The 71,073-nt window shown below is 37.3% G+C and overlaps 2 protein-coding genes and 1 long non-coding RNA gene across 11 annotated transcripts in view; 2 read left to right on the top strand and 1 right to left on the bottom strand.

The window, feature by feature from the left end:
- Positions 1-3,378, top strand: part of LOC109102024 (tRNA dimethylallyltransferase-like) — a 50,873-nt gene extending 47,495 nt beyond the window's left edge. For 2 of the 3 annotated variants that reach the window (XM_042776820.1, XM_042776819.1), the window contains exons 8-10: positions 1,700-1,809; positions 2,075-2,192; positions 2,281-3,378. In XM_042776820.1, coding sequence (XP_042632754.1) covers positions 1,700-1,809; positions 2,075-2,192; positions 2,281-2,462 — 410 coding nt within the window. In that variant the 3' untranslated portion in view covers positions 2,463-3,378. Of the gene's footprint in view, positions 1-1,689; positions 1,810-2,074; positions 2,193-2,280 lie in introns of those variants that run through there. The other variant, XR_006162650.1, reaches the window with a different exon arrangement.
- Positions 3,379-16,204: 12,826 nt separating this feature from the next.
- Positions 16,205-46,972, bottom strand: LOC109101733 (CYFIP-related Rac1 interactor A-like). 7 transcript variants are annotated; one of them, XM_042776811.1, is made up of 13 exons: positions 46,576-46,972; positions 35,469-35,560; positions 32,433-32,513; positions 31,948-32,027; positions 26,623-26,744; positions 25,297-25,402; positions 23,083-23,219; positions 22,731-22,808; positions 20,514-20,630; positions 20,214-20,293; positions 19,967-20,093; positions 18,220-18,290; positions 16,205-18,119 (listed from the first exon to the last, which is right to left on the bottom strand). In XM_042776811.1, exons 4-13 carry the CDS (start codon positions 32,018-32,020, stop codon positions 18,056-18,058), a joined length of 975 nt encoding a protein of 324 aa, XP_042632745.1. In that variant the 5' UTR covers positions 32,021-32,027; positions 32,433-32,513; positions 35,469-35,560; positions 46,576-46,972; the 3' UTR covers positions 16,205-18,055. The 7 variants fall into 7 exon arrangements, with proteins under 7 accessions (XP_042632745.1, XP_042632746.1, XP_042632750.1 ...); XM_042776812.1 differs by lacking the exon at positions 32,433-32,513; XM_042776816.1 differs by lacking the exon at positions 31,948-32,027 and having other exon boundaries at positions 46,576-46,969.
- A 4,235-nt stretch (positions 46,973-51,207) lies between these two features.
- On the top strand, positions 51,208-53,431 carry LOC109078386. Its single transcript, XR_002015771.2, has 3 exons — positions 51,208-51,346; positions 51,628-51,682; positions 51,777-53,431. It is a non-coding gene; the product is annotated as an uncharacterized LOC109078386 (long non-coding RNA).
- The last annotated feature ends 17,642 nt before the right edge of the window (positions 53,432-71,073 follow it).

The raw sequence follows: 71,073 nt of genomic DNA, 5'->3' as shown, positions 1-71,073 counted from the left end.
GCTCATATCTTCACCAGGACATAATTAAGCCTCCCTGAGCCAAACCACTGCAACTGGTCATAGTTACACTTCAGTGACCAGAGTTAGCTTTCTTGGATCAAATCAAATTGCATTAGTTAATTGATGAGCCAGTTGTTTTCTCCACTTAAAAGGCTAGAGATGCACCATTTACTTTTTTAGCTGATGCACTAATACTTTAACAATAATTACTTTTGTTGTTGCCTTTATTAATTTATAAAACTCCAACAATGCACCATGGCAGTGCCAATTTTACCTTGAAAATACCTTGTTTTAGGACATGTATGTTAATGCTTTGTTTTTTCTTAGGTGGCTTTTTATACCATGCAAAACCCCTTTCCGTGAATGTGATAATCATTTATTACAGTTCTATTTACTGTTATTACTACCTGACACCATTTAAAACATGGTGCCACCACAGTACTACACATAGAATGTCATATTACTGAACATTTCAGTATCTTCCCAAACAGATCAAGAGTCTTTAATGTTGGCTTAAGTGATATGGTCACAGTTATGGTATTATATGGTAAGAGTTTATTGCAGCACCAGACAGCTAAGATCAGAGAAGTGAGGATTTCGCTAATGGAAGCTTTTTATTCTTTCTTATATCATTTCTACTCTTATTTTGAGGAGTTTAACCTTTAATTGATGTGGATAATGTGGTCGTTGTGTCTAATTAGAGCAGGTCATGACCTCTCATTTGAAAACAAAGATGAGTTTCCCCCTGCTGATAGACAGATTTTTAGATTATAACAAAAGATTGCTTCTGTTCCAGACGGCCAATTATGATTATTATTGTGTGTATCTCAAAGGCTTGTGTTAAAAGTATTTTCCATTTTCTCAACATTTCAGAACGCCTGTACAGTGTTTTTGTAACAAGTTCTGAGCACACTAAGTGTTGCCTACCAAGCCAAGCATTCAGCTGGGTTATTTGAACAGCCTAAATATTGAACTTCGGGACCTAACTTACCTCGCACCATTTGCGCTGCAGACATGAATGATACCTCAAATCATCAAAAGAGATGTTTTTTTTCACTTGGACACAGAACATCCTAATAAACCTAATCTTTTCTGAAGCTTAAGTGGTTTTCGTGTGTCTGTGACTTTTTTTCCTCTGCATATGTTTTACGTATGGGCCTCTCATTATCTGTGCATGTCTGCTGTATTGTGCATGGAGCAATAGCGTTGAGCGAGGCAGAGTGAGGTTGTCTGTGCTGACAGAGTCAGAAAGCTGTTTGAGATTATTGCGCAGCAGTGATTCAGCAGGTTCAGGCTGCTGCAGGCCCTCCCTGCTTCTCCATACTGATTCACTGCACCACACATAACCAGACATATTCTGTCCCTTTTGCCTTCAACATTTTTAATTGTTAGATGAACACATTTTAGGATCCCATGATAGTTTTTTTACTTTAAGTCCTTGTATGTTAGCTTTTCCCCCCTAACCAGCAAATCATGGTCATTGTTTTCCCCAGTGCACTCAAGCTGGAAGTTAAGGAAAGTAATTTATCCATTAGCCTAAGGTTTAACATTAATATTTCTCTATTAGATTTTGTCTGGGAGCATCAGCTGAGTACACAGTGTTCAGACCATTACATTGCTCCTTGATTATTCTGCAGGTTTAATCAAGATGCTATTTCATCAGTGTCATCTTTTGTCAATTTATCTTCGGATTCTTCAGGACCTGCTAGCAATGTGCCACCAGTTTATGGTCTGGATGTGACAGACGTGACCAATTGGGAGACTACTGTACTTACCCCTGCTCTAGAGATCCTGGACTGCCTTCAAAAGGTTCGACTTGTTTTCTTTCTTGTTTAGTTGGCAAATAATGTCTCATTTACACCCCACTGTTCATCATTTGTCTTGTGAGCCCAACCATGGCAGTTCTGCAAAATAGTTTCTAGTTTCCTGACAGTGATTTTTGGTGGGATTTTCTTACTTAGAGTTAGGTTTTAAAAAAAAAATTTAAAAGTAGCAAGTCAATTGCATTGCATGCTTTATTATTATGTATTTAATATTAATATATTTAGCGCCTCTCCTTTTAAAATAATTTCAGGGAGAACAACCATCTGCACAGCCAATCAGAGCAGAGGGGGTGGATTCTCGCAACAAGCGGAGTTATCACATGTGCGACCTGTGTGAGAAGTTGATCATTGGTGACTTAGAATGGACGGGTGAGTTTCTGCTCTTCAAACCAATGCATTCTGAAACGTCTTACAACAAGAAATAAGATGTCCAAATTTGACCTGTCCTGTTCTATAGCACACCAGAAGTCCAGAAACCATCTTTATCAAGTCCGCACGAGGAGAAAAGCCGAGCAGGCCTCAGATCAGGACCCAAACGCTACCAAACATCAAATGTCAGTGACAGGCAGGTACCTGTACTATAGCGCTCCCCTCTTTGGATCTCTTGGGGTCGAGCTCACAGACGGACCAAAGAAATGAAGTGCTCATAATGTATTTTTTTAGATCAGTGGAAGAAGGATGCTTTCAGTTTGACTGGTTGGCAGTGAGCAGCAGTGATACTTCAACTCTCCCTTTGGAGTAGCAGAACACACTTCAGGTTCTGTGATTTTTGGACACCCATATTTGATGTTTTTTCCATCTGCCAAAGACCAAAGGGTACGGCTGATTTCTGGATTTGGATTCTTGTGCTGGACAGATGTCTTCCCCGCTGCTATTTTGTCTGAGCGGTGCACTTTATAACCACATCTAACCGCATCTGATGCTCTTTTAAACCACACTGTGGCGAGCTATGCCTAACCTCTTTGGCTGTTCTGACTGAATTCGAAATGCATCACTGCTGATGTTGGATTACTGGATCAAATTTTTCCCTGCAGTTCAAAAATGGAGGTTATTTTTTCGTTATTAAATTTGGTGCCAGATTTTATTTGGAAGCCTTAAATTTTGTAATTGTCTGATCAGTTTGGGTCAGAATGTAACAATGACTTCAAGCGGACTTTCTTCCTCAGGATTGCCAGTGCCTTTGCTTTTTCTGTGATGACGTCCTACCAAAAATGTAATTTATACACCCTCATGCCGTTCCAAAACCATTAATTCTTACATGGAACATGTAAGCTGCTCTTTTCCATACATTGACTTATATAATATTGCATATAATATATATATATTTTTTTTCATCTCATTGTAACTTGTATGGAAAAGAGCAGTGTGAACATTCTTCAAAATATCTTCTCCACAGAGTTTTTAAACATTATGAGGCTGAATCAATTAGACTTAATCCTTCACATTTTAAGACTCAGTATTAAGTGTTTTTTATTTCTTGACTTTTACAGAATGATCTGTCTGTCACTGCATATATTATGTAAATGTAATTAAAGAGCATTTTATCATTTTTTTAATGATCTGAACAGATCTGTGTTCATTATCTAATCAAACGAGTCAAAAAACCTTTAGCATGAAGTCATCCGGGTTGCATTGATTGTTGAGCCACCAATACCTGCTCATACCGGCATACTATTTCATAATCCTTGGCTGGGAACCAAAAATAACCTCATTTTTCTTTCTCAATCTCTTTTGGTTCCTGCTCCTTGTCGATGTATGTGCTTCACTGTGGAGATTCAGCAAGTTCACAATATAACACTCATTAGCCTCCCTGTCCAGGCTAAATATACATCACACATACAATAGCTGGAAGGGGGAGTGGCTGTCCCATATTTGCACTGATTTGGACTGAGCGGGTGCTGGTGATTCCGGTATAAGGGGGTGACAGGCAGCCTCTCATCCTTGTGTGTGCGATTGTGAGTTTTATTTTAGCTCTGTGAGAGTCCAAAGCTTGGCGGGAAAGTCTTAGTGGGTCAGCTGAGTTTAGCAGCTCATTTAGAACAGGGAGTTTTCTCAAGGATGAAAGTGAATGGAAAAAGAACAAAGACAAACAGCAGTCAGTTAGCATTTGTTGACCTTGCATGTCATCTGACTGTTTATTCCAAGAAATAGTAGTACTTACCACTATTTTAGTAGTTTGACCACTGCTTTTAAGAACATTTTTTATTATTTACTCGCCCTTTCTTCTGTAGAATGCAGCGGGTGAAATTTTGAAGAATGTGCTGGTCGCTCATTTCCATTCACTGACAATGAATTTGTTTTGTTTATATGCAGTTTGTTTATGCAAGAACATTTGTTTACCTCACACTGGGATGATTAAATGATGATGTTTCTTCCCCCTTTCCTCCCAACTGCTGATTCATTCCTTGAATAAAAGAAAACTAGCAGATGTAATACTTAAATAGCGCATGTTAAGCCACGCTGAGAACTGGAGAATTGAGTCAAGTTTGTTTGCATAATTATCCTGTTATGTTCAGTCATGTTTCGATCTCCAATAGCCCATTTAAAACACACATAGAAAGTCAAGATTATAAAAGAACTGTGTAAGTGTGCACTGAATCATAAGGCTCAATCCCAATTCACATAGTATTACTTATATACTGTATTGCACATAGGAATAATATCTGGCCCTTTTTGGATTACTACATCTATATGCTTGCTTGTAAATATTATGTAAAATATTTGTTTTGGTTTAATTTCGGGATTTGTGTAACTCATTTGTATTGTAGGAATATTTATGACAACTACTTTGATCTCAGCATGTCTGTTTATTTTAGTATATTTTAAAATGTCATTTATTCCTGTGATGCAAAGCTGAATTTTTCAGCATCATTACTCCAGTCTTCAGTGTCACATGATCCTTCAGAAATCATTGTAATATGCTGACTTGCTGCTCAAGAAACATTTCTTATTGTTGTCAGTGTTGAAAAAAAATGTTTTATCCAGGTTCAGCAGCATTTATTTGAAATAAAAATCATTTGGAGCATTATAAATGTATTTTACTGTAACTTTTGGTCCTTGCTGAATAAAAATATTCATTTTCTAATTTAAAAAAGAAAGCGATTCTTACTGACCTTGAAATTTTGAATGATATTATTTATCAGTTTGTACTTTGTGCAAGTATGAGAATTGGGATTCAGCCTATATGTGTTGGTGCGTTGTTGAGGGACTTATCAGGACGTGTATCTGTGTGGAGTGAATAAGCGTCTTGGTTAGACACAGTCCATTCCCTCCACTGGACCCCATCAAGGTCCGGTAACCTCTGAAACCTGACCAACATGCATGATTAGGTTTCCTTTCATTGTCTTATCTTTCTCTCCTTCACTTTCTCTGATATGTCTCCTCTCCTCTTACCTTTCTCCTCCATCACCTGAATATCTGCTTAAATGGGGAGGTCATGTCTTCATATTCTCTGTTCTCTCTCTCAGCTTTTCTCGTTCTCCCTCCACTATCCGCTTTCTCTCTCTTGCAGTAATGATAGCATAAAGAATAAATCATGTTGTTCTGGAGTGCAGTGGAACAGTCTGCACACTCAGTCCTTACCTGAGGTCATCTCTGTGATGGAGTTAGTAATAGCCATGCGGCAGACTGCGCTTCAAACACGCCGTCTCCCCTCACTGTGGAGAATTAGTGACAGTTAAGGTGTATATATTGCATTGCATAAACCAGAACACTGATAACATGTCTTTTAACCTGCTGTACTGTGACCTGACAGTGAACCGTATCTGTTTGTATTCAGAGGCGTGGGCACATTGAGAATGTTTGTGTCTGTCAATCTCTACTATATCTCAGTAGTTATTAATGACAGGTGTGTATAGCTTTTATTGGATTTCTTTCTTTATGTGAGAATACTGTGGTATTGCATCTGAATGGTTTGATTTCAATCTAGAATTCTTTATAAATTGGTATGTAAGCAGGTGCTGCTTTCTGGTATGATTTAGTCGATCTTTGTTCCAAAACCTAGTGAGCTTCCTAACTGGGCAGCATTTTAAGGCATTTTATAATACCAACTTTAAGGCTCTCCTTAAGTACCTAATTTTGGCCAATTTCTAGGTATCATAGAGCTCTGCAGTGATGACAGATTTTGTAGGCCAACCTCAATGTTTGCATTACCCTGGTTCCCTTGACAAGACCTCAATAGGATTTTTCCATTGGCTTTTGGATTATTGCAGAAACTAAGCTATGTGTCCAACAAAAGTTCTCACGTGTTTTGTTCATCATGGATAATATTCACAAATTAAAAACTTTTGAATAGTTGGCAGAAGTAAAAACTAAACGATCTGTGCCATAGTCACATGACTTCAACATCTTCACCACAAAGCTTTGACAACTTTTAGACTTTATTTAAAAACTTTTCCTTGAAAGATTGAGTTAGATTGATGTTAACCACAGACTTCAGGCAAAAAAAAATTAACTTCATAACAAATCAAATATTTAATAAAAAAAAATAAAAATATCTTTAACCACAGTTAACCACAGACTTCAGGCAAAAACCCATTGACTTCATGACAATGGAAATGGAAGTTTTGATGAAATCAAATGGTTGTAGAAAGCAATCCTATTGGGGAAAACGGCAATTATAAATGTAATTCTAACAATGTAATGTAAAGAGTATTGATTTAAAAAATAGTTTAAACAATAGATTATTTTTATTATTTTTATGTGTTTTCTGTATTGTAACTCATTATTGTGGCATTATAGCTAACGTGCAATATGCTAATACCATGGCATTGGAAACCATGTTTCCCTCCAGTAAGTACTTGAAAGTATACTTTCTTTGTCCATGTGATTTAATTTTCATCAGCATAATCCATTGATGTCTGCGGACAACAGCACAAATGCAAACGGTAGTCCAACTGTGCGTATGACAGAGCGCAGTGAGGAAAATAGAATAGGCTACATGGGTCTTTAGAAACCCGGGCTGTGCGCAATTTATGAAATTTCCATCACAAGCCCTGTGCGCATACCCTGTATGTGTAAAAACCCAAGTATACCTTGGGCTTTAGATCTCTGCTGTCTTTGCAAGGAGCAGAGCAATTTTGTAACAGAGTTTAAATGTGCCTGAATTGGTCTAGTCTTCTATATATCTTCCTTTTTGTTTGAGCGGTTTGGATTAGGTCTGCGTAGTCAGAGTCAGTATGATTGCTCTTAAACTTGTTTTGTGAGTCTAATATACAGGCCACAGCCAGTCATTCACAGACACTGATAGCAACTTAAAACACAACTACCATGGACAGAAGTGTGAGCAATGTTGGTCTCATCTACTAAGTACAGCAACTGGATGTAATTGGAAATGCAGTGTTTAATAGTAAAGGAAGGCACACTATGAACACTCGTAATGAACCCTAAAGAGTGAACCAGTCCTTGTTTTTGCCTAGAATAGTGTGAAACTGTGAATAATATTTACCAGAAGTTAGAGTAAGGGTAGTAGTAATGTTGTGGCAAGGTTTTGACCCAAACATTGCAGTTTGTGATCACTCGTTTTCACCATAAACACATTTGAGAGCCCATAATACGGGATTGTGTTGACATTCAAACTACCCATGACTTCAGCACTAACACTTGTTTTTAACACCGTTACGGTGCTGTCAGCTGGAAAACACATTATTTCCTGGCAGAAGACATCATGTTATCTTCATAAGGGAACTAGGAGATATCTCTCAGATTTAGCCCTAACCCAAACACACGGGACTAACGCCACATTTTAGTGAAGGCCTGGTCCGCTATCTTTTCACATTCATGCTCTCAAGGTTATAATTTGTGGCCTTTCTTCACATTTTTCTCAGCTGGATTCCTGACATGTCTGATGGCTATTTAGTCTGGTTTGAATGTTTATCACGTCATTGTTTATCACCAAATGAGCCTGGAGTTTAGTTTGGAGGAAATCTGGACGGTAATGAGAGAAACCCATCAGTATTGTCTGGACTGCGTAACTTAACTTAATTAAATGTACATTTAACCCATTTTTCAGTTCCTTTTTGCACATATGTGGTGGTCAGATGCTGGCAGGGTGGTTGGACCGCCCGTTTCCTTGTTTGAGTTGGCTGCTAGCCTGTCTGCTACTTTGTGTCCCCATTTGACCTCGATCAATACGTGTCCTGCCACTTAACAATACATTTACGTCTGTATATGTTTACGCTCTCGCCCTACAATTCCCTAAACGCTCTATGGATCCTGTTATTCCAACCCATAGTATCTTCATCAGAAAGCCTCAGGGTATTGTTATCTGTACTAAAACGCTCAACTTGAATTCCACACATCTCTCAGCGTGAAAGTCATGCAAAATAAGCATAGAGACTCATATTTATGAAGCTTGTAGCTCATTCCTGTGGTGAAGGAAGGACCTTGCCTGGTAATGTCTCAATAACAGTGAAATGGACACACTGGTGTGGCCTAACGTGGTCTGTTCGATAAAAGACCATCAGTTCGCAATAACAGCCTTTACCAGCAATACCGCAGGGAGCCATCTTAGTCATCACTTGGGAGCAGCATGTACCCTTTTAAACACAGAGTGGTTTTTCTCTGTTTCTTGTCTGGGGTGGTTTTTCTCTCTGTCGGCACTTCCTCAGCTTAAACCGTTGCAGTCTTGTTCCTATGGCCTCCGTGTCTGGTTCATTGAACCTGGTGAATCTGCCCCAGGCATTTCCCTGGTCAGGAGGCATCAGATTTGCATGTACCTCGTTACAACCGTAATGTAACAACAGTTAACTGACTTCCCAGGAATGAACACCCTATAAACGTTTGAGATAATCTGCTGAGATGAGATGAGGAGAGATAAATAGGAAAGTTGCGTGCGACTAGACTTTTGACATTTGCGTAAGCTTGATCCACACTGCAGCTTACACAAGAAAAGTCTTGTACAGTGACCAACCACAAGTTAATACAAAGTATGAAATTACTATTTATTTATTTTTATTTTTTTGTCAAAAGTTTGGTGGGGTTTTTTTTTTTTTTTGTTTTTTTAAAAGAAGTATTTTATGCTCACCAAGACTACATTTATTCGAGCCAAAATACAGTAAACTGTAATATTGTGGAATTATTAAAATTTAAAATAACTTTTCTTAAATTTTACAAGTTTAATTATTAGCATTTTCAGCTAATTTCTTATTGCAGATGAAAACAGTTGAAAACCATTGTGCTGCTTAATATTTTTGTAGAAGCAATGGTACATTTCAGAATTCTTGTATGGATAGAATTTTTTTCAAATTGATTTTCCTTGCTGGATAAAAATATTGCTTTCTTTAAAAATATCTGGCTGACTAAAAAATATGAAACAAAACATAAAACTTTTTTTTTTTTTACAGAAGTTTTTTTCTGCTTCATAAAGACTGGTTGGTATTAATCACATTTATTTTATTTTATTATCTTCAAGTTTATACATTTAACATTATGACTGTAGATAGAAAAATATTTATAACTGTAAGTACAAAAAATTAAATAAAATATTTCTATAAAACTTATTCACAGATGTTATATAAAATATTGGTAACACTTTATTTTAAGGTGTCCTTGTTACACATGTTCCGTGTACTTACTATTATAATAACAATTAATTATGCATAATTACATGCAAGTAACCCTAATCCTAACCATATATTAAGTATATATAGTTAATTAATATTACTCAGAACATATATGTATAATTACACTGTAACAAAAGACACCTTGTAACCAAAATATTTGATATTCCAAATAACATTTCCCAATCATGTTTTATTTTTTTTCTCTGCATAAATTGCAGTCTTTATACATTTACATACCATTTGTAGCTGCCTTCATGTTTTAAGAATGGATTCCTTCACAGGAGGATCATCATATTTGGGGGTCCGTGGCATGAAATGTTTAAAAACCCCATGACTGTAGGTTACATGCAGCTGTGGCTAAGGGATGATGAACAGTAGCTTTGTCTGACCACATTTCTTTTTCTGAGTCCTTGGCAGGAGTAGAATAACAAGAAGCTGGTTTATGTAACTGTACTCTAAAATCTTTTTTACGAGCACAATCACTCTCCCACAACTTCCATTTGTGCTTGTTCCTTTTTCTGACCACTGTTTGTGTCCTTTGGTCAGTTGATGTTGTTGAGGAAGCCTGCCGGTCTAATGCAGGATATCTCTGGACTTGTGTTTGTTGTCAGAAGCCCTCTCAGGCTTACGGGAAGCAGCCACCTGTTAAACACGCAGCTGACTCACTCTGGTTTTGTTTGACAGGATGCACAACACTCATATGTTCTCATTCATTCTTACTGCCAGCTGGCAAGGCATTGGGGATTCTCAACTCTCATACTGAAGATGCACTTGAATATGTCCTTTTTTTTTACCCATCTCACTCTCTTGCTTTCTCTCTTACTGAGGTTAAACCTCACCTCCTTTAGAGATTTGGAGGACGAGTCCGTTCAGCAGTGGTGGGTGTAAATAGGCCCATGCTAGACTGAACTCGTCCTTGGATGTTTCAATAACGTCTTGGCTCTTTTCTTTGCAAGACTGAATCCGCGTCTCCACTTCTGTTCTTCCAAAGTTCCCACTCACAGACTTAATGTCTCTCTTTCTCACAATAAAAGGAAAAATACAACACTCCTCCATCACAGATTTGCATCATTTACACCTCATGAACAAGTTGCATTCTCACATAACTTACTTACGTCAACATGCATCACATTTTCTGTTGTGTTTGAGCTGTTAATTGTGCTGGAAGGAAGTTGAACTGGCCAAAGGATGATTTCATCTGAATCGGTGTTAACATTATTAATCCTGCACTGTGTATTTTAACCCTCACACTGTGTATTTTTGAAAGAAGTCTCTTATGCTCACTAAGGCTACATTTATTTGATAGAAAGTAAAGTAAAAGCAATAATATTGTGAAATAATATTACAATTTAAAATAACCATTTCCTATTTGAATATATTTTAAAAATGTAATTTATTCCTGTGGTGCAAAGCTGAATTTTCAGCATCATTACTGCAGTCTTCAGTGTCTCATGATCCTTCAGAAATCACTCTAATGTACCCCAAACTTTAACAGTAGTGTGTATATGTACAAACACACACACACACACACACACACATATATATATATATATATATATATATATATATATATATATATATGTGTGTGTGTGTGTGTGTAATGTGTGTGTGTGTGTGTGTTGTGTGTTGTTCATTCTGATATTTGGGTTAAAACAGGTATGATATATATATATATATATATATATATTTATATATATATATATATATCTGATTTTAGTGGTTAAAACAAGTTTTAAAAACACTCCAAATAAAAAAATAATAAAATCAGATATTCCAGAAACAATTATGTAAAATTAATAATCAAAAATTATCTTCTAGAATAATAAACTTGAAAAAATATCTGATAAAATAAGCCTGTTTAGTAGCTCAAAGGTGCACAAAAACCTGTTTTAATAAGCCTGGAATTGTCCGAGCATTACACTTTCTGATTGGATGAAGCAGACATGTGTTGGCAATGCGAAGTGGAGTGCTTCATTCTCCAGCTAGGTCAGAGAGGACGCATGCCGCTGATCTGATGTGAGAGGCCTGCAGGGAGACATCTGAGGTTCTGCTGTCTGCTTTATGTGTGCGTGTCTGTCCTTGTGTGAATGTTGCCACTATAAGGAGGAAACTGGGGGCAAAGAGTGCAGTTCAGACGCATTTACTAAGCACACGTTTCTGAGTGAGCTTAATTACCTTGTGTTTGCACACTTAAAAAATGTCTTGGTGGGGAACAGTAGCCGATTTGCATATTAATGTCATGTAAGAGCGTGCTGGTTTTCTTGTGACTTTGGCGTAGACTGTTGAAGCTCTGCAGATTTCCTGCCGTGTTATGTAATCTGAGGGCAGTGGGTTTTTTCCTGCTCTTTTTTTTTTTTCTTCTCTTCCTTGAGCTGCGCAGCTCCTCTCTTCCAGAACTTCCTGTTTTCTCAGTGGCCCACTGAACCCTTTCCCAGAGACAGGATGCGAGGCGCTCAGCTGGATGGTACGCCCACCATGACTCACAGAGAGCTGGTTTTCCCCCAATACCCCGGAGTATGCTTTTGTCTGCCTTTGCCTTTCTGCGCATGTAATTTGCATCATAAACACTTAGGATATCATAACCGGAATATGCCCTGTGCGTGTATTATGCTGTTGTCTTTTTGTGATGTATTGCTGAGACGAGCATCACTATTGTTATTCATCATATTTAGGGTTACACAGTGTCCTCCTATCCAGGCTTTTAAGTTAAGCATGCATTTTATTAACAGTATAAAACATGCAGTGTAGTCATATGGTGTATTATGGTATCACCTAGAAAAATAAAGGATTTTTATAGGCATATTTGGTTCCATGAAGAACTTTAACATCCTTGGAGCCTTTCCAATCCACAAAAGTTGCTATTAAAAGAGTGTAAGAAACATTTCATGGGACAGAGCTGAAGTGTATGTGGGCTAGATGAGGTAAGGCAGGTGTGGCGGTCGGTCTGGTTGTGATTGTTGGCCCTGCAGCTAGAAAATGTGGGAAAGAGAGCTGAAGGAACGCCCAGTCACATTCACTTCATACCACAACACTGTAAAGTCATTCTTACTATGCAGTATGCATGCAGTCATATATGTATTTATATACTGGCTGATCCAAACCAGTGTTACTTTATTTTATTTTTTTCTGTGAATCACAAAAAGATACATTTATAGCAGAATTTCCGAGCTTTTATTTAACATATAACAAAAGTGAATGATGAGTGACTATTAAACAACATAAAATATCTGTTCTGAATGTCATGTCACCAGGAGACTCAGAATTTCATGCTTTTATCGTATGGATGACTTTTATTATACGTTTGTAGTGTTTTTTTTTTTTTTTAGTCCTTATAAATATTTTGGTCTAATTTTCAAAAAAAAAAAAATTTAATTTAATCAAACTCTTAAATGAAAACTTTTTGAGAAAAATACTTATGAAAGCCAAGGCCAATGAAAAAGTGGAGAAAGTGTTAATATCAACATTAACAATGTCGAGAAGCTAACTGTCAGTGCCACACTAACTCTAGAATGTTTCATGCTATTGTGTAAATATGATATAAAGTCTGAGCTTGACCAGATCAAATTTCTGAAAGTACTGTTTTATAGAAGCACTTCCTCACATTACAAGGCATCCACATTTTTAATAAGTTACACAGCTCAAATGGCACTGCATAACTGGAACGACTCGTTTATGAAAAACTCTATGCGCACGCACAGACTCAAGCCGGCAAAAATCCCGCCAAAAAGCTCTCAGCTGCGCAGCTGAAGAAATAGTTGAGGCAAAACAGTTTTTCACAGCATTGAGATTGAAGATAGCACCGTCTGTTTTGTGTCTTTGTTTACCTGAACAGTTTTTCCTCACCGTCTATGTTTAGTTTTGTCAATATATGGGTCAATATGCAGTAAAAGGCACTTGGTGTATACGTGTGTGTGTCTTAAATAACAGCTCTGCAGTCTCTTTTGTGTCCTGTCTTGTTCTCCTCCTCTCATTTAAAGTAAACTTTCATTTTTAAAGCTATTTCGCGCCAAATCCAGGGACAGAACAATGTGGACGTTAACCATTTCCCCTACAGCGTTGTGTGTGTGTGTTTCTGATATGTGTGGCATTGCTGTCTGCTGTATGAGTCTTTATATGGGTGTGTTTGTTCAACATTATCTCCTTCCTCAAGCCGTGTATGTTAGTGCCTGTGTGTTTCTAGATCAAGCCGTGAATGTTTTCACTGGTTGCCTGGGTACGGTGGGGCCGTTGGTCACCGGTTGCCGAGGGAGACAGGCATGGGCGTGGCCAGAGCCGGTCTGCTGCACTCTAGCTGCAGTTTAGCGCTCGCTTTCCCGCCATGAGGGAGGGGCTTTGGCAGAGCAGAGAGGGGAGGATTTCCCGCCAAATGCCTCATATGTAAATAAGCCCTGGTGGGAGGGGAATTCAGCCATTTGCAGCACGGTTAACTGTTTCAGTTCTGAAACAAAGCCTACATAACCCCTCATAAATATGACTTACATAAGCACACCGTCCCACCATATGTTTATGTTATGTAACTTCAAGAAACTCTAGATCTGACAGCATGTATACATCTGTGAATTTCTAATAATAAGTAACAAAGAACTTATACTGTAGGTGTGAGGTTAATGACTTTACCATGTCTGGAAATGTATTATCTTTATTATACATTGTGTGGGAAATTTGCATGCAGAGGTGTTAAAGGTTTTAAGTAATTGTTGTAAGTAATGTAAGTTAGACCACTTGGTTTTGATCTCAATGATCTTTCCATTACTTTTAAATAGATTTCTGAAGTTCTGGCTGTTTAAATGTTTTGTGATGGCCCTCAGTCTTTGTAACAAAAATCACATCTTTACAGCCACACATGCACAGGAATTAAAGGATCGCGTCACCCACAACTGGACATTTTTTATGTAAACTGTGTGTATGTGTATATATATATATATATATATATATATATATATATATATATATATATATATATATATATATATATATATATATATATATGTATATATATATATATATATATATATATATATATATATATATATATATATATATATATATATATATATATATATATATATATATATATATATATATATATATATATATATATGTGTATGTGTGTGTGTGTATGTATGTATTAAAATATTATAACTAAAACATTTTGATGAAAGCATTTTAGCGTTTTTAGCAAATATATTTAATTGCACTGTTGATAAGCCTTGTTTCCTTAGACACCATCATGTGTACATGTTAATGTTTTGGATATGATGTGCTGTGTAACCGCTCTGTTGTTACAGTTGGTGTGGGTGTGGACAGGGCAGGTGGAGGTGATGACGGTTGGGGAATATAACCGCACTTCATTGCAGCCCTGTGTCAAGATTTCCCTTGAACAATAGAAAAAAAGATATGCACAACAACTGCATTGTTAGTAACCTGGAATGAAAGTTATGGGAGTGTACTGATAAAGTAAGGTAATCAAATGCAGTTAAATGAGACAGACGCACGCTTCCATCAACCCTTAAGGGCCCCTGTCATAAAACACAGCCAGTAACTGTCACAGGGTACATGCCCTCCGGATAGAAAATCTCACACTTTGCTTCCCTCTCTTTCTTGTTTTTCCCTTGATGTCGAGGGTGGAACAGCCGGGTTCATATTTTAACAGTGTGTTCACCTGCCAACGGACAAGCTAATCCTGAATTTACCTGCAGAAATACAGCCAAAGGCAGATCCCAGTCCAACATGCATCATCTGCAGGAAGGGTGATATATTAGTCTCGATGGACAGATGTGAGATGATGGACCGCCTGCATCTGTACTGGGTCAGCACTGGACGCGTCTAGACATGTCAGCTCAGTTTATGACAGGATAATCAGTCACTGATAAATTTTTATTTTCAGATGGGTGAGAGTCTTGAAATGTACAAAGGTACTGAGAGCTGAAATAAACATTTAATCTGTCTATGAATCATGTAGTGCCGATGACTATGGTGAGCTTTAGTTTGCTTAAGTGTAATTACATTAAGGGGATGTTCCAGAACCAAGTGGTAAAATCATGACCACTTGCGCACGTCGTCTCTCATCTCCTGTTGTTCTTCTGTCCCAGACTACTAAAGCTTTCTCTGCACTAATATCCACCTGCGCTTTCTCAAACTCGCTGGGGCTTATGTAAAGACGTGGTAGCATTTATGTACACATGAATTATGGGGGTGTAAATGTTTTAATAATTAAAAATTTTAGGGCCTCTTGATACTGTAAGGCTGTGAACATAGACAAGAAGTCTCAATTTTAGTGCGTTGCTGCCCCCTTGTGGTTGGATGTAAAACTTAAATACACTTTGTGAAAATACTTCTGTTTTGTACTGCCAAGTTTTAGTGCCATGTAAAACATTCATATGTTTGGAAATCGATGAAACCGGGTATTTTGATGAAAATACAGTAGCAGTATTTTGAGAATTCAGTTGTAAGCACTTTCTAAAACATGTGAAAATGCTTAATGCACCAATACAAAGACCTTGGGGAACCAAAGTACTCTCACATTACTTAAACACTTACTTCTGCCAAAATAGTGACATTCTAGTTTTAGTCCAAGGGGAAAACAATACCTTCTCTAGACTGTCTTAGCAGTGATTCTCTTTATTGATGCGTGTTGAGAAAACAGCACCATGGACAGCAGCTCATTCAGCCAGTGCGAGTCAGTGCTTCATTATCCAGAAGACTGACATCCTTCATCCTTAGAAATACATTGTGCTTCATTTGATGCTGAAGGTAAAATCAACTTTTATGAGAAAAATGGTCTGAGAGAGCAGCTTAATTAAATGACAAAACGCCAAGTTGAATGTAGTAAATGACAAGTTTATTTCTTGCACAAAATGTACAAAATAACAAGCAAATGGACATCCCCACCCCCACCCTCCTCCCTGCCCTGTTTGAATTCCCCGCTGATATGAAGTTGATGATCTGGAACAAATGTCTACGGCAAGTCCAGTGGTCCAAGCCAAAACGCATGGTTTTTCTTAGAGACAACACATACCCAATTCAGATTCACCGAACAATTAAAAATGAATAAAAACACCGTATTTACAGTCTTGTCTGAACTTTTACAGCATGCCATCTATATATTCATAGAGCTTTTGTTTTTCAACAGAACTCCATATAGAAATCAAGTTTGACGAATGGCGAGAGACACCCAAAGTACAGCACTGCGTTTGTCACTGTAATCTTTTTGATTCATTCTTTTGTTTTTCAACCCACATCTTTTTCACATCTATACTGAACATTTGTTTAGGCCTCATAAAGATTACACAAGAAAAATCCTCTTATTTACACCGTGTTTTACAGCTTCAAGTCTGTTGTTTTCTGAGTGTATATAATGTATCTCAAGTTTTAGATTGTGTTCATGACAAAACGAATCACTCGAACGTCACACAGTGCATCATTTCTATTTATCTAAAAGGCAATGTTGCATTCTCATTTGGCAATGATTTGCTTTTGGATACAGAGGAAAGCAAATCCACATCGCTGTGTTGTCTTTCACAATGGTCTGATTTGGTTTGTTTGTTTCTCGCTTTCTACAGATGATGTTTGTAATATGTTGCTCCGTCTGGACACTGAATGAGACGCAGTGGTACGGGAAGCAGCTATGGCACAGGGCAGAATGTGTGTTTGCGTCTGAATTTTATGACTTTATGTCAGTTTCATGGCTTATTCGCTCTGTTTAGCATCCAAACTTTACAAGAGCAAAAAAAAAAAAAAAAATCAAGCTATTTAAAGTATTGTTTGTCTCATGATATGTACACCTGGCCTTTAACCTCCACAGACAAGCTGTTAGCATTATCCACCGTCTATTACATTGGTATGAAGGCATTTCAAATGATTGTGTTCACCGTTGTCACCTTGGTGTAGAGTATTGCTGTACAGCACTAGTGAAGAAGTCTAACAAAACGCTTCATTTCTTTACAAAACTATCCTGTGCTTTCCAAATATATACAGCTGGATGGTTATAGTACGCATTTAATTTCTGTCAAGATGTGTCTCAAGGATGTGATCTTTACATTTATTCTGTAACAGACTTTGTGCCAAAGAGAAAATGCCATGGACTGCAGTTTTATCAGGAAACCCACGATTCCCAGAATGCATTGGATGAAGCATATCGAGGATAATGAGGCAAAGACGTTACAAATCAAGTCTAAACGCATGAAAATGGATCTGAACTATTCATGGTTTCAAGCCACATTAAAGTCTTTCCTGTGAAGTGGGAATCCTTTTCAAGTGTGCAAAAATACTCTCAGACGTAACTTGGAATATGAAGCATTTTGTTGATGGTTTTACCTATCGTGTTTGAATTCGATTCCTAAAAGTTTAATATGTTTTTGTAAGACCTTTGTATTTGTATCGGGTAGTTTTGTTTGATTTTTGAATTTTAATATACATATATATATCTCTATTTTTCCTGCTTTTATAAAATGACACACGATGATGAACCATCAACAATCTCTATATATATATTTATATATTATTTTTTTTCATATTCCTTTCTCTTTTCTAGAATATCTTATTTAATTTGAGATCAAGTTGCATTTTGCTCTTGTAAACAAGCAGGTTTCAGAGGTTTGCCAGCCACCCTCGTATGTTCTCTGACAGTCTCTTTCTCTACGGTCGCTCTTTTTCACTCTCCTCCTGCTCTCATTGAAGAAGGGCCCTGATTTGTTTAGAGGTGCTGTCATCATTTAAATGTCTTGTTGTATACCTGGATGAAAGAAAGAACGCAAGCTTTCAGGTCATGCACTGTGCGGCACATTTTGTTTTTTATCCACGTACAGTTGGGAAGTGATTTACTGCACACTCACCTCAGTGCGTTCAGCAGTCCCTCTACGCTGTTTGAAGGCTGCTCTTTCAACACCTTGATGCAGCCCTTCATCTGCACAAAACACACATGCATGCAAAAAAGCAGCTTTAAAAGAAAGGTCACCGCTCTCTGTCCCTCACCCCTGACTATGATCATGGACGCCCACCCACACACCCAAAATGAATAACCACAAACCCCTCTAGCGCTGCTGCAGATTTAGAAGTACCAAAACGTGTGTAGGAAGAATTATCCAGGCTGATTTTTTCCATAAAATTAACAAATAGGCCCCCATATGACACACAAACACCATAAAAGTAGTCCACATGACCTGTTATCCTAAGCAATACAATAGCTTTTGTGTGAGGAACTGAGTGAAATTCCCTTATGTTTATGAAAGTCCCTTATGTTCACCAAAGCTGCATGTATTTGATCAAATATATTTTAAAATGTAATTTATTCCTGTGATGCAAAGCTGAATTTTCAGCGTCATTACTCCAGTCTTCAGTGTCTCATGATCCTTCAGCAATCATTTTAATATGATGATTTGATGCTTAAGAAACATGTGGCCGTAAAAACATTTATGATCTTAGAAAGGATATTTCAAATAAATACTGTTCATTGAACTTTATTCACCAAAGAATCTTGAAAATGTAAATTGAGCAGCAAAAACTGTTTTCAACATTGATAATAATAAGAACATTTTTTAATAATGGATCACCAATATTAAATGAGCAGAAAATCATCATATTAGAATGATTTCTGAAGGATCATGTGACACAGAAGACTGGAGTAATGATGCTGAAAATTCAGCTTTGAATCACAGAAATACATTACATTTTACAAATTCTTTATTTAATTTTTTACTCTTTACAGTAATGTTACTGTATTCGTGATCAAATAAATGCAGCCTTGGTAAGCATAAGAGATGCCACCTACGCTTAAGCAGTCCCCAAACATTTTCATTATATGGAAAAGAATGGATAATCTGCCTAACATCTTTTAAATTTTGCAGAAAAAAATAAAGCAGGGGTCTCCAAACTCGTTCCTGGAGGGCCGATGTCCTGCAGAGTTTAGCTCCAACTTTCCTCAACACACCTGTCTGGAAGTTTCTAGTAAGACCTTAATTGTGTGTTTAATTAGGGTTGGAGCTAAACTCTGCAGGACACCGACCCTCAGGGACTGGGTTTGGACACCTACTGAAGTAAACTTTACAGGTTTTTAACAACATAAGGCTGAGTAAATCATTTTGGGGTGACCTGTGCCTTTAAGATAGCAGTTCAGTCATATAATATTATCAAAAACATGCAGCAGTTGTATCTGCCTGTAGACAATTTAGCCACACTTAAGTGTATGAATTTCATTGCATTAGATACTATCAAATGAAGAGACATGCAAACCAATGATGCTAGCTTCACTTTTACAAGCCATTTTGCAGTTACTATAAACCAACTAGTCTCATGGTGGATGTACTGTATTACATGATTTCTTCCAAATTCACACAGTTGATCATATTAACTGTGCATGTGATCCACTGACATCCAGAAAGTGTCTAGATATTTTATTTTAAACAGTACAATGTAACTATTATTGTGAAATGTTTTGCTAGGAAAATGTCCTTCTCTTTCTCTATTAAACTAGATGACATTTGGGGTTTGATATTTTGTTACATTATGCAGAGACACATATTGTAGGTGAGGATGAAGTGTCCAAATACTTTTTAGGTCCAAAAATCAATAAAGTGTTCTTACATCAATCTTGGAGGTCTTGGCAAAGGCACCCACTGGATGAACATGGTCATAAAGGATGATGACGCCCACCATCACACGCATGCAGAACAGCATGGTGTCTGTGTTAGTAAAACGGCACCGGTACTCCCTTTGGACAGGAAATAGTGGTCACTTCAAGCTAAATTTAATCTCTTCTGGATAATTGACATGAATAGATGTTCAAAATCACATTCTTTTATTGAAAAGGCGTTGAATCAGATGAACTTACGGAGTCTCCAACATGACACGGCAGACACAGGCCATAGTGCTCAGACAATCTGTGGTGTCCTCAATTGGCAAAGTCTTGTTCTGCAACATGCATGCATAGGTTTTAACACCTGTAAGTGCCTCTAGAGTGCAACAAGATTTGTTTTCTCCATTTCATAGGAAAACACAAGTTCTTACTACATTCATTAAGGCAAAAGGTTGGGGAAAAAATACCTATATTAAACAAATCAAAACAATTTTTATTTTGGGCGAACTATCCCTTTACAGAATTTACAGAAGATTCAGTGAAATCATGAATTACCTCTGACACAAACTTAGTCGTGGCATTGCTCAGAGTTTTGAGCATGGGTGTGGCTTCAGCATAGAAGAGCGACATCCGATTGGCCATTTCGTTATTCACTTCATTCTCAGCTTCTAACTGTAATGCAAATGTAAATGTTGTGTCAGTTGATTAGGCTTTTTCTTAAGTCACACATTAACCTCCCCATACAAATGCACTCTCTGCTCAGACAATTCAGATTTGAAATTTTATATCTTTACGTTTTGGGTCATTCACGCTAACAATGACTAACCTAAAGTGCTGGTTGCTACTAGGTGCATTGCACTATAGAACTGTGTCATGAGGCAGATCACATGAGCTTAATTCTCTGCATTTGAACTCACATTCTTAACAGGTTTTGTCATTCCAGTGAAGTGGCCAACTTTAATTGTGAATGAATGAATGAGAGTGAATACTCCTGTACTGTAAAAAATAGTTTTTCAAAGTTGTAAATCGATTATTGGAGTATGTTTTACAAGAAATACTACAAACCCGATTCCAAAAAAGTTGGGACAATTGTGAATAAAAACAGAATGCAATGATGGGGAAGTTTTAAATTTCAATATTTTATAAAGAATACAACATAGATGACATATAAAATGTTTAAACTGAGAAAATGTATCATTTTAAGGGAAAAATAAGTTGATTTTAAATTTCATGGCATCAACACATCTCAAAAAAGTTGGGACAAGGCCATGTTTACCACTGTGTGACATCCCCTCTTCTTTTTATAACAGTCTGTAAACGTCTGGGGACTGAGTAGACAAGTTGATCAAGTTTAGGAATAGGAATGTCGTCCCATTCCTGTCTAATACAGGCTTCTAGTTGCTCAACTGTCTTAGATCTTCTTTGTCGCATCTTCCTCTTTATAATGTGCCAAATGTTTTCTATAGGTGAAAGATCTGGACTGGAGGCTGGCCATTTCTGTACCCGGATCATTCTTCTACGCAGCCATGATGTTGTAATTGATGCAGTATGTGGTCTGGCATTGTCATGTTGGAAAATGCAAGGTCTTCCCTGAAAGAGACGACGTCTGGATGGGAGCATATGTTGTTCTAGAACTTGGATATACCTTTCAGCATTGATGGTGCCTTTCCAGATGTGTAAGCTGCCCATGCCACACGCACTCATGCAACTCCATACCATCAGAGATGCAAGCTTCTGAACTGAGCGCCGATAACAACTTGGGTTGTCCTTGTCCTCTTTAGTCCGGGTGACATGGCGTCCCAGTTTTTCCAAAAACAACTTCAAATTTTGATTCGTCTGGCCACAGAACATTTTTCCACTTTGCCACAGTCCATTTTAAATTAGCCTTGGCCCAGAGAAAACGCCTGTGCTTCTGGATCATGTTTTAGTTATGGCTTCTTTTTTGACCTGTAGAGGTTTAGCCGGCAACGGCGAATGGCACGGTGGGTTGTGTTCACCGACAATGTTTTCTGGAAGTATTCCTGAGCCCATGTTGTGATTTCCATTACAGTAGCATTCCTGTATGTGACGCAGTGCCGTCTAAGGGCCTGAAGATAACGGGCATCCAGTATGGATTTCTGGCCTTGACCCTTACGCACAGATTGTTCCAGATTCTCTGAATCTTTGGATGATATTATGCACTGTAGATGATGATAACTTCAAACTCTATGCAATTTTTCTCTGAGAAACTCCTTTCTGATATTGCTCCACTATTTTTGGCCGCAGCATTGGGGGAATTGGTGATCCTCTGCCCATCTTTGACTTCTGAGAGACACTGCCACTCTGAGAGGCTCTTTTTATACCCAATCATGTTGCCAATTGACCTAATAAGCTGCAAATTGGTCCTCCAGCTATTCCTTATATATACATTTAACTTTTCCGGCTTCTTATTGCTACCTGTCCCAACTTTTTTGGAATGTGTAGCTCTCATGAAATCCAAAATGAGCCAATATTTGGCATGACATTTCAAAATGTCTCACTTTCAACATTTGATATGTTACCTATATTCTATTGTGAATAAAATATAAGTCTATGAGATTTGTAAATTATTCCATTCCTTTTTTACTCACAATTTGTACAGTGTCCCAACTTTTTTGGAATCGGGTTTGTATTTCAGTTTTTCAGTGTCAGAATTGTATGTTTAATTCAATGTGTTACTTGCCATTTCTTTGTACTGTCTGTGAAACTCTACACCAAAGTAGTAATGTCAATTTCAGCAGATTGTGAACTTACCTGCTGGTTGTTCAGCCGATTCCTGCTGATGGTCCTCCTATAGTAACTAAAATCATTCTGTATGGCTGGATTTGTCATCTACAAAAGACAGGATTTAAAAATGTCAGAAGCATCTACAATAAAAATTATTATGGGTACTACTGACTTCAAGCAGTGAGAGAAATGTTGCATCTGACAGTGAAGAATTATTCTCTAGATTATTTCCTTTAGAGACAGACCAGCTAATATTCTTATCATCTAGACATTTTACTCAACGTGACTCTCTGAGAACATCAGTGTGAAGAGGTCTGACTGAGTGTAGGTCTAAAATGCCACATGAACTCAATGTGAGTAATGTATGAGAATCGCTCACCTTGAGCTCATCAAAGCTGAGCGTGAAGTGCAGGATCTCTGCAAACTGTTTGGCGAGGGCCTGCTCTCTCTCCAGATGCTGCATGGGAGCGTAGGGTGGGCTAGTGAGGGCCTCCAAAAGACTGCGCAGGGCGTTCTCTGCAAACACATATTGATTACAGATTTTATTGCCCCTTACAGTTTATACAGTCACTTCTCTGTAGCAATTTGTCTTTTCAAATTCATTCACTGTGAATGCTGTTGTCGTCCCTCAAGCTTTTCAAAGCCTTTTATCATCTGTTTTCCCCCACACACCTCTGGCCTTTAATCTAATGTAATCCACACGGCATACCAACATAATGTATCAAAAGCACAGCTCTGCAATATGTGTACTTGATCTCCATGGTTACCAGCACAACAGTTACCATTGTTTTTACCTCTGACGCCTCTCTTTTGTATTTTTGTAATTGCTGCAATTTATCGTAAGAACCTGTGATCCTGTCAGTGTTGCCTGGATACTGAAGAACACTGGAAGCCGCAGCTGATGCAAGCATTAATGACTTCCAACTGCAGTATATGACCATGATAATGAATGAATGCATGTTTCTGGTTGCTTTTAAAAGTCATTTGATAACCAAACTCCAAACTAATGTATTAATAAGAAATAAAATGACTAGCTGATGACGTTATCCTAGTTATTACATGGTGGCTTACCAAATTTATAAATATATGAACGTGAAATATTGATTTAAGTTTAAGTGAAATCATTTACTTCATTATCTCTTACAACAGTTAGCAACAAAGCAACAAGAACACTATTGCAATATTAACTTAATTAACTCAATATAAACAATATTAATAGACACTACTGTTTACAAAATTGATGATAATAAGAAATTTCTTGAGCACCAAATTAGAATATTAAAATGATATCTGAAGAATCATGTGACACTGAAGATAATTCTGTTTTGCTGTCACAGGGATAAATGGCATTTTATAATATTTCACAATGTTTACACTACTGTAGATATATGCACCTTGCATAATAGTAATTAACAACAACAATAATACATGCTTAAAATAATACACAATTAAATCATGTATTATTTCTTTATTATTCTTATCTCCATTCTTATTCTTATATCTATATTATCTTTATTATTTTTGTATACTTATATCTCTATATTGTTATTATTATTATCATTAATATTATTATACACAGCCAAGTTACTTTTTCCATGGAATCATTTCTAGCCACAATGTTTGGTTTTCTTGCTTTAACTGGATACTTCTGAGCTTCTAGCCATCTACCAAAGATTTTATGCTCACCATAGAATATATATTGCAATTAATATTAGTATTAAGTACTCCTAGGCCATATTGCAATATATGACCACTATGAAAGTAGCATCAGTATATTGTCATATATGACGATGAAATATCCAGTTTAACAGTCATTATATAAAAATATATGACCACTCAATGGCATTATTGAATCAAGTATTCAAGTGAGATTTCATAAGCAGTTTCATCAATATTATAACTGCATTAAAGTTATGAGAGTGAATCCATGCTGTAGGACTGGTCTGTGCTGTATTTCTTACTGGTGTAAAGCTCTTAGCATTTGTTTCCTGTTTGGCGATGAGAAGACGTACAGCTACACCATCAAAGCTAAGCCACGTCTGCATGTCATTAGTATGCCTAAGCATGTCTCCAGAGGAGCTATCCTTTCCTCTCATCAAATATGTAACAGCCATAAATAAGAAGCTGATATGTTTTATCTGGAGGCCTACCGAGAAATCTGACTCTATGAGCTGAGGACCAAATATTGGGGATAGCAGGATGTGTTGAAGAGGGTGGGGCTTCTTTTTCTCATGAGTCACTGTGATGCCATACCTCGGCAGGGAAAAGCTTATCGGCATGTTATCTGTCTGGCTGGAGATCTGCGTTTCTCACTAGTCAGCACTGCTGTGAAATAAAGAGGCAGCTGATCGACTTTTGCAAACAGTATACTGAATTGTCAGCGAGCATGGGAGGCAGAAACGCAGCCTCCTCTACACTCTGCTGCCGCGGTTGCCATGCCAACTCTTTACGAGGTCAGCTGCAGAGGAGGACAGAAACGGATGCTTGCACCACTCGTTGTACACACGGTCAGTGCGTTGGATGACTCGTGCACGCAAGGCCCATTACTTGACTATAGAAAAAGACAATTGGAAAAAAACGGCCACCCACTTACCTAGCCTGAGAGAAAATTCATAGAATCTCTTGAGCTTGGCCACTAGGGGGCAGACTGCATTCCAGGCCTTCTCCTGCAACTGAAGGTCATTGGGGTTCTGAATCGCCTGGAGAGAAGGATGAGCGAGAACACAACTGTCAAAAAAAAAACTAAATTTACACTGACTTTAAACTCAAGGTCATTCATATACTTTAAATAAATTGACATTGTGAGATTTATTCAGCGCTGTGAAACATTTGCAGCTGAATAACTCTTGCAAATTTGCTGTTTATGGACCAGAATGATTCAAATCCTATGTGCTTTATAACTGATGAAATGGTTCCTGGCTCAGAATGAATAATTATTAGTGGTTCGTTCTAAGGTAATCAACACTATTACTCTAGTTAGGGGGTTGTACAAATAGCCCAGTGTTTGAATTCACTGAATTGGAAAAAAGAGGAAAATACAATACCATTTCATACATATTTGAAAGAAATTAATACTTTTATTCTGCAAGCATGCATTAAATTGATCAAAAGTGAAAGTAAAGACATTTATAAGGTTACAAATGATCTCTATTTCAAATAAATCCTGTTCTTTTGAACTTTATATAAATAGAAATAGAATCTTTAAAAATATATCAAGGTTTCCACAGAAATATTAAGCAGCACAACTGTTTTCAACATTGATAATAATCAATGTTTCCTGAGCACCGAATCAGCATATTAAAATTATTTCTAAAGAATCATGTGAAATTTTCTTTCACTGGAATAAATTACATTTTACAATACATTAAAATGTAAAAACAATTATTTTGAATTGTAATGATAATTCACAATATTACTGTTTTTAATCTATTTTTGATTTTTGAAATTCAGGCTTAGTGAACAAAAAGAGACTTGTATTAAAAAAATAAAAATAAATAAAACAATTCTGACAGACCCCAAAACTTTGAATGGTATATTATATAAAAAATAAAAAAAGATTGTAAATTATTGCCCTGACATATTGTATTGACAGTATGTCTATTTATCAAATTTTACATTAGTGACTTGGAAAATATTTTCCAGTTTAAACTGATTCACAACAAAAATTGTACTATACATAAATGATATATCAAATCATACAGCATTTAGATAAGACATGATCTGTTACTTTTCTAATCATGCTTACAAAATTAGCCTGGAGGGTGATAAAACAGGCAAAAGTGTTTGGTAGTTGCAGTTTAGAATTTGATGGTCTCAGTTTTTGACTTGGATAAGTAAGCAACCACTCAGAGCAATCTAGCATTGTAGCAGCAGGTTTTGCAAAGGTAAGCACAACTAATAAATGTAAAAATATCCCCACCTCTCTTATTTCTTGTCCTGCTCCATTGTAAGACTGTAACTCTGCCAGTATCCCATGGGCCTCTTCCAGCACAGCACTAACCTGGTTCCACACGGCTGTCTCAGCCTCTGTGGGCTGAGCATCTGTGGGCAGAAGTCAGATTGAGTTGGTCAGAATGTGATAGTTGTACAGTGGAGATCACAATTAGAGAACAACCTTCAATTTTCTAGATTTCAAGGTCACTGCTTAGTCCTATTTGAAGTTTTCCTAACAGGAGTAGAAGGGTAGCTTTTAAGCATATTTCATAAATTAATTTTTTCTGAAGCACAGTGTAAAAAACTTAAATGAGATATTCAGGCACCTGGTCAAAATTATATTACACTAACAGATACTAACAAGTCACCTGTTGCTAATCTTCCAAAATGACACAAACCCCATTTGACTGGCAGCATTCTTCTAATTTTCACTGAGATTGCATGATGGCGGGCAGCTCTAAGTTGAGTGAAAGCCTGTGACAGGAGGTTGTCCAGATGAAGGCTAAAGGGATGACCCTTTCAGCCATTGCAATAGAAGTTGGTCGTTCCAAATCATGATTTCTCAAATATTGCAACTTTACAATGACACTAATTCAAGTCCCTCTAAGACAAATGCACGAGAAGACCGGATAATGTAGATACTCTCAATAGTAATCGGTTCAACACTGCAGCTGGAATTGCTCGCCAGGTCAGTGCTGAACAGGGTAAGGATCTTAAGAGAAGTCGGACTGAAAGCACACTCTGCAGTGAAGAAGACTCTCATCAGCAAGAAGAATCAAAAGGCTAGGCTCACCTTTGCTGATGAGCCTTTTGTGTGGAAAGAGGAAAACTGGTCCAAAGTTCACTTTAGTGATGAGAAGAATTTAATTTATTTGGGTCTGATGGGAAACATTTAGTTTGGCATCAATCTGGGGAAAAACTGAAGCCTGAGTGCGTAAAGAAGTCAGTGAAAGGTGGAGGAGGAAGTGTCATGGTTTGGGGGATGTTCTGTGCAGCAGGAGTTAGGCCTCTTGTACAGTACAGCTACATGGCAGGGGGAATGCATATGCATATCAGAACCTCTTTCAGAAGCATGCAGTCCCTTCCCTGCAAGCATCTCCCAGTCCACCTGCAATTTTCATGCAAGACAATGCTCCCATCACACTGCAAAATAGGTAAAGCAGTTCCTTGAAGCACACTGAGATAATGAAATGCCCAGTCCAGAATCCTGATCTATACCCAACTCAAAATTTCTGGAAAATCCTTAGCAACAAAGTTGTGGCTCAGAAACACACTACAGTTACCGAACTATGGAAGAGAGTGGAAGAAGAGTGGACCAAGATCACACCAGTTCAGTGTGAGAAACTAGTGAAGTCATTCAAAGCGAGGACCTCTACACTTCCTACGAATTTCTAACAGTTGTAACCATCCAAAATGTCATTTGTAATCTTTTTTCATTATACAGTGGTTACTGTTCTCTAATTTTGATCACTGTGTTTTCTGCAATATAAAGTCTTTTTTTTTTAAATGCCTTGGTTATTTTGTCAAACGTTAATGGATCAGTGGTATACCTACAACTAATATTGCTTAAAATTTTGAGCGATTAACAATATTTCTGAAAAAAATCAAGTATTTAATGATTGTTCTCTCATTTTGACCTTCACTGTAAATAAATGCCCAACATATACACAGTACTCTTTCAATTTATCGGCCAACCTGAGTTATAGATCACCTTTGTCACACTATCATACTGATATAATTTCTTACAGTCCTGATGGGTTTTGTTTTGGATAAATTGGGTTGCGTTCAACCAGTCAAGTCAGAGTTACATCTGAAAACTGGACAAATAATTACAAGAAAGCTTAATGGTGTGAGTTAATTTGGTGCTAACATTGGATTATCTTCATCTTTTGGCACCAGGAGTGGGAAAGCGGCTTCCAATGAGCTTTGAAAGATTGGAACCATAAATCCATAAGGATCAATCTGGTAATGATGATGATGTTATTGTGAGTCGGAAGTACATGAGGAGGATTTAAGTTGTGTCGGTGTGTGTCAGAATTTGGTAGGGCTGAAATTAACAGCTCTGGTGGGAAATGTCGGTTAAAAAGGCCACGGCCAATGAAGCAGCTCCATATGGAGTTGCTGGCGAGGCTAGAATGGGTTTAAAAGAGTTGTGTCAGCTTCCAACACAGCAAGCATCAGGCTTTTGATTAATATGCTGATGATAGTAGGCAGGAAAGCAAACAGAATATCATGCCCTGGTGGACGTCAATTTAGTTTGTGCACCTATATTTAGCTTTTAGTTTTCAACCACATGATATGCAATACATCCAAACAGGAGTCCAAACAGCTGATAAAAACATCACAACAATCCACAAGTAATGCACACAACCCCAGTCCATCAATTACCATCTTGTAAAGTGAAAAGCTGCGTGTTTGTAAGAAATAAACCCATCATTAAAACGGATTGATGAATTCCTTGGTTCATAATATTGCTTTAAAAAATTGTCTCATCTGAATCAGGAGAGAAATATGTACAGAACAAACACTGTTTACAAATGATAGCAGTCCAAAACAGCTCTAAACAAACATGTCAGTGGATTTTGATGTAGGCTTTTTCTCTGGAGGAAGAGTTATTGTGGATTATTGAACATAAAACGTCTTAATGGTGGATTTGTGTCTTACAAACACGATTTTCATTTCACAAAATGTTAACTAATGGACTGGAGTGGTGTGGATTACTGGTCGCCGTGATTTTGCCAAGTAATACATGTTCATCCATCAACAACATTATATGATCCTGGATCAACATTATTGTCCAAAAATATAACTTAACCCAATCCCTACCCCTAAACCTAACCCTACCCATAATTTATTCCTGAAATCAGTGGGAAATTATTTAATTGATTAACAAGGTTGTAGAAACACCTAACCCTGATTATAAGCATAAAACAGATATATCCTGAAAAGGTATATCTCGATTCTGATTGGTTGATTGGAATGTTGTTCCAGGATTTTATATATATATATATATAACTCTCATTCTGATGGCAGCCATTCACTGCAGAGGATCCATTGGTAAGCAAGTGATGTAATGCTAAATTTTTCCAAATCGGTTCTGATGAAGAAATAAACTCATCTACATCCCAGATAGCCTAAGAGGTGAGTACATTTTCAGCAAATTTTCCTTTTTGAGAGAACTATTCTTGAACTATTGGGTGAAATCTAGTCATTTCAGTAGGAATCTATGTGATTAGGACTTTTGTTCATGATCAAACTGGTTGTGTGAGCTGTGCTTAATATATCTTTATGCTATTTACTATGGACGAAGTACCTGTTTTTGCTCACTAAATGTAGCTAATTTAACCACCCCTTTACTGTGAAGAACATTTTAAGAATCCAAAAAATCTTTTTCCACTTTATAGAACCTTTTGTGGAATGGAAAGGTACTTCACGAAACCATAGGTGTCAATAAAGAACCTTTATTTTTATACTGTGTATGGAGTTTGCAGTGTAAAAACTGCAGCTGGATGCATTTTGGGAAATGCTGTTATAAACAGTCTTCGCTAGATCAGATTTCTTGGTGTTTCCAAGGCTCTGTACAGTAAGTGATAGCATGAAGCAGGGCATCTCAGCCTGCTTTTTAAGCACACCCTTATCCTGCATCCATACAGGGGTTGCAATGTTTATAGAAGCAGTACCCCCTATCAGAGGTCCTTGATGCATTTTCTCTGTCAGTGTTTGACTGAATACACACATAGCTGTTTGTGCTATCAGCTGAACAAACTTACTTCAGCGCAAACAAGCACACACTCTATACTTCAGTGAAATTACCAACGGCTCCTCCCAGTCAAGTCACCACCAGGTCTGTTTGCTTATCGTGCCTGTGATCTTCAAAGAACAGAGTTTGTGAAGATGGGTGTCTATGCTTCAATGTAATGTTTGCTTTCCCTTTTGCACACTCTTATTGTGCATCACATACTCCTTTTGGTTAACCCTCTGGAGTCTAAGGGTATTTTTGGGGCCTGGAGAAGTTTTGTCATGCCCTGACATTTGTGCTTTTTTCAGTTTCTTATAAATATCTAAATGGCTAAAGTCTAATCTCACTGTAATCAGCACAAACTAGGCTATAATAATATGTGAGCAGCATGTATGTACATGATTGTGTTTTTGAGAAAAAAAATGTTATGCGTGGTTAGTGAAAAACTAAAAATGTACATGTATCATCAGCTCTTCAGTAAAACTGATCTAATCTTGAGCTCAAAGCCTGTTTCTGTGCCATTGTGTCTTGTATTGGAGATATTGAATTTTTATGAATGCCATTAGTAGCACACTAACCCCATTTAAGAATGCAGGTAATGTAAACCAGTGCAGTGTAACACAGGTGATCATTGTTTCGCTGACCGGGAGAGCGGCTGTTGTCCAGTTTTTTTTGCTTGTTGTATTCAACATTTTGATATTTGTTCTTTATATTATGCAAATTCTGACCAGTTAGATCAATAGAATCAGATCACTTAACTAATATATTTGGAAGGTAATTAACTTATGTCATTGACCCTATAATGAATTACAGACAAATGCATTATACTGTATGTCTTGTGTCACTTCTAGAACGCCTCCAACCAATTAAAATATTCTAAGAGGAAGGACACCCTACAATTTATGACTGGAGAGCAACCGCTCTAAGTCTTCTGGGTTCTCACACGTGAGGCACAGGAGTTTTATTTCCTCCATAAAAAAGGAGATGTTAGGCATGTAGCTGTTAGAGGTGTCATAAAAGGAAGGATTACTCAGGAGGGAGAGAAGTGCTTAGGTAAGGGTTAAAAGGGAACACAACATCAGAGAAAAAGGAAATTGAGGCTCCCCTTTCAATAGGCAGCTTCCATTCCCTACTTCCTTAAATCCTTAGACTGGTTAATAATGCATTTACACACACACCACACACACATCCAGATGCACAAGGACACACAGGAACAGATTATGCAGCCAACACACTTTACAAGTCTGCAAAGTTTTGGGCGAAAAAAAGGAGATAAGTTAAGTGTTATGTGATTGTTTTCCATCCCACTCTAACTGCCAAAAAATACGTGGCATTCGTACGACGACCTTTAGCTCAGCGGATCACAGTCGACCTGGAAATGAGTGCCAAAAAAGTCACATCACAAATTGAGGTCACCAAAAAAAAAAAAACCCTGAATGCCAGGCATTGATGCACAAACAGAGGGATGGTGGAGAAAAGGAAGTGAAAATGTAGAGGACAGCGAATGATGAGGAACGGTGATCAAAAGGGAAAGAAAAGCAAACTCAAAACATAAGAAGCTGATGGTCTCACGTTCAAAGTCAAGGAAAATTATTGAGCCATGCTCCAGTTCGTTGCAAGCCAGCGGTTTCAGGAGATTTCCCATGATCCCCCTGGAACAGAGAGAAGGGAGAAGCATGTGGGTCATGGGAGATGTGACAGACGTGTGTCTGGTGTTGGGTGTGTGTTTGTGTGAATGTGCATGGAGTCTGGGATGGGGGCCGGGGGGCATTGGGTGTGGGATGGATTCTCGGGTGATGTTGATATGGTCACATGGATCACACTGAAACTCCTTCTTTCTGCTCTCTTTATATACATTAATGGGAACGAATGAATAGAATCATAAAGAGAGCAAAAAGAAACAGTTTCCAAAAACAAACAAAACAAAACAAAAAAGAAAAACTTCAGTCTGTCTTAATCCACCTAGAGGATGTGTCTTCACCTGCTCCAACCCTGATACCTCCATCTCCAATCACACACATACACACACACACACCGTACACCAGCGAAGCACTTACTTTCAAAATCCAGGAAAAAATGAGGACAGTTCTCTAAATCTTTGCCAAGGACCTTAATGAGGTTCCCCATGGCCGGCAAACCTGGGCAAGGAAGACAAATAAATACAGTACAAAGAAATACAACCTAGATAATACTCATTAGCAAGACTCCTAGACTGTCAGTGTGTATTTTCACTGCAAAAACACTGATGTTGTCATCCGCTGTGGTAAGAGGCCAGACTGTGTATTGTGAAAATCTGGAAAATGATGCTATTTTTTTCATAGATTGTAATGAAAAGGCTGTTTGTGGCTGTAATAATTTAACAAAATAATCCTTCTGACAGAGTTCTGTAACCTTGCTGTAATACAGTGTTTGTTGTGGGTACAGGAATAAGTTTTTTTTTTATTATTATTAATTTTCCTTATTATTCTTCGTTATGGTGGTGTGATAAAATTAATGCATAAAGATGTTGATATAATGATAGTCTTATTTTCTGCTACCATGTTGTTTGTTGCAATGCAGCATTTGAATATAATGCAGGAAAAGAGCAGAAATAATTCAGTGATCATGACACAAACCACACAAGCAGGAACAAAAACCTTTTGGTGGTGATTTAACCTTTTGGTTTGTGACTTGAGATGTACAGTAACTTACTATAATGACATGGTAATATTAAATTAACTAGCACTAACCCTGCATAATAGCACATAGCTGAGGTCTACCTGTCCTTACTAGCTGTGAATTAACGTTTATAGCCAATCTTACTGTCCATACTGAAAGTGAAAATGCTATGTGACAGGACACATTTTTAGATAATCAGTTATGTGAAGTGGGATTTTGGACCAATGAGATTTCACCATGGATGGGGCTAACCAGCTCAACAAAACATGAATAGAAACTAAATGATTGACAAAACATCCAGTTGCCTGTGGTGTTCACTGCTGGTTTGGACAAAAAACTCTGATTTGCATAGAATAAATGTTTTTGCTGCTTGGTGCTTTATTGCATTGCATTTGGTTAGAACATAATGTTGTTCAGTTTGCATACACTAAATATATCAGCGGCAGCTGGCAATGGACACCAAATGGGGCAGCTTCTCTTGGTAATAGCTTGCATTAGAGGAATATTTCTGGACACACTACTATCTAGAAACATTCAAGAAATAAAATAGCTGGATTATCATGGCACTAATAATAACACAAAACCTATCATGCCATTTCCCAAGAGACACAAATGTCCATATTGGCAGTGTTCGAAATAAGAATCTAGCTGTTTCAAAACTAGGCTTTTAAATCTTTCATATCAAGCCATATCCTTTTCTTATGCCACATAACGCAAAGATGGATCCTCTCAGCCTGTTTATCACATAAGAGGCAATATATCCCCCTCTGCCTGTCTCCTGGCAACCACCAGTAGAGCCCTGTTTCCATGGCTGGACCACATCGCCTCTCCCGCCTGTACTCTCTCTATATCAGAGACTTTCATGAGATACCAGCCAAATCCTAGTCTAAAGTATATAACAGTCTGTCTGTCTGTCTGTTTATCTATCTGTCTGTCTGTCTGTCTGCGTCTGTCTCTCTGTCTCTATCTATCTATCTATCTATGTATATATATATATATATATCATCTGTCCTTCCGTCCGTCCATCCATCTATCTATCACTATGTGCGTAAACCTCAAATCCACAAACAATAATTAATCCCCAATATCTCACACATCGAACAGAAACTTTCACGTAAACCTCAGTTCCATCAATCTTTTTTCTCCCCAAAGCTCTCACTCAGGGAATTGTCAACCAATAACTAATCTTTTGTATCAGTCACGTTAACAAAAAGCATACAGCTTGACATATGTGACTGTCCTTTACTTACCAGCCAACAAATGTTTGCCTTCCTTCTTCTGACTTCCCTTAATAAAGCCTCTGAATAAAGTCCTCTTAATAAAGTCCTCTTTTTTCCACTCCTATCCAAGTGTCTTCCACCACTGTATACTCCTCCTTCAGAACTGTCCCTGAACCCAGCTGGGAAGAGCCTGTCTTAATGCGGCTGCTGCTATACAGCCCCACAGGAACCCTCTCAGCCTTACGAACAGTCCCCTCTGCAGCTCTGCATTCAACATCGCTCTGCTCTTTTCACACTTCTCTTTTTCTGACTGCTATTTAAAGGCAGGGCTTAATTTAAAAGAGCCTGGTGAAACCGTTTCTCAGTGGTATCACTGTATATATAGGCTTGGTTTAGAGAGGGTGAGAGGTTAGAGTATGTGTGGCTTATACTAGTCCAGGGTTTTACAGATAACTTGAGCTCTCTAGATGCAGTTTCCTGTATATGAAACATATCCTCTGCTGAATTTAGAATTACACAGTCATCGATTTGTGCTCTGCAGTAAAAGACAGTATCCAATCTTTTGTAGTTTTTCTGGTTTAGAATGGTCTGTGATATTAAAATATTTGTTTGGGCTAAACTGAAAAAAAAGAAAAGGAAATTCATTAAAGCAGACTGCAGAAGCCCCAGTGTACTTAGTTATAAGGAAGTGACCCTGGTAGCAGCTTGTTGGGCCAACCAAAAATGGATCGCAACTGTCTGAGATCGAAACTCTAGCAAAAACTTGTGCTTACACAGCAATATCTCACTGTCCCTCTCTGATCCACTCAGACTTCTCCAGACTTAACAAGGGAAATGCATATTTTTTGTAATGCCACATCCAGCAGGTTGCATAACTTTAACACTAAAGCTTTTGTCTCAGATATCTGCTGGTTTCATTACTGCATAAAGAGATGAGCGGCTGACTGTACTAAATAAGCATGGCTTCAAAGATGGAAACTAATGACTATAAATGTTTCTGCATGGCATCTGTTCATAGGCTATTTTTGACTGGAGTTGTGACTCTGCTGTTTGTGCTGAAACTGAGAAAATCTGCACCATCACAAAGTGGGCAGACAGAATGCAGTTGCATTCAGACACTTCTGTGGCCTTTTCCGCCTTGTATTTTCACATCTTTTTGTCACACATGGTGCCATATGGCTTGGCGAATAGGGCCACATTGTTTTTGGTCCATACCTTTGCTTGCGATTTTCCTTCCAGAGCACTTCACTGCATCAAATGAGAGCCTGTATTTTCTCCTGCAGTATCACAGCATCAGTCTCGGCTACCTGAAAGAAACAACGAGAAAGGGGCATATTAACTCTTTTCAGAGAAAAGGCTCAGAATGGCAATAACATGGCCAGATCATTTTACCTAACAAAATCTCTACATATGTTTAGAATTTTTGAAAGCAAGCCTTTTAGGTTGTATTTTCATTATTATTTTTTATTTATTTTTTGCATTTATGACATTATTTCATGATACTGTGCACACCTCATCAAACCCTCATTAGTGTAATTCTAAAAAAAAAAAAAAAAAAAATTGAAATTTTATATCTATATAATAATAGGATAATAGGACTCATTAATTAATGTAAAAGTGGATGTACAGTATTTGTCAGAATTAAGAAAAAAAAAGTATATATATAAGTCTTTGGTTCTTTTAATTGTGATGATTTTGGCTCACATTTAACAAAAACCCACCAATTCACTATCTCAACAAATTAGAATACTTCATAAGACTAATAAAAAAAAACATTTTTGTGAATTGTTGGCCTTCTGGAAAGTATGTTCATTTACTGTATATGTACTCAATACTTGGAAGGGGCTCCTTATGATTTAATTACTGCCTCAATTCAGCGTGTCATGGAGGTGATCAGTTTGTGGCACTGCTGAGGTGGTATGGAAGCCCAGGTTTCTTTGACAGTTGCCTTCAGCTCATCTGCATTTTTTGGTCTTTTTTTCATTTTCCTCTTGACACTTCTCTCTGGGGTTCAGGACTGGTGAGTTTGCTGGCCAGTCAAGCACACCAACACCATGGTCATTTAACCAACCATCATTTAGGTGCCAAATCCTGCTGGAAAATTAAATCAGCATCTTCAAAAAGCTGGTCAGCAGAAGCTACCATGAAGTGCTCCAAAATTTCTTGGTAAACGGGTGCAGTGACTTTCAAAAAACACAATGGACCAACACCAGCAGATGACATTGCACCCCAAATCATCACAGACTGTGGAAACATAACACCGGACTTTAAGCAACTTGGGCTATGAGCTTCTCCACCCTTCCTCCAGACTCTAGGACCTTGGTTTCCAAATGAAATACCAAATGAAATTCCTTGACACGTCTGTGTGTGGTGGCTCTTGATGCCTTGACCCCAGCCTCAGTCCATTCCTCGTGAAGTTCACTCAAATTATTAAATCGATTTTGCTTGACAATCCTCATAAGGCTGCGGTTCTCTCGGTTGGTTGTGCATCTTTTTCTTCCACACTTTTTCCTTCCACTCAAATTTCTGTTAACATGCTTGGATACAGCACTCTGTGAACAGCCAGCTTCTTTGGCAATGAATGTTTGTGGCTTACCCTCCTTGTGAAGGGTGTCAATGATCAGCAGTCTTACCCATGATTGTGTAACCTAGTGAACCAAACTGAGAGACCATTTTGAAGGCTCAGGAAACCTTTGCAGGTGTTTTGAGTTGATTAGCTGATTGGTATGTCACCATATTATAATTTGTTGAGATCCTGAATTGGTGGGTTTTTGTTAAATGTGAGCCAAAATCATCTCAATTAAAAGAACCAATGACTTAAACTACTTCTCTCTGTGTGCATTGAATTTATTTAATACACGAGTTTCACAATTTGAGTTGAATTACTGAAATGAACTTCCACAACATTCTAATTTATTGAGATGCACCTATATATATATAATATATATGTATATATATATATATATATATATATATATATATATATATATATAATATATATATATATATATATATATATATATAGGTTCTACAGGCTAGTAGTAATAATTCCTTTAGGCATTTTTTTTTTCTTCATGTGAACGCGTGACTGTCCACAAATGAGCACTGCACAGTTTAATAACTGGTCACTGAAAACTTATATTAAATTGACCACAAATTATAATTTTGGGTTATGGATGTGCTTACATACAGTGGTTTGTTTTAAAGCAGTCAGTCTGGCAGACAGTAAAGTGATAGACCTCTGGGGAGGGATTCATGGGATACACTTGACAGGTCACAATCTGATTCATTTCTTGAGTGGCACAGCTGGCCACTAATCCATCATCGCACACACCCCAGTATCACCCTCCAAATAAGGAGGCATGTAAACAGTTAGCTCAATGCATTATGCGGTAATGCATTGATAAATCTGAGGCAGTGTGCAGCATCATGCAGCACACAAAGCAATCTGCTCACTGCAGTGGCTTTATGACTGATCTGATCCTTCTTCATCTAGAATAACATCTGGGGATCATTTAACATACCCATATAATGTAAACTGACTCAGGATCAGTTCTACTGTAGTTCCACTGAAGTGTGTTCATTTCAGATGTTAAAATATTCAGCTTAACGCGCAGAGACAACTAAGTAGGCAATTTGTAGGTTCAGTTTACAAAAAATGTAAACTTTATTTTAAGGACCAAGTCTCACCATTAACTAGTTGTTCGTTAGCATGCATATTACTAGAATATTGGCTGTTTATTAGTACTTATAAAGCACATATTAATGCCTTATTCTGCATGACCATATATTAGATCCCTAAATCCTACCCCATACCTAAACTTAACAACTACCTTGCTATTAATAAACAGCGAATTAAGAGTTATTGCAATTTAGAACAAGGTTATTTACAGTTAACTAAAACTTAAACCGAAACTAAGATTAAAACCATAAAAACTTTTTTTGTACTAAAATGTATGTACTAAAATAACTAAAACTAAATAGAAATGCATGAAACTATATAGACATTAAAAATCTGACAGCTAAAAATGAGAAAAACACAACAAAACAACACAGTTACTAAAACTTTAAAATAAAACAGTGATAGTATCTCAATGATACTAAAATAACACTGATTTCAAATAACTGTTTATATAACTGAATATTTGTTAAAATGTCATTTATTCCTGTGATGCAAAGCTGAATTTTCAGCTTCATTACTCCAGTCTTCAGTGTCACATGATCCTTCAGAAATCATTCTAATATGCTAATTTGATGTCCAATGAACATTTATTTTTATTATTAATGTTGACAACAGTTGAGCTGCTTTTTTTCAGGATTATCTGATGAATAGAAAGTTCAAAGGAGCAGTATTTATTTGAAATACATATCTTTTGGAAATTGTAAATGTATTTACTGCCATTGTTCAACAATTTAATGCTAAAAAAGTATTAATTTAATTCAAAAAGTTTATTAGTGAGAACAGGTGGTTATTAGAATATAAACGGTAGTGTTGTATGCTTTTCTGCTAAAGTAACCAAAGGGACTTCAGACTTATTGACCGACCAAAAAACATCTTCAACAGCGAACAAAGAATATATGATCTGCAATTGAATTCACTGCAGTGTTAAGGGACTTCAGACTTATTGACCGTGCAGAGGATAGGGTCACCGGGGACCAAGAAATGTCTTTGACAGCGTACCTAGCATAGCTCAAACCTATCCACTCCCAGAAGAAAAAGAGTGTTTAAATGTCAAATGATAAAGTTTTAATGATTTGTACAATGTAGGTCTGACTGATGTTCGTGTCACAATGAACAAAACACAAGGTCAAGCATTTCTTAATGAACTTTGACCTTTGCCAGCATCATCCTAACAATGCTCTGGCAGGACATGGTCACTTCAAAAGGACTTTATCTAAAGGACTTGCATTGCAATAGCTTCCTTAAATAAGAGCTTTCTTGAAAAAAAAATGGAACAGATGTTCTATTCTTCATTCACTCTTTACAGAATGCTCTTAAAGCTGTTTTAAAGCCCATTTATAGTTCCATTTGCACTAATGCCACCTTTGTTTTCGTTTTTTGAAATGGAAATAAGTGTGAATATATTCTAAACTGTTTAGCAAAGCACTTTTATGAAAATGCACCTCTGTTTTATGGTCACCAATGGAGTAGCTCATGAAACAAGACCAGAAAAAATTAAAATCTCATTTATTGTTTAGTTTTTAGTCAAAGTGCTCTACACTTCCAGAAAAACAATGTGCAAAATTAGGGGTACAACAACTAAAGGTGCATCTTCATACTTTACAGTAATATTCTTGAGGAATATCTTGAGGAGCTACTATGAGCCTTTTAGGATTAAATACGATACAAAGTTGTCCCTTTAACCCCAGTGACAAGCTGTTTTACTCAAAGAGATACAATTTATGCACATTTTTTGAGATTGAACATAAGACATTGGTCTAGCATTGTGTTCTGCAAATTTTGTAGGCTCTTATGGTAAATTGCTTCTGATGATCTTCATTTGTAAGTTACTTTGAATAAAAGCATCTACCAAATAAATAAATATAAATGTTGAATAGGTCCAATTTTTCTATTCAAAATATTGTCACAATGAACATTCATTTGTAAATTTGTGGCAATGTGGTTCACAGTAAAAGGCTCCAAACAAACACATTATTAACCATGAATGAAGCACCATTTGATCAGGAGTTACCTTTAGAAGGGGATATCTTTTATGTATAATTTTAATTCATAAATGTATTATGTATGGGTATGGGATAAACTAGGCCACATTATTTTACCTGTCTTTATCAAAATGGTCCCTTAATATACCCAAAACATACAAACATATTTTAAAGCACTTTCAGACTTACAGATTTATTTCAAAGAAGAATGAAAGTGTATTGAGAGTAGACAGAAATGAACAAAGAGCAAAAAAGCTTTTTCAGGTTTATTGTCAAGTTTTCTAAAATTCAGTCAAATTCTTTTTTTTTTTTTTTTGACACTTTTTGACATGAATGCGAAAACTTGGCCCTAAATTCACCCTATTTTATTCTTCCACAAAACTCTATTCTCAAAAACTCTTGTGAAAAAGAATGATATTTTTTAAATACTGTATTAGCAGATAATAGAATATTAATGTAATTAATGAAATTGTACTTAAAGTCCTACTAGAATGGGAGAGAAAAACACTCTGAAGTTCAGCTCATTGCATTTAATATAAATTGCAGTTAAACTGTAATACATTTTCAGTTAATTGCAATAAACATACAAGTAAGTGTCTGAAAGTGTCACATTAAGTTTGCACTTATAGTTATGCACTTATATATGCACTTATAGATCTTTTTCACAGTGAAGGTCAGGGAATAATAGTAGTGATGATTTGTCTTTTCTTTTTCACTCTACCTATCCCTCTCACTTCCTGTCTGACATGTCCAACTTTTTAATGAGCATCATTATAGCTTCTGCAGTGTGTGGAGATAGCATTAGCCTAGCATGGCAGGTCCTATATATAGAGAATATTAGAGAATAGCATTACATGCTATATTAGAGAATAGCAATACATGCTAGTGCAGGAACTGGGAAGAGGAGAGAGAAAGAAGGGAACAATTCTCCACCGCCACCCCTCCCCCATGCTCTCTCCATCCACGGCACTGGAAGAAAAAAGGCTGAGACCGGAGAATAGCGTGCAGGGCAATTGCAAATTAGCATTGTGTGCCTTTGCTCAAGGGCTGACAGGAGACAAAATCTTGATCGCAGAGAATCTCTCATCGTTTTGCTCATTCCTTTTGATGAGTGAAATTAATTATAGCGCAAAATGAAGCTTTAGATGTTGGAATTTTCCAATGAATTACATTTTTAGGACCTTATTAGCAAACAACAATATAAAAAAAAAGAGCTAACATCAATCGAACAGTCAGGAATGGATAAATGGATTCCACTGTTTTGCTTCATTGTCTCCTTAATAGAAATGCAGGAGAGATATCCGGATCTATAATGACCAAATTCTACCCTCGGGCTCATTTTTATCTCTTGTTTTTAAAACCAGAACATCCCCTGAGAGTTTATGATGTGTTTAGTAGCAGTTTTGTCAGCAGAACAGCATCATTAAGAGAATGGCCATTTGCACACATGTAGGCACGTGCCTTTTTTGATGGGAAAACAAAAGACCCTGCTGCCATTGGTGTGATCCAGCCACCCTGGCACGTCATCAAGCAAACCACATTGCACCCGCCAGTTTGTGTCTGTTTCACCCATTTCTCTGGCTTTCTCACTCCTCGTGTGGAACACACCTGCTCAAGGTCAGGGAGCAAAACCAGGTGCTAAATATAGCAAGAATATATTGCAATCTCCTTGGAATAAAGCTCCCATCACAAGTCTTAGTTCTTAGTTGTCTGAGTTCAGAACCATTCTGGAAAGACCAACATAAATTTCGGGTGCTCCAAGCTGTTGTGCTGGTCGGACTGAGGAAGTCTTGCTGGGACATTAGCATACAAGCTTCCCGTCCTGAGGACCAGCATCCAAAACACTTATGATAGTGACCAGCTATGTGGGTCCTTTTGATCTAGCTCATCAAAATGTCTTTGCAATATTCAAAACAGCTTGAGGAGAAATATGAGTCCTAAAGTACTGATACTCAGATGACTTTGCTTTAAGATGCAGATTTACGCTAGAGATCAAATGGCATTTTTTAAAAATAAAACCCTTCACATTATTATTATTATTATTATTATTATTAATAATAATAATAATTTACCACTGTTTATGAAATTATGGTCATTTGGGTCCCATTAGTTAACATTAACAATGAGCAATACATTTGTATAAAAAATACTGTTCGTTGTTAAATTTCATTTAATAAAAATACAACTAAATAATATTAACACAATATAAACCATTTACATTAAATAATATTAAGAGATATAAAATTTGAATTTAATAATTTATTAGTAATATTAAAAAAGTAATGAAAGTAATATTAACTATGATTAATAAATGCTTTAGAAGTATTTTACATTGTTAGCGTTGTAGCGTTACCGAAATTTGCTATGCAAATAAACTTGCCTCGCCAACATATATATATATATATATATATATATATATATCTATATATATTGTACTTAAAATCAAGCATATATAATGTAACATTATATGTACTTATACTAATATGTACTTAAAATCAAGCATTGGCATTTATTATTAATATTTTGCCTATTTATAATATTTATTAGGTATTTTTATTGGCCCAAATTTATTGCACAAATTTTTTTTTCCTCATTCCAAGTGAACCTTTTTAATGCATTTTGGTTCATATAGTTTTGATCTTGGGTAGTTTTGTTCATGTTTTTCAAAGTGTGTGAATGTGATGTACTCTCTGCATGCTGACTATTTTATTTGCCTTAAAAATGTATGTGGTTGGATGCACAGCTTGATCACAAAGAGGCTTTTGATACCCATAACTAATGGAAATTTCAATATGACCCAGTTTAAAAACTTGTGTTTTGGAGCGAGGATATTTGAGCTTGTGTTAACTTTCTCCTCAAGCTTCTGATTGCTCATCAAAGCATCTGGTGGGATGTCTGGCAGCAACTTCCCTGCTCTCGCTGGTCTGATTTTGCAGGGCAGATAGACAGATAAGAGGAGATGAGAACCCGGGTATCAGCTCCCCCATCACTCAACTTTGCCTCTGCTCCGCAGAGCCTGTCTGCCAAATAAAAAGTCTCTGTCTTGGTTTAATCCTACAGTGGTCGTCTAGTTTTGCCCCATTAGTGTGAATGAGACTTTTGGGAAAACCTGTCCGAAAACAGTCATTTTCGCTATTCTGATTGTAAAGTGAAGCTACATAGTTGAAGCTTACTCATTTCAGTTTTAAAATATATGCAAGATGTTTCAATTTTGAGCTTTCGGAAAATGGGGTTTTGGACATACAGTACCTCTGCAAATCTCTCATATTTCTTAATGTGGTGATGCAAAGATTATAAAATGCATGTAAACGCATGAAATGGTCTCAGAGACTCTCCACTGTCATCTAGACACATCTTTGTCCTTCTGAAAGAGATCTATGAGTCTGCAGCAGTGTAAAGTGTCTGGCCTGTACATGCTATGGGTGCGGATAGACATACCGTCTCACATAGCGCTGTCTCAGCCGTTGCTCTCGCTTCAGGCCTGTAGGAAATCAAAATCTGGACACAGGTCACTGTGACCTAACACAGTATCTGTAACCATTTCCTGCGACAGCTGTTCTAAGGGATGTTCATATTGTATAGCTCATTTTTATATGTGTGTAAAAAAAATTGAGTTTAATTTATTTGAAAGATTAGTGCCAAAAATGCACTTGAAGCGAGACACCGATCATGAAAATGGAAAAATCAATCTCAATTACGTTCCTTACAGTTGAGCACATTGAAGGTAAATTAAGTTTAAAATTAGTTCAATTAATTATAAGCGTTAAAGAAAGTTTGATAAAAAGCCTGACCTGGTTTAGTGAGACAAACTTCATTAATATGCCATAAGATCCACTGGCAAAATTTGTGATATTATTCCTGTAAGTCATTAAAGTGAAAGTATGGTTGGACTTTAAGAGGGGATCAGAAAAGCTATTGAAATAGTATATCTGTCTTTACACTTTACAATGCCTCTGTAATCCCTCATCTTTTGATTTGAAATGTCCTTTGAACTTAAGTTAGTGGTGTAGACATTAATCCAGCAATTTCATAGCACACAGGTTATCAATTTTCTGGATTTGGTTAGATTTGGTTCATTAGTATAATCAGGTTGCTCTGCTTTTTATAGAGGTTTCTGATTTAATTCATTAGGTCTCTCATAAAAGATGTCGGCATCCTCATGAAGATAAACGACACCAAGCTCAAGATTGCAAAGCAAGGTGTTCCTTTCAAATAATATTTCATTTCATATATACAGAGAGGGTATTTTGAAAAATGTCTGTTTTTTTTGTCCAGTTGTTGACTGGACTTTAACGTTCTTGAAAATATCTTCTCTTATGTTTTGCAGAAGATAAAATGCCATGCACATTTGGAGCGACCAGGGGCGTCACTAAAATATTAAATATTATTATTGATAAAATAGAAAATATTATTGATAAATCCTTAAATCCCAATGAAGATTATTGTATACCGACCTGAGAATAATTTTCTGATAATATTATAATAGTGTTTTTTAGCTGTTTAGAATCGGAACTAGTAATACCAGATTCAAGAATGGCACTCTCTTTTGATGTAATCAGTCAAACAAGTCTGAAATCGTTTGCAATTCAGTTTTATTCATTCGGATTAATTAATTCCCTCAAGCACTGGATCTTTTGCAGCAGTTTCTCACACGGAAATAGTAACAGGATATTTTATAAGACAGAAAACGAATAGAGAGCTAGATGAGGTGAATGTTTTTTTGTTTTCCATTGTAGAAAACAAAACCTGCAATTGTCTTCTATCGTTGTCAATGACGAAGCAGCTCTTTATTGTGTGTGCAGCTTGTGAACGACTCTGTACTGCAGGTGTACTGTATTCATTTGTATCCAAAACAGTATTTAAAAAGTTGGGCTCCTGATTCCCACGCTCTATGACTGTCCAGCTTCAGGCCACTTCCCTGAGACACACATGACATGCCACACTCTCTACCCTGACCCACTTACAGTACAGCACATATAAAATGCTCATGTGGAAGGTGGGGGTCAGAGTCATTGCCACCAGCACAGGGGCAGAAATCACAAATCAGCAGAGAGCAGAACACTGAGAATGAACAGTAGATTTTTTTTATACAATTTATCTGAAATAGGAATACAACAAAGAATCAACGGTCGGCTCTATCCATCTAACCTGACTGTTACAAATAAGGGATAGAGAGATGTAGAATGGAGACAAGGTTCAGACAGTCTCTGACATGGAGGTAGAGACATGGAAAGGAAGAAATGCAGACAGGCATGTTTCCATGGGCGAAGGGGAAAGATTTGGGGTGAGAAACTTGCATCATTGGCTGCAGCCAATCAGAGGCCTCGTATAAAATGTTCAAAGGGAGTGTCCTAGCAACAGACAAGTAAATACATTTTCAGCCTCAGGATTGATTTCATGTAGAGGTAAAGCATATTTTTGTGATAAACTGATGCGTATATGATGCTGACACAAACTAATGAGGTATTTGATGGTCATATTCCAAACTTTTCTGTTTAAAAAGCATTTTCGATCATTGCTAGTGGTCATAAAATACATATATTCACAATATGCATCATATTTTGCTTTCAGATGCATTTATTTGCATTCATTTCGAGTAGGATACACAACAAATTTGTTATGATTCAAGTTCTTTTTAATACACACTTATTAGAGTCTTTTGTACTTGTGCAAGGAACGATGATTTTTTTTTGATGAGTAAAAGCGAAAGCTCACCACCCCTGCAAATTCATTACCAGTAAATGACAGATTTTGTAGCCACCCAGCCTGATTTTTTTTACCAACATGCCAGGGGTCTGGCAACCAAAAGCATTCGTATCCTGCCATGTATGACCAGACTCCATTACATAGGGCTTCATTCATACATCCACCTCTTTCTTCTCCCCTCAGGTGTGAAGTTTCTCTCCCACATCCTGCTCATGTACACGAGAGCGAGGGAAGATCGAAAAAAGGAGTGGTTCATCTCTCCATTCATGGTTTCAGTCATTTCTCTCAGCCCTTCACATGCTACATATTTTAGCTACAACGATGCACAAGCATACACACATACAACCGCATGCAGCCTAATTAGCCCTGTGTGGTTTTTCGTTTGCACCGAATGCCTGTGCAAATGTCACCTGGGAATAAAAGGTCATTTCTGTGAACATCAAGCTATCACAAGAGAAAGAAAACACTTCTACAGTGTCCCTATAAAAGCGCCCCTGACTATTTACCCATAGCACCTCCTTATGCACCACTGGCCTCAGTTAATGTGAGAGGATGTGTATTGATTAGGCTAATAGGTGTGTTAATTAGCTTTACTAAAGCAGATGGTAAGTTTTACAGTTTGTGTATGTGTAATGCAACTGGAGTGTTTTGTGTTTGTATGTATAGGCTGCCATGTGCTGCAGTGAAAGAGGACAAGCCCCAGTTGACCGATCGTGGGGTTGAGAAAGTAGAACACCCCTCTCCCTCTCTCCTCCAATCCCTTGCTTTTTCTTCTTCTGCACCCAGCCGGCTGCGACGGATGCCGGTACAGCATCACCTAGGTATCGCACTAGCACATCAACCGTACCTCTCTCTACCCAAGCAATTAGAATGAATGAAGCAGAAATGAGACACAACAAGGCTGACACACACAAAAAAGCAGGAAATAGAAATAGTTAGTGTGCCCGCTTACCGGCTTGGCGTGTTTCAGGGAGGTAACAGCGGTCCAGCTCTTTCCGGAGGCAAAAGGAAGAAGAGAAAGGATGGAGGGAATAAAACAAAACAGAATAAAAAGGGGGAAAAGAGCAGGGCCAAAAACAACACTCCTTTATCCCAGGAAGCTGAGACTGTGGGTTTCCCTAAACGCACGGCTAGTGTCTGCTTAAACCACAAGCTCACGCTGAGTGTGTGCGTCTCTCTCTCTCGCTCCCTCGCTCATTCGCTCACTCACATTCAGGCACCAAATGGTCTCTCTCACTGTCTCTCTGCTTTCAAGACAGTCCTGCCTAGCAGCTGCTCATCTATGAGAAATAGAACTCTCTGTTCCTCTCTCTTTCTCGCTCTCACAAAGACCTCCGCTAGCCTCTCCCCTTCACACCCCCTCCCCCCAACCAACAACTGACTGCTGGTGTAGGACTGGGGTGGGAGGGTGCGAATATGCAAGCGGTCCATTTGCACGAGCGCCGTGTTTGTTTGTGTGCATAAGGGTGGGGGGATTTAACTGTGTGTGTGTGTGTGTTGGTGGGTGACATAGATGTGGGCCCTGACTCGAGAAAGCGATGAGTTGCGGTGGTGATGGGGAGAGATGAAATGAGGCATGTCTAAGTGGCCAGGGTAGCTATTGTTTGTGGTCGTCACACGATTGATACACTAATGTATACTTGAAGACATCCAACCATGTAGACTAGCACATGACTGATGTTGAGGGAAGGTATGAAGATGTCTTCAGATATACAGTGAAATGTATGTTAAATCCAAGCAAACCAGGGTAATGGATTCTAAAATAACCAAAAAAAAAACAATTCTAAAGTAGGCTTTTATTATTATTAATATTTTATTTTGAAGTTGTAGGTTTAAGAAAAATTATTGGGTACGAAAATTCTGATTCGTATTTTCTACTTTAAAATTTCATGCTTAATTATATGTATTACTTGCCATTTCTTTGTAGAGTTTTGTGAAATTTACTAACAATTTCTAAAACATAAAATATTTCTACACTAAATGTTTCAGTGAATGTCAATGGCCAACTTCCATTTCTTTTGCAAACTAACATTCTGTATATTGATTTGTTTTTAAGTACTGCAGATGGCAACATAAATTGAGGTTATATGTCAGTGATACTCTTTATGTTGACATTTGTTTTTGAAACAGAAAGTTGGGAACCATCTTAATATTTTTTATTATTTTTAAAAAGCCAATAGCGTTTAGTGTATGCAAGACGATGACATTGCTAGTCAAAATAGGTAGGAGGGGCATTATCATTCTAGAAAGTATCTGATTGAACACAAATTTGGATACGCCCCTAAGTGCAGGATGAGTCATCAATATTTTCAGTCTGAAGAAAAAGACTGTGCCTTTGCCATTTTGTCAATAGAAATACACTAGCTCGGTGTTTCCCAAAATGGTGTTTCATGATGGAACTGCTGGGGATTTGTGAGTTGATAATAAGCTATTAATTAATTAATTAATTAATTACATCATAAAAATGTAAAATTAAAACAATAAATGCATTTTAAATAAAACAAAATTACAAAAAAAAAACTTAAAAAAAAATCTTTCATCTTTTTTTTTTCCTGCATACAGTATATCATGTAACCAGTGCCTGACATCAGATCAGATAATTGTAAACATGCAAATGTGGTGTTAAATTATTGAAATACTAACTTGAAATCTCAGGGGGTATTGCAAATAAATATTAAAGGGGTCATATGACGTTGCTAAAAAGAACATTATGTTGTGTATTTGGTCTAATGAAATGTGTTTATGTGGTTTAAGGTTCAAAAAACACATTATTTTCCACATATTGTACATTATTGTTTATCCTCTATGCCCCGCCTTTCTGAAACACGTTGATTTTTACAAAGCTCATCGTTCTGAAAAGCCAGGTGTGCTCTGATTGGCCAGCTATCCAGTGCATTGTGATTGGCTGAATACCTCAAGTGTGAGATGGAAATGTTACGCCCCTTAACATACTGTGATGCCGTGTCCCGGCATGACCAGACAAAACCAATAAAACCCATTACAAACAAGGCATTGGCTGCATCCTGTGGGGACATAATTACTGATTATAATGACTTATACTGTGTTTTTACGTGTTGCGTTACGTATCGCGCGTCATTAACATAAAACTGTCTGCATTTGTGATAGAAACGACAAACAACAAGCGCTATTTTACTGCTCAAAACTCAGGTTTTAATCATCAGTGGCAAAATTCTTTAAATATAAAACATGTACTTACAGGCTGTGAGTCAGAAGCGCCAGACTGTCCTTGCAAAGTTGGAATTGCCCACTTTATAGAAACAGCCTTTGATCACAGACCCATTGTAGGCTAGTATGCAGGTTCAGGAAACAGGCCTCCATAAAATGCATCACACACTGCAGGCTTGAGTGAGCAGTGCCCGGCAGGTTGAGAACGGCATGGCCGGCGGATTCGACGAAGGACACGTGACGACCCTGGGCTGGACTCCGCTTTGTCCATGATGAAAGCCAATCCGGCGATCCACAGCGCGAAGTTGAGGTATTTCCTCAACGACCTGCACTGATCAGCTCTGGGCATGACAGCTCTAGCGGATATCGTCCTCTTTTGGAAGGCCAAACAAAGTAGTTACACTTTCACAACAAAACACAGTGTCTCCACAACATGGCGGCAACAACAATACGTAATTTGAGCGGTGTTATGCAAATCTTCCCACACAGTGACGCAGACATGTGGGGGCATGTTTGAATGAGGCGTTTTAGGAGGGCATGGACAAGTCTTAATTTTTATAAAGAATATCTCTTTGGATTTGAGACTTTAGTCTTTACAACTTTACAGATCTTCTTTATGCACCAAGAGCTTGTAACACTCCAAAGAGAAAGGAAAAATTTAAATTGCATCATGTGACCCCTTTAATGTCATAGGGGTTCAGCTGAAAAAAAGTTTGGGGGTCTCTGCACAAGCACATAGATGACTAAAAGCCTCAAAACTCAGAAGTTGCTTTGCTTTTTCTGTTGAAAAAGTTCCAGTTTAACAGAGTTACTTTAATTTCGTCAAAATGTTCAGGGACACAGCATAGTGTTTTGAGACATCAGTGGGTGAATCATACTTGTGGAAAAGTGGAACAAATTGTTTTGTTGAAATTGAGAAGAACAAGAGCGTGTGGAGGTAGAAGTGTGTGTGTGTGTGTGTGTGTGTGTGTGTGTGTGTGTGTGTGTGTGTGTGTGTGTGTGTGTGTGTGTGTATGTGTGTGTGTGTGTGGCGTGTCCGTGCGTGTGTGTGTGTGTGTGTGTGTGTGTGTGTGTGTGTGTGTGTGTCAATGTGAATGCTTTTAGACATGCTTACCCCCAGTGTGAGTCTCCACCATAATGGTAGAGCATTAAAAAAAGAGTCAAACAAATGCATATCTAATTATAGATATACGCCTTCCTGTCAGCCTGCTCTCCCCTAAATAAGAGGATGTTATAAGGTTTCACTTTCAGACTTACTCACATGTTCTTCCTGTTGTAATGTGCTTTACTCTTGTCACAGTCTGATAAATATTTTATTTAGATTTGAATTCTTGGTTTTAGACAGAATCTGAAACCATTCAAAGCAAATTTAAATATACTTTCATGAGTTCACACATACATTTAATATACAGAGTAAAGGTTAAGTGTTTTTGGCGTGCTGTCTGAGGGAAGGACTCTGAGATTGGAATTTAGGCCTGAACCCTGCGTGCCCCTCGGTTTGAGATAGGAAAAGTTAATATTAGTACAATCTGTATTGTCTAAAGTGCTTTACAAATTCTAATAATTGAGTTAGAAGTGAGGAGATGGGGTGGTGGAGGGATGCTGGAAAACTGTCAAGGAACGGCGGTAAGTCTGCTTTGTATATATATATACACCTCTTATCTTGGTAATTGGGTTGATAACTGATTGTGCTCCTCTCATGGTAATTAGGTTAATTAGCTGAATGTGCTGCTCCCGAACTTTGTTAATAAAACATTATAGTTTTTATATTAAAATATACTCGTACTTTGTATGTGATTATTTTGACTATACTGCTAAGTATGTCACTAATTTGCAAAGCGATATCATAATAAAGAGAACAGAATTACATTACAGGAATAATTTGAAAGTAAACAAGATGTTTAGATTTTATGAACAAAATCTAAGTGTTGCGTTTTCATGCAAAAGATGCCTCCATGATAGTACGGTGTTCTGAGTGGTTGCTTGGTCATTTTAAAGGGGTCATGAACTGAGAAATTCAACAAATAAGAGGTCATTGTACCATAAAAACATCCTGTAAGTTTCAGAACTCAAAACTGTTTCGTTAGTCTAAAAACAGCTTATATTGAAGCCAATCTGTCAAAACGACAGCTTGTGGAATGTGCCTCTTTATGACATAATAGTGTGGCTAAACCCCGCCTCTGCAGAAGAAGATCAACACCTGCTTATACAGCACTGCCTCCTTAGCCCCGCCTACCGATTCATGCATGTAGTGTAAATAACGAGAGAGGCAAACACAAGTCTACACAGAAACCAAACGATAAAGATGCTCTGAAGACAACAAAATGCTGTGCAGTGCCAAATTGTGGAAAAACAGTCTTTGCATTGCCTTCACTATAAAGACCATGTCAGTAAGAAATTGGTCTATTTTTTCACTTAATTTTACCGCAGATTCATTTACAGAAAAGACACTATTCGACACAGGATTTTCAGAAAGATTGAAACTAAAAGACGATGCTGTGCCAACTATATTGGATCCAACAGTAATGTCACACCATGTGAGTAACTGTTTTTATAATGTGGTCACTATTGCTCTGTCTGTTATTACAGATTGTTTGATATGTATTGAGTTTTTATAAGTTTTTAACCTAAATCACAGCAGCATTCCTACGTTTATTGGGTTTCTTATAACAACGCAAGCAGTTGGGTTAAAATTTTCAATTCAGTATTGAAGCAATATTTTTTTCATAGTGTGATTTTTGGTGAATTATATTACAAGTTATATTACAAATTATATGAATTCTTGTTTGGAGATTAATCAATGTTCTTTCCATTTAAGATAATCTTGGAGATGTTGGATTAAAACCAAGCCAGATCCTTCATTGCCATACAAAGTGGGTAAATGAATCATTTATGGAAATACGTGTTGGGGTATTATTTGATCTTATGTACATTTGCATATTTACCATTTTAAATTTCTGTTTAAAGGTTGGCACAAATATCGTTCAGTATTTGGAGGAGTAACAAAGCAATACCCACATGTCCTGCAGTTTTAGGATGAAATCAAGCCTTTGTTATTGTAGGAGGAATGGCACTGAAGCAAGACCATCTTTACAAGCAGTTAATAGATGCTACATATTATTTTACATTTTGGACACTGAGTATCCCAAGCCTGTCAACACATTTTCTCCTATTTCAACAGTTTGTAAGCATTGAAAGCATTAACACAACTCTCTTTAACAAACTGCACGATTTGAGGCATGATTCATGTCTGTTACACACTCAGTGAGGATGAGTAAAGTTTTGTTTAATTTAAAAAGTATGAGGCTTAATAGTGATTGGTTGTTTTGGCAAGCACTGCATATACAAGAATGAAGCAGTATGACTGACAGCCACTGTGGCACCAGATCAGCAGAGTCTGTTCCTGCTGATGTCATAAACAGACCTGCTTATTGCCAGGTGGCAGAGATGTGCTGAGGTGGTGTGTGGGGAAATGCTATTGTGGCAACTAAAAAATGACTGGAGAGATTGCACCTGACAATTTCCTGAACAGAGCAACCATACTCTCATATCTTTGATTCCATTCTTTTGTGTTTTCTTATGACACATTCTAACTTTGGAGATGAGATAATACTGACTGAATAACAGGAAATGAGAAGCAACCTAAAAAATTATTAGAAGCAACCTAAAAATGTCATATAAACATGTTTATGAGAGAGAAAACTCCTTCAAAGGCTTTCGGAATGATACCTTATTTCTAAGGTCGATAGCTCATTACAATCAAACTCTTTGCCATTGCATCATGTCTTCATTTCTGAAGCATCAGCTGTTTTTTCTCCTCAATGCCCTCTCATTCACTATCATCCTCTTCCACATAGTCCTCTTTTTACTATGCGAATATTAGCCCAGTGACCTAAATCTTCCAATGGAGGGTGAAACTGCCCTAGTGAAAACGTCTGTTTGCCAGCCTGCTAGATAGTGTTGGTTTGGTTAACAGATATGTTGAATCCAAGCTAACAGCTGTATTACTGAACTCCAAGCACTCTGTGAAACGATGTACAGTATGTGATACAGAAATGCATTGAAATGTCTTCGGTGTGTATACGTGTGGGAGAGCTTGCATGTCTGTGTCAATGTCTGTTACAAGATTAGCATTTGGCTGAGACAAATTAGTTTGGAATCCTTTTCTTATGCCTGACAGTTCAGGAATAAATCTGTGCTTGTAATTTGAGGCTGTTGATGGTAATGAATGTTGAAGTGCGATCTGCCACGTTTAAATATGTAGCATAATGTATTCAGGTCTGTGAATGGATGTGATGATTCATGCTAATTAGCATTTAGCCGGGTTTGACCTTAGCATGAAATCATAGCTCTCTGGCCTTCACAACTCCAACACTGATCACTACACAGAGCCACCGTCAGGCCAAAACTTCTGCCATTATTATCCTTTAACTAATGGTCCAGTTGAGGCAAGAAGCAATGACAAACAATTGCTGAAATGTTCTGCGTAGGCCGCTACTTAAATCAAGCAAATTTTGTAGTTCTGAAGTAGCAGCTAGACTAGAAGTTCAGTTTGTTTTTAGTGGGTAGAACTGTACATTTATCACTTGTAGGTGGACAGTAGTGCTAAGCAGCAAAACACTGGCATCCCTTACGAAAAAGAAGTTTATTCAAGTGTGCTATTAGTATACTTCTTTTAAACTAAAAATAGGAAAGTATGCTTTTAGTTTACTTTTTATGTACTTCTCAGAAATGGGCTTTATGTACTTCTCAGAAATATACTTAAAATGACATTTAAGTATACTTGACTTATACTTACAAAAAGTCTAAATATACTTGAACTATACTTAAGTATACTTAATAAAATAAACTTGAAGTATACTACTTTTTGGTAAGGGATTTCTTGACTGTAATATTGATTTCCCTTCATTTAATCCTAAAACAATAACACAACTTTGACAAGTCTGGCTTTTTAGTCGGTATGTGGTGTTTTGTATCTCTAAGGCTTTTTACATTTTAAATCCTACTTTGAATTCCTTGCAGTACTTTTTTTTACTGAATAACACAACTTTTGTTCTTAAAGGATTAGTTCACACAAAAATTCATACAAATTCAAAACCTCATCCTCATGTTGTTCCAAACCACACTATTTGGAATAAACTACCATCAGAGGAACAAAAAAAATCTTTGTTTTGAAGATGAACAAAAGGGGGTTTGGAACAACATGAGGCAGAGTTAATGATGACAGAATTATCTTTTTGGAAGAAATATCCCTTTAAATTACGGATCTTCAAGTGTACCGCCTTGCAGACTTACGCTCCAACTCTGCTCCAACACACCTGCCCTTTGTCTGTCAAGTAACCCTGAACACCTTGATTCCTGGGTCAGGTGTGTTTGATTGGAGTTAGACCTGAACTCTGTAGGATGGTAGCTCTCCAGGAGCAGGATTAGAGATTCCGCATTAATGCCACATTCCATTTGTACTCGGAAGTTGGAAATTCTGAGTTCCCAGCAGAAACTTTAATTGGAATTCCCTCCCAAGTCGAAGTTCCGACTTGGAATCTCAGAGGAATCATCACAACAACTCCAACTTCAGAATCCAATATAGCTGCATCAACAGAAGAGAAACAATATATTGTTATTAGCATTTATCTTCGTCTGTATCTCATTGAATTCAGTGGTGCACACAGTACTGGCCAACCTCTATTTGTGGACATGATACTATGGCGTCATTTATGCTTTTTATTTGTGTTTAATGGAGTGTTATTGTTAACAATGGACACTTCTATCTTGGTTTTCTGAGTTCTCTACTGGAAACGGTGACGTCATGCGCGTGCGTAGTACGTGTTAGGTAAGTAGACATGCGCAGTACGTGTCGATTTTAAAGGCAAGCGTGAACAAACATACACAACAATGGCGGAGTATATGGTACTGTTGTTGCTGCTCAAGAGTTTGCTAATGCTTTTTCAGCAAAGTGTGGATTTATTTCACCAACATTAGCGGAGACGCATCATATACAATATATAATCATCACTTTCCTACAGGTACTGTCTACTAACAAGGTGACAGCGCCAACAACTCAAACTACACACCTAACACACTTAATACAGCTTCTTTTCACACATATGCACAAATACGAATAAAAACCAATAAAAACAAATTGAACTAAACTTTTAAAAACGCAAGGGAAAAACTTTTCCGTTTTTGACTACATCGTTGTCGTGTAAACGTAGCCTAAGATCTTCAGAAACACTTAATAAATACAGAGAGGTGTGTTTAATCATGGATAGAATTGAACTCTGCAAGTAGTAGATCTCCAGGAACAGGACTGGGCACCCCTGGCTTTTAAATACTTTTAGTTGTCCATCTCAAGACCATCATAGATTGGTTCTGGTGGACCCGCATAGTCAAAATGTTCACCAGCAAATCTTTACTTGTCAACCATTAGTTGAGACTGAAGATGTCTGATAGCACACCATCATCCCATGTCAGCCTTGCAAGTCTATTCATCAAGGGAGAATGGTTTTTAGGTTAGTTTGAGGAGCACAAGTCCAGCAGAAAAGCCCATCCTCTATTAGCTGAAATATTTATATTTGAGCAACATTTTCATGCAATTCAAAGCTGAGCCGTTTATAACTCATACAACATCCATTATTTTTTGGGTCAGTTGTGTCATCCCATACAGTTGCCTATGGTTGCAGACCAAAATAAAGTAGGCCATAGATGCCTGGCCACCCGAAAAAGGTCACATAAGATGCTAGCGCTCACTTTTCATGCATGTGAAATCATTGCTAGCATTCTACCAGCATTATCAACAGATGAGAACAGAGAACTGATGACATGTTTGATTAATAGAGTTTTTTGACCACCTATTATTCTTCTTTTTATACACATCAAAAGCTCTTTTGTTACACCTTTAAGTCTGCACCTGTCCCCATGTGATGTGTTTCATCTGTGACACCTGCGATGGCATTTGGTTTGTGCGTTTGTGGGGTTGGTGAGCGACACAAAGAAAAGTCTTCAAATGATCCCACTCAATGAATGATACTCAGTACAGGACTGACGTCACATTCATCTGAAAATAACCCTCACAACCATGCTGTAACATGCTATCATCCCACAGAGAAATCCATAGGCATATTAATCACATCCCTCACTCTCCCTCCCTGCTACTAAACTTATTTTCATCCTTTTATTCGGGGTAACTAAAAAAGGTGGCATTATTCACACCATCTCCATCACTTCCCCTCTCTGCTTCCCCTTACAAAGCTCCTCTGATCACCCCCGTAAAATGTGAGCAGATAGTATGGTCCAACTACACTCTTGCTTGTCCATCCACCCTCTCCCAATAACTCCAAAAAACATCAAAAAACATTGAGAAAAAGTGCCATAACACCCCTCACCACCACTCAGGCGGCACTCACAGGGACTGGCATTCTGTGGAGAGAGAGAACAAGCAGAGGCAGGGAGGGAATTGATGGTTCTGAAAGGACAGCGCCTTGATGTTCCCTACAACAGCAGGAGAACATATAGTATAGAATCAGAACTACATATGAATACACTGAAAGGGAAGGACACAGTTAATAGTGTAGCTGAACGATTAGTGACTATGAACTTTCTCAGTTTTTTTTTTTAATGCTTTCTCAGTTTCTGTGTTCATTTTAGTAGCAGGGTGTAAGGCAAGCATCACTTCAGCTATTTCTCATACCATAGGGACATTAAGTTTAGTGATTGGATGCTTTTCTAAATGATCAGAATGGAGGAAAAAATATCATAGACATACACTGAAGGACAGACTCAAGCAATGTCTAGAGACTTGACTAGAGGTGACTAAGGCCAACCAACCCCTTAGAACTAAGCAACCACCAATAATCCCATAGCCAAATGCCATAACCTAGTACACTCTATTGCAACTGCCTAGCAACTGCCCAGAACACCCATAAGCAACCACCAAGCAATGCCCTATAAATATTTTGCAACGAGCCAGAACCCCTAACAACTGCCTGCCAATATCCTAGCAATCATCCACTCAGAACAGTGTAAAAATGCCCTAAACACCTAACAATGCCCTATAAATGCCCTAGCAACCACCTTTTGAATACTTCCAACACACATCAAAATAACCTAGCAATGGCATAGCAACCACATAGTATACAATATAAATCCCCTAACAACCAGTCTTAACACTCATAAGAATTCAGTTTTCATGTGACGTCACACCCAGAAACGCCCACATGGAGGGCAAGACAAGGCTTTCTTCGCTGACCACCAGTTATTTTTAAGAGGTTTGCATTGGTATTTAAAGGCCAAATTCAGTATACACCTTATTGATGATGCATACTTTGCACAGGCAAGCAGATGAACCCAGAATATAAATGCAGTGTGCAAAGTTTTACATTAAATGTTTTACCATAGCAAGCTATTATAAAGAAAACACTTAACCATTTAGCATATTCTGTTCATATTCCGAGCTCATCTGCTTGCCTGTATAAAGTATGCATCATCAGTAACGTGTGCACTGAATTTGATCTTTAACTATCACTGTTTTGAAGGCACTTTTAAGTGTTTCCACATTAAATGTTTTAGAATGTCACGCTGTTTTTAATTTCATTATTGTAGCGGGTGTTTTATATGTGTTACAAATGGCCAAAACATGCATTTTGTTCCAATATCTTTGTTTTATCCTTTTGAGAGATGATCTTAATATTTGTGTTGACAGGCTTGTGTTGCAGTTCTATGGATGTTTTACCCGCCAGCTCTTTGAGCCAGTCACATGACTGAAAACTATTAATTGTCTAGCAATATCCTAGCAATCTCCCAGAACACTCTACAAATTCCTTAGCAACCACCTAGCAACACCCTATAAATACTCTAGCAACTACTTGGCAACACCCTTAAAACTGCCTAGCGATATCGTAGCAGTCAGCTCCATCACACTCTAAAAATGCCCTAACAACCACCTAGAACACCCTAGCAACCGCCTATCAACTCCAATGATAGGATGAGCAAGTTTAAGGTTAGAAGAGGATTATGGTCTGATTGATGGAACGTGTAAATCCACTTCAGCTAATAAAAGTCATCTTTAGTCTGATTTTCATAGTCTGAATGATTTATGATTTTAATGATATGGTCACTCAAAGAATATAGCCTTCTTTCTCAAAGAATATGTCCTTTCTTTCACAGTGTAATTCTTGTTAGCACTACTGTGACTGACCTGTGAGTGGTGTATTTAATGATTCTGTTAGTAGATTCTGCTGAATGCAGTTTAGAGGTATTTATATTGAGTTTCTTTGCTCTATTGACTGTACTGGAGCTGACCTGTAAGAATACAGCTGGGATTAATGTTACTGCACCAATATCATCTCCTCTCTGCCCACAGCATCTCAGACTGCTGCTGCTGAGGCTTTGTGTGAGAGTCTGTCTACAGTTAAGAGTGAGAGTCTGTCTTTTGTGTCTTAATATGACGATTAAGGGTTGCATAGTGAATTTGTGTGTTTATCTCATGCTAACACATTCTTAATCCTCTCAAAGAAACAGCAAGTCACACATTGAATTAAATGTAAAATTTGGGAGTAGAGTTGCCTACACTATTATACTAACTTTATTTTCACACACACAAAACATTGTTTGAATATTTATTTTTCATATTTTAAGTTTTATTGTTTTGATTATAGCATTTCCTAAAGGTTGCAAAAACGTTTCTTACAACATTCTTCCAACTTTATTTCCACCCAAAATATAACTTAATTTGGGAGTGAATTTGCACCGTGGTTGTAGCAGTGTTTGCTGGTTTTTACTTGCTTGCGAAGTGTTTGTTTGTGGGTAACTGTAAAATGGAGACCTTGGAAGTTTGTTTGTGCAAGTTGGTTTCTGTGTAATCGTGAACCAAGCTACATGAGAATGTGTTGGGTGGTTTTACTGTGTTGAGGTAAAGAAACAAAAGCTCTGGGGGATCTCAGCTATAATGATGCACTGCAGATGCAAATCTGTTTAGTCACAGGTTGCACGGAGGAGGCCCGCCGGAGGAGATCTGGGAGTTAAACCTCAACTAACTCTATTAATGTGTATTATCTACTTGGTACTCCTCACAAACGTCTGTGTGTGAGTGTGGTGTGGGACTGTGGAGACCTGGGAGTTCCTTATCTTGACAAAACATCTGCTCTACTAATCTCTATTAACCTGTGGGCTCTCCAATTTACCCACATCTTTCTGGGCTTGCTTCGAGCCTCCAGTAAGAGTCCTGGATTTCAGCGAGAACCTCTAGGGAGACCAATCTCAGGGAAGAAGTATCAGTGGGATGGCATAATGGAGCATTTGGGAATAAGTCTTGCATCACCTTCAGGAACTGCCTGGGAGAAGCATAGTCATACACTCATGAAGAAAGTGTGGATTACTGACAGTGAACCACTACAGTGTGAGGTGAGAGTCATTGGTGTACTGAATTAGTAATACTTGTTCAGACAAACATCACTATTATTATAGTATTTCTCATAGTTAAAGTAAAAGTTCACCCAAAAATGAAAATTTGCTGTTAATTTACATACCTTCAGGCCTTCCAAGATGTAGGTGACATTTTTCTTCAGTAGAACAGTAAAGAAGATTTTTAGCTGGAACCTTGATCCTTGGAGATTCATAAAATGCAAGTCAGCAGCTGCCCTTTTTCGAGAATAAAAAAAGGCATATCAAGGAACACAAAAATAATACCTGTGATTCTTGGAGATTAACCGAGGTCTTATGAAGCGGAATGATCAGTTTGTGCAGGAAACTGAACTGAAACTTATTTACAACGTTGACAGCCACTCTGATCTGATTTGTAGGCCAGATACACACTGTAAAGTTTAAGGAGTAACTACCGCATTTAAATACGGGAGTGAATCGACCTAAATTATCATTATGTGTGTGTATAGAACAGAACTCCCTTTTGACATTGAAGCGGTGGTAACTATAGCAATGTTCAGGTGTCTCACGTGTTTGGTATCTGCTATTTTTGACCAAAGTAATATTACAGTGACCAAAGACTCATTATGTTTGGCATTTTAACTAGGCTCATAACATTTATGCTGTTGTAATTTTGCATTGTTAATACATTTCAGCATCATTAAACTGTTTGTGTAAATGCATCTAAATGCCATTAACTTAAGTTGCTTCCGTTTCTTCTGCAGTTGAAAGATCGATTTTGTTTATGCTGATTTCATTTGATTGGTAACAGCCTTATAGTGTCTTATTATAATAACTGAAATTATTAATAAAATGTAAGAATTTGATGTGAAAGATGACACATACATTTACTAATGTTAGGAAAAAACTGCCATTTACCTGGAAATCAGTATGCAGTAACTTTAATCACATAAAACGCAATTTCCCAGCAACAAAATTGTGGCCAGTGAACATGCTGAGTGGCTAGTGATTAAAAAGTTAATGTCAAGCCCTGCACACTGCACAGAGTTTCTGTAAATGCGGTAGTTTTTGGAAGTTAATTCAGTTGTAGAATGTGGTTGTATCTTCCGCAAATTACTGAACTGTGTGTGTAAAGAACAGGATTAAGCACTAAATGGTGAACTGACAACTGAATTTAGCTGCAGTGTGTACGTGGCCATAGGAATCATATTATCATTGCAGAGGGCTCTTTTAAATAAGGTCAGTAACCAACCACATAGATACGCTAGCTAGATGCCCTATTAGCAGCTGTTTCTGTGGGCTGCTATACGTAAGCCGTCCGCCACAAAGAACACACTGAAAATGCCCTAGCAACACCCTTGCTACCACATAGAATACCATAGCAACCATATAACCAATCAGACCACACAGCAACAATCTAGAAATGCACAGGCAACTTCAGAAAATGTTAAATTGTTGTTGATCAAATACCACCTATTTAAATGATACTGTGTTCTATTGATTAAGGAGTGCTCTTCTACCAACAGCAAGTATTTCAGCTATTTGGAATCTGCAGTCATTCAAGATGTTTATTTAGGACATGTCTGTCATGGGAGAAACGTGACGGAAAGGCATGATGTTCACAGTCAGAGCTGGCACGGTTTCATTCCCACGCGTGGAGAAAGAGGGGGAGATAGACATTTGTACAGTGACTCATAGTGAGCTTTTTTTTTTTTTTGTTACATCATATCAGCTATAACTGCCACGGAGTTGAGCACCCACATACTGAACTGTTCAAATGCAGAACTCCTGAGTAAACCTCTGATCATCAATGCACTTTGACACCACGTAAATGAGAGGCAGGAAGATGAAGTTAAAGGGTGTAAAATAAAGACAGACAAATAAGAGACTCTCTTTTTCTGAATTATGAGACGTTGCTCTGTACAAAAAACATTTTGCATACACATCCTTCTCTATATAAAGAAAAAAAAAATCTAACAATAACAAAATAAACCACCCACACACACACTCAATCAAACAAACAAACTGTGTGTGTTTTGTCAGTTTTTTTGTGAATCAAACTACTGTGTGTGTGTGTGTGTGTGTGTGTGTGTGTGTGTCACGTGGTTCAGTTTTGTGTGTGAATCATTGGTCATCTGCAGAATCATGCTTGAAGAAGGAAGATGAGTTTGATGAGTTCTTTTAATGTTGCTGTAGTACACACAATGTGTATTTATGAGTGTATGTGTGCACATCTGTGTGAGTGACTATGTGCATGACCGTAATTGCTGGAGTGTATTTGTATGTGTGCCCATGTGTGTGAATGTATGTTAGTTAACTGACTGGAAAAGGCCCATGGTGAGTTTAGGAAAAGCAGCTTCTCCCATATGGAAACAAACCTGGTTTTGTGCTTCACTTCTTCAATGCTGTGATTAGAGATGGGCCTGACCTGAACACTACAGTTAACTGGAGCACTGGGTCAACAACAATGTGCACATCTGTTGAAACATTTTGGCTGCTCCTTGCTCCATCTGGCAACACAAAATTAATACCCATGGTTCCTGACAATATACTGAGGTTTTATGAAGCAAAATGATCGGTCTCTGCAGGAAATATGTATTTATATATTCCACATTTTCAGTCTGTCTATTAGTGTTTTTTTTCTCTCTCTCTCTTTCTATTCTTTCTGAAAGCTACATTGTTAAACCAGTGAGCCATTAAATTATTCATTCAAGTGATTCATTAAAAAAAACACTAATTTAACAAGTGACTGGCTGCATTCAAATATGCATACTTCCCTATTAAATACAGTAGTAGGTAAAAATAGTATGTGAAAGGGTTATTTTTCTGAATTCACAAAACAGTAGGCATTTACCTGGATGACCTTCTACTTCAGACAAGATTCTGAAGTGTGAATCCAATGGACACTTTACTATTCCAAGTGACTGTATTTATGAGTGAATCATTGAACAATTCATTCAGTTGATTCATTCAAAAACACTGATTCATTGAGGAACAAATCAAGTGAATGGCTGCATCGAAAACTGTATATGTCTAAATTCAGAGTATTCACAAACAGTAGCTGAAAAGTCCCTACTGTTTCTGATTTGTGCGTGAGTGGAGCACTGTGTGTTTTTCAGCACAGTACTCACAACCTCTTTTTTTTTTCACTTTCACTTCTCTCTGGGGAAAAACAGCTCTCCCCTGCCGTGCTGGAATTGGCCCGGCCTATGAAAAACCAGAGTCATGATGACTGTGAGAGGTTTTTTATACAGCTGGAAGCTATGAGAATATTGTGTTTGATGTTGCTTCACAATAACATACCCATTTGAAGCATCAGATCTGAGGATGCAATGATGGGTACAGAGAGGTATAAAAACACAGAGGATAAAACGAGATAACTGAGAAGTGAAATCAGGAAGATTGCACACTCTCTATGTCCTTGTCCCTTTCCATTAAGCGTATTCAACCATAAAGAGAAAACACACAAAAATGCAAAAATATATTCCAGAAGTTCTCTTAGGAAAACTGTATTGCTCATAACTCAAGAGACTTAACTTACAGTTACAGTGTTCTCCTTCAAATTAATTATAAGGAGAAATAAAAATATAATTCATAAATTAGGGGGGATTTATCTTCTGTTCCCCTATGTTTTTAAAGAAAAACATCTTCAGTGTCTAGTTTTAAGGGTCGTTGCTTTTTAATTGTTTGAAAATAGGCAAGAATCTTAGTATTTTGTGCTTGTAGCCATCAGGATGTTTTAACCTCCCGTTTATAGTGAATTAACAAGAAATTTTCAAAGCAAGAAGATCCTATATCCACTTTTCCTCAGAACTTAAAATCATATTAAGATTAATTTTGTATTTGTAATTTTTTTAACCAAAAAATCAGTGCCCTCAATACTGTTGTCATCACCTCTGGGCAAAAGAGGCACAGTTTGAAGATCGCAGATATCATTAATTTATGATTGTACATGCTGATTTGAGAATAGTTTTATTAGATGTCACTGCCAAACCAGTCAGTATTCCTAATAAAATGTAGTATAAATATGAATTAAACTGTATGTCACAAAATGTTTTCCTGAGCTTTTGACATGCTTTGATCTCTCCTGGTCGTTTTCTACAGCAAAGGTGGAAACAGCATCTTTCCTCTTCCTCTCATCTGCACATACTGTAGATACTTTGACTCTAATTATCTCTACTAATATTGCACACAGGACTAAATTCAGCTTCTATTAAATGGGTCCTAATAATAGGGTCATTAATATCTATCAAGTTAATTAAGCCTGACTACATAAAACAGATGTAGAGTTGATATAGACACACACACAACACTGGTCTGATCTGAAAAAGGGGTATATGATTCTTAAAGGTCAGAGCTTAAAAGCCAAGTGTAAAGCGTCCTCCTGACCCTGAAGCAGTCTGTAAGTGAACATGAATGAGAGTGAACGAATGCAGAGGCAGCTCTTTAAGGCTTATTTAGCTCAATACCAGCTTCTGTTCCCTCTTCACTTGTTTAGTTAATCTTATCTGTTTTATCACTCTCTTCTGTCACCACAGTATTTATTCTCTGGTTGTTGTAAGTGATCACCTCCATTAAGTGCCTCTCAGTTGTTGTCCTTCTTTTCTCAGGACAACTGTCCTTGGCTTTCTGGAAGAAGGTGTGGGGCAAGGAAAAGAGAGAACTAGAAAAAGACCATTCAATCATTCATTCATTATTTTTTATTTATTCTATATGCTTTTATTTCAACACTAAAAAATTTATATGAATAATCCAGAGTGAGAGATTCAGTTTTGTGAATGCATTGTTTGACAATTTTAGTATTCTTATTTTGTTTTATTTTATAAATTCTTATTATTATTATTTTATTTTTTTGAAAATGAATGTCACAGAGTGGGAAATTCAATCAAACAATCAATCAATTTTATTTTATTTTAATCTTAAAGAAAGAAAGAAATAAAGAAAGAAAGAAAGAAAGAAAGAAAGAAATGTATGAGAATGTATATGAATGTATATCCCAGAGAGGGAGATTCAAGTAAGAAAAGAAAAGAAAAGAAAAGAAAAGAAAATAGAAAAGAAAAGACAAGAAAAGAAAAGAAAAGAAAAGAAAAGAAAAGAAAAGAAAAGAAAATAGAAAAGAAAGTTGCACATTGTGTGAAAGTTTTAGTAATTTTATTGTAATTTAATTTTAAACAGATTTTACTGTACAATAGCTACAAAAAGTATCTACCACACCTGAAAATGCAGATGAATTTCCCTAGAGTAGGACATTCAAGTAAAAAAAAAAAAAAATAATAATAATAATAAAACTTATTTGTTTGATTTTTATTTTATTTTTTTAAATATGTTATTTAAATGTAAATTAATCTTAAACCAAATGGCATTTATTTTAAACAAATATTGCACAAACACACTTCTCAAGCAGTAATGTTTTGCAATACTGAGCATATTCATAATCATTGTGCGCAGGCCTATAAATCCAGTGTCTTTGTCCCTGATGTCATGTGCTGTTTTCACTTGTCTCGTGAAAGCATCTGCATTTAACCCTCTTCAGAAGCGTATTATTCTATTATAATCTGCTGTGGTACCCTAACAGCGATCTGACACCCCTGAGGCTGTAAATTTGAACGCATGTGTGTGTGTGTGTGTGTGTGTGTGTGTGTGTGTGTGTGTGTGTGTGTGTGTGTGTGTGTGTGTGTGTGTGTGTGTGTGTGTGTGTGTGTGTGTGTGTGTGTGTGTGTGTGTGTGTGAGACGAAGGGGTGCAGCCCAAGCCCCCACACAGTGCTCCATATGGAGATCTGATGGAGAGGAGGAAAAAGAAAGATGCGGATGACCAGAGAGTGACACACTCAATGATTCACATAGCGAGCAGCTCCCCAAGGCATGTTATTTTGGGGCGAAGAGGTCTGCTCTGAGATGGAGAGGGCCTGGAATGAGCCCAAACACACAGACACACACACAACTTATAATCCACAGTCTGCTTTTCACTGATAGTGTTTGAATACATTCATTACAAGGACACACTCTTCTGCAGGCCCGCAGGCGGCCGCCCTGGCACTGCTCCACCTGTGTGTCTGTGCGCCGGGCCCTGAGCTCCAGCCGGGGAGGGAGGGAGGGAAGGTTGTAAGACAGCTGCCTCCTCTGCCACGGCCAGCCTCCTCCTACCGGCTATAAGTCATGGTACCATCCTTTGCTCCCTTTCATTCTGAGCTTCTCCACGTGGTGCATTAATTAACTCCAAACATACTCGTACCTTCACCTCCGTACAGACGTCACATAGAGCTATCACCAAGGCAACTGTGGTGTAGTGCACAAGCCACATTGAGCCAGTTTGTTCTGTACACGGCCCACGCCCTGAGCCCACACTCAGTACTCACCACAATCAATCAGCATGTGAGTTTTAGCTCTCACAATACACTCATAGCACAGCTGCAGATTTGGCCAATCAGGACCAGCAGACTGTTGAGTGCACTACAGTGATGCCCATTCAGGGTTGAAAGAACTACTGAGACGCACTATATATTGATATTTAATGCATAGAACAGTAACCGAGTTGATTAATATATGGAGAAAGTGTTTCCATTTATGTCAGTGTTAGTTTCAAGGCTGGCTACCCGGATGTATGTATTTCTTCCACCTTTGTAAGTGATTTAGAACCAATACGCTAGGCCTTAAATGTCATGTGACAGGAAATTTACCTCCTGACTGGCTTATGACACCAAAAGAATGCAGACAGCCACAAAGTCCTTCATTGGCAAATAGCATGTGATGTGAGCTGTGATGTCAAAGGAAAATATTAGACCATTTCATGCCATTCTATACTGTAATTTGAAATAGTTCTGTCAGCAGCACACTTAACTTTATATATAAAGTAGTATATATGTGTGTGTGTGTGTGTGTGTGTGTGTGTGTGTGTGTGTGTGTGTGTGTGTGTGTGTGTGTGTGTGTGTGCATAAAATTGATTAGATTTCTTCTTTTTGGTGAACCTTGGTGAGCATAAGAAAGTCATACAACAGCATTGTCTACCAAACTGATTGACATTTATTAATTATTTACTCCAATTTTATCATCCACTACAGCTCTCAAATCTATTTTCTGTTTGTACATACAGTCTATGGTTTGTAGCCTACATGATCAGTCTTGCGCATGAAGATACATCTTCTCAGATTTGTTATCAGTGACAGCAGTATTGTAACAAATAGCGTATTGCACAAATTTTTATACTAATTCTATGTCCCAGGACTAATATATTACAATTATGCTACTAAAGGCATTTACAGTTTTAATCTGTTTCTTATCATATATCCATGTATTTACTTAGTTTATCTGTTCACCTTATTTATTTGTAGTGTTTACTTTCTTATTAGCGCATCCTGTTTTATTTGATCAAGAATCGTCATGCTCGATTTCCTTCTAATAAAACCAATAACCGCTTTAATTTACATTAATAAACTGATCTTTAGCTCCCTCTAGTGTTCAATCTCAGATATATCATCTGTCTCTGCGCCAATGTTTAATCATGAGCCAAAAAAAAAAAAAAAAACCTTTGATTTGTGCCATTATATGTGGGAACCAAACAAACACAAATATGCATATGCTGAGTAATTTCATATTTGCTCTTTATAGTTTCTGTTTTAATGAGATATTTTAGTCAGACGAGTCGCGAAGTGTGATGTATACAAGCTCGTGCCACTGGATGGCAGTCTATTCAAATGATCTCATTTGCCAGTTGGTAAAACATATCGTGTAAAGCTCAAAAATTAAGCATAAAAATCTATTTTTTCTATGCGTTCTCATACAACAGAGCCAGTAAAAGCTGTGATTGAGTGTTTACGTATTTGTCTGTTTTATATCATTAATATTTACGTGTGTGTGTGTGTGTGTGTGTGTGTGTGTGTGTGTGTGTGTGTGTGTGTGTGTGTGTGTGTGTGTGTGTGTGTGTGTGTGTGTGTGTGTGTGTGTGTGTGTAATGCTTAATGAAGCCACATTGCCAGTATTCTGTTGCTATGGCAGCCTTCAGTCACTGAGGCCAGAGTGTTTTGTTGAGCCACGGGTGGAGAGACAGACACTCCATCACTCAGAAGACAGACACAGTCTATCATCTCCAAGCATGATAATGATGATGACGTAATCATCATGGGCAGAACATCATTGTCCTACAGTGCTCATGCAGAGCTGATCTGACACATAAAAAACATGCAAAAAAGTGGAATCAGTGGAGCAGAGACACACAGGTGTGACTGTATGCTACAATACCTTCTCGCGTTTGTATTATGCCCACTTGGAGTGATGCCAGTCGTGGGACAGGAGATGGTTTAGAGGACACACACAATTGTCCCTCAGTAGGCTATATACAGTACAGGTCAAAAGTTTGGAAACATTACTATTTTTAATGTTTTTGAAAGAAGTCTCTTCTGCTCATCAAGCCTGCATTTATTTGATCAAAAATACAGAAAAAACTGTAATATTGTGAAATATTATTACAACTTAAAATAATAGTTTTCTATTTGAATATACTTTAAAAAAAAAAAATATTCCTGTGATGCAAAGCAGAATTTTCAGCATCATTACTCCAGCCTTCAATGTCACATGTAACATCCAGTCTATCACATGATCATTTAGAAATCATTCTAATATTCTGATTTATTATGAGTGTTGGAAACAGTTCTGCTTTCTAATATATTTGATGAATAAAAGGTTAAAAATAACTGCATTTATTCAAAATAAAAAAAAAAATTATAATAATATATATTCTAATAATATATATTCTTTACTATCACTTTTTATCAATTTAACACATCCTTGCTGAAAAAAAGTATTGATTTTATTTAAAAAAAAGAAAGAAAAAAAACACTGACCCCAAATTACTGACCAGTAGTGTATATTGTTATTACAAAATATTTATATTTTAAAAACATAGCTTCTTCTTTTTTTAGTCTTTTTTTTTTTACTTTTTATTCATCAAAAGTATCCTAAAAAAGTATCACATGTTCTGAAAAAATATTAAGCAGCAGAACTGTTTCCAACTTTGATAATGAATCATCATATTAGAATGATTTCTAAAGGATCATGTGATAATGATCCTAAAAATTCAGCTTTGCATCACAGAAATAAATGATAATTTAAAGTATAATAAATTTAAAAACAATTATTTTAAATTGTAATAATATATCACAATATTACATTTTGTATTTTCTGTATTTTTGACCAAATAAATGCAGGCTTGATGAGCAGAAGAGACTTCTTTCAAAAACATTAAAAATAGTAATGTTTCCAAACTTTTGACCTGTACTGTATATACAATTACAGTATCCTTTCTCATTTTTAATTATATTCCCACACATTCATTTTTGCATTTAGATTTCATCACAAATGTGTTTTGCCATTTTGTTCCAGCAGAACTGACTTTCAGCTTCCCAGGAATATTTCAGGCCATGGGTACATTGTGGTGCCTGTTTTCATTGGAACAGAGATAAGATCTTAGAAATCCTGTTCCCAAACCTGTTCTTTGGGTTATTAAACTGATCTTAGTGCAACTTTAATTGGATGTTACAAACGGTAATTGGGTAGCTTATATATTACACAAAGACTCATTTTTGTGTATCTTAATATATGCCTATAAACTGAATGTAGAATAACTGAGTGTAAATATTTGATCCTCTATATTTAGTGTAAATATTTGTTTAAAGTTCAGTGGTTATAGTTTGAGTCAGTGTTTGTTCACCGTCTCTCTGTCACTTTATCCCACAATGCCTAAATGTGTGTCATTGTTAAAAGCATTATATGTAATATATGTAATTATACTTATTTAATTAGTTTTTAATTGGTTTTGTAAAATAATAACAATAATAATAACATAAAATAAAATTATGGAAAATGTACTGGTAAGTTTCTGCCAAGAATCAATCCATTAATTATACAGACATTTCTGTTAACCCTAAAACACAATGCAATGTGCAAAATTGCAATAATACTGGCAAAACCCCTGTTTCAGTACATACACACATGTGCCATATTTTTACAGAACCAACCTACCATTTTTTTATTTTTTTTGTTTTTTGGTTAGAAAGCCTTTTAGAAGGACACAGGTTTAGGTAAGTGTGAAAGAAAGATAGACAGTAAACAAACTCTGACGAACATCTAAAACCTCTAAAGTCTAAGCAATGTCCCTCAAATATTCAATTAACATAATTACTCATACAAAGTTACTGTTTGTTAAAAACCACAGAATTCAAAAATATTTGACAGTATTTGCGTGATGTGTGCAGGCTGCTGTGTGCTTGTGTGTGTGTGTTGAGAATCATACACTGTTCACTCAAGTGTAACTGGTGATTCTGGCTGATTTGGGCTCTTTTTCTCTTCTACACATCATCAATCACTCCAACCCCCTAAAACACACACACACACACACACACACACACACACACACACACACACACACACACACACACACACATGACCATTTAGTCTATAAATAGGACTAGTGAGAATAAGTAATACAGGACATTTCTCTTCTTCCTCCCATCTGTCTTCTCAGGTCTCTTTTTGCCTTCTCTCTTTTTCCCCATTTTTGTTTTTTCTCCCTTACCCTCCTCTTTTTTATGTCTGTTTCTATTTTTACCGCTCTCTCTTCATCCCTCTATTCTCCCACCCCCATGGTTTGTCGATCAATAGCTGAGTATTATTGATCCGGATATCAGATAAATATTCTCTCATGTGGATGGTCCCGGTCACATCACAGCTTTGTGAAGTTGGGTCATAACTACAACGTAACCCTGACAACTCGACCCACAATGCTCTCAGCCGCAGCCCTGTTTTAGACAAAAAGTCAGAACATGGTTTCCAAAAAACAAAGAAATACACATTTGAAGAGCAATACTGAGCATCAGGAAGGCTTGTGCGTCTGGACGAGTCATGATATCCACTTGACACATCACATATCCCACATATTCCTTCGATGTAAGGTGGGGTTTTGGGTCTTTAAAGGTTAAGGATCAGAGAAGGGTGAGAAGTTGGGAACTCTTCATGAGACAGATTAGAGTTCTGCCATCATTCAGATCAGCACCACACTTAACCTCAGTATGTAATTAGTCTTCTGTAAGTCCCTGTGGATAAATGTCTGTTCAAAAACAAGTTAATGAAGTCACCATCCAGATAGTGATAAAGGGAGATGCAGCATTACACTGGATATAGATACGACAATGAAAATTAATGTTATGTGTTGTGTTGTCTCAGCAATTAACAATGTATGATTGCATATGGAGTTCATAAAGTACCTTTGAATTTTTTTTTTATTTTTTATTTTTTTTTTTTTTTGTGGTATGAACTAATTCAGGTTCATTATATATGCCTTTCATATTATACAGTTCAAAAGTTTGGGGACAGTGTGATTTTTGCTCACAAAGGCTGTGTGCATTTGATCAAAAATACAGCAAAAATAGTAATATTGTAAAATATTATTACTGTCACAGCCACACCATCTACACTCCCTGAATCGGACACTTACGCCACGCCCACTCGTTCCCAATCACCAGCATTCTGAACACCTGTGCATCATCACCAGTGCCACACATAAAGCCCTCCGTCACCATCACCCATTGTCTGGTCTTGCACCGATCTCCCAACTTACCTGAACGCCCTTCGTCGAACCTACCTGATCTGTTGAACCCTCTTCATCCTCCTCTGCCTACGTCTTCGTCTGAGTCACCATCTGTATCACCAACACCCCAAAGGAAAGTTGTGTTACCACTGTGTTGTCTACGTGTCAAGATTCACCTGTGTCTGAAACCTCTGATTCACATTAAACACTATTGCACTGAATCCTCTGTGTCCTCGTCTGTGTCTGACAGAAGACCAGACCTCATGCAGAGCTCTTCAGATACAGGCAAGGACCGCACCGCGGATCCC

This window comes from Cyprinus carpio, chromosome A19, assembly GCF_018340385.1.
Source record: "Cyprinus carpio isolate SPL01 chromosome A19, ASM1834038v1, whole genome shotgun sequence".
Taxonomy (NCBI): domain Eukaryota; kingdom Metazoa; phylum Chordata; class Actinopteri; order Cypriniformes; family Cyprinidae; genus Cyprinus; species Cyprinus carpio.
The sequence above is the reverse complement of the archived record's forward strand: the minus strand, read 5'-3'. Positions and strand labels throughout refer to the sequence as shown.

Excerpts from the sequence above, each read along its gene's own strand:
- LOC109101733 (XM_042776811.1), bottom strand. The coding sequence starts at position 32,020 with ATGGGAAATCTCCTGAAACCGCTGGCTTGCAACGAACTGGAGCATGGC. Across the intron at positions 20,631-22,730 it reads ATCGGCTGAACAACCAGCAG|TTAGAAGCTGAGAATGAAGT; the intron begins GTAAGTTCACAA and ends TTTGCATTACAG. Across the intron at positions 18,291-19,966 it reads CCAAGACCTCCAAGATTGAT|ATGAAGGGCTGCATCAAGGT; the intron begins GTAAGAACACTT and ends TGTTTTGTGCAG.